This window comes from Chlorocebus sabaeus, chromosome 20 (assembly GCF_047675955.1).
Source record: "Chlorocebus sabaeus isolate Y175 chromosome 20, mChlSab1.0.hap1, whole genome shotgun sequence".
Lineage (NCBI taxonomy): Eukaryota > Metazoa > Chordata > Mammalia > Primates > Cercopithecidae > Chlorocebus > Chlorocebus sabaeus.
Window position 1 is genome coordinate 8,109,828 of NC_132923.1, and position 67,643 is coordinate 8,177,470.

The window sequence follows — 67,643 nt, forward strand, 5'->3', positions numbered from 1 at the left end:
CTGCAGCCTCCACTACCTCAGCTCAAGCGATCTTCCCACCTCAGCTGAGACTACAGTTGTGCACCACCACGCCTCCCTAATTTTTTCGTTTTACCATGTTGGCCAGGTTTGTCTCGAACTCTTGGGCTCCTCTGTCCTCCTACTGAGAGACAGGACTAGCCGGATTTCCTAGGCCGACTAATCCCTAAGCCTAGCGGGGAAGGTGAGGGCATCCACCTTTAAACACGGGGCTTGCAGCTTAGTCCACAACTGACCAATCAGAGAGCTCACTAAAATGTTCATTAGGCAAAAACAGGAGGTAAAGAAATAGCCAATCATCTATTGCCTGAGAGCACAGCGGGAGGGACAAGGATCAGGATATAAACCCAGGCATTCCAGCTGGCAGCGGCAACCCCCTTTGGGTTCCCTCCTGTTATATGGGAGCTCTGTTTTCACTCTATTTCACTGTTTTAAATCTTGCAACTGCACTCTTCTGGTCCGTGTTTTGTTATGGCTGGAGCTAGGCTTTCGCTCACCATCCACCACTGCTGTTTGCCGCGTTGCAGACCAGCCGCTGACTTCCATTCCTCTGGATCCAGCAGGGTGTCTGCTGTGCTCCTGATCCAGCGAGGCACCCATTGCCGCTCCCGATCAGGCTAAAGGCTTGCCATTGTTCCTCCTCAGCTAAGTGCCTGGGTTCGTCCTAATTGAGCTGAACACTAGTCACTGGGTTCCACGGTTCTCTTCTGTGACCGACAGCTTCTAATAGAGCTATAACACTCACTGCATGGCCCAAGATTCCATTCCTTGGAATCTGTGAGGCCAAGAACCCCAGGTCAGAGAACACGGGCTTGCCACCATCTTGGAAGTAGCCTGCCGCCATTTTGGAAGCGGCCCACCACCATCTTGGGAGCTCTGGGAGCAAGGACCCCCTGGTAACACTACCTTAGCCTCCCAAAGTGCTAGGATTATAGGCGTGAGCCACTGTGCCCAGCTGGTGTTCAGTATTTGAATCCATATTTCCTGTAGCTGCAACCAAAGTCCCTCTGTTAGGTCTCACTTCGATTATAACAATTGTGTTCAGGTTGGGCACACTGGCTCACGCCTGTAATCCCAGCACTTTGGGAGGCCTAGGCGGGTGAATCACTTGAGGTCAAATGTTTGAGACCAGCCTGACCAACACGGTGAAACCCTGACTCTACTAAAAATACAAAACATTCTCTGGACATAGTGGCGGGCACCTGTAATCCCAGCTACTTGGGAGGCTGAGGCAGGAGAATTGCTTGAACCTGGGAGGAGGAGGTTGCAGTGAGCGGAGATCTCGTCATTGCACTCCAGCCTGGGCTACAGAGCGAGACTCTGTCTCAATAATTAATTAATTAATTGTGTTCAGAGTCAGCATCATTCTTCCTGAAGTTCACCACTCCTTTGCCAGGAACACTCCCTGAAACACTGACAAGCAGGACCTTGAATAGTGGGGTATGGTTGGTAACAACTCATTCATTCAACAGACATTGAGACAAGCACCTATTTTGTGCTTGTCTCTAAATGAAGAGCTGGTTGTATTGTTTATCTTTTTAGGTAACGGGGCTTTCCCTATGTTGCCCAGGTTCGTCTCAAACTCCTGGGCTCAAGAGATCCTCTCGCCTCATGCTCTCAAGTGGTTGAATATACAGTCTCCAGCGACCATGCCTGGCTGAATGAAGAGCTTTGAGATTTCAAAGAAACAGGAACCATGAAATTTGCTTTGCAACTGTTTACAACCTTTAAGGAAGACTGAAAAGGCATTCCTGAAGCATATGAGAGGCCGCCTGTATGACCTGATGACTCAGAACGCTTGGAATTTAGATTAGGACAGATATGAACTTAGGCTTCACTCTGTCACATATTTAACTTCTCTAAGTCTTAGTTTTCTTATCTGTAATGTAGAGTTGTCAGGCTAATGCATGTAACACGCACTCATGAAAGATGGACTGTTATCTTGCAAAAAATTAGAAGAGAGCATATGAGGTACAAGGACCTTCCATCTGCAATGGGCTGTACAGTGAATGCTGTGGTTACTGTTGGAGCATTGGTAAATCACATGAATCCAATGGGAAGACCTAAGGTCACCCTAAGGTCAGACTCGGTGGCTCACGCCTGTAATTCCAGCACTTCGGGAAACCAAGGCAAGAAGATTGCTTGAGCTCAGGAGTTCGAGACCAGTCTAGGCAACCTGTTTCTACAAAAAGTTAGAAAATTAGCTTGGGGGCCGGGCGCGGTGGCTCAAGCTTGTAATCCCAGCACTTTGGGAGGCCGAGACGGGCGGATCACGAGGTCAGGAGATCGAGTCCATCCTGGCGAACACGGTGAAACCCCGTCTCTACTAAAAAATACAAAAAAATAGCCGGGCGAGGTGGTGGGCGCCTGTAGTCCCAGCTACTCGGGAGGCTGAGGCAGGAGAATGGCGTAAACCCGGGAGGCGGAGCTTGCAGTGAGCTGAGATCCGGCCACTGCACTCCAGCCCGGGTGACAGAGCGAGACTCCGTCTCAAAAAAAAAAAAAAAAAAAAGAAAATTAGCTTGGTGTGGTGGTGCGCACTTCTGGTCCCAGCTACTCAGGAGGCTAAGGTGGGAGGATCCCTTGAGCCCAGGTTGTCGAGGCTACAGTGAGCCAGGATCACACCATTGCATTCCAGCCTGGACGATAGTGTGAGGCCCTGTCTTAAAAAAGACAAAAACAAACCCAAAAAATCCACATCCTAGTGGGTAAGGGGCAGCAGAGGTCCCACCCAAGAGTGAAATCATTTTTGGTGTCAGTAATCAGAGAGCATAATATACCCTCAGGCCAGAAACTAGAGCTGAGTGATGGCTCACGCCTATAATCCCAGCACCTTGGGAGGCGGAGGCAGGTGGATTGCTTGACCTCAGGAATTCGAGACCAGCCTGGGCAACATAGCAAGACCCCATCTCTAAAAAAAAATTCAAAAATTAGTTTAGCATAGTGGCACATGCCTGTAGTCCCAGCTACTATGGAGGCTAAGGTGGGAGGATCAATTGAGCCTGAGAGGTCAAGGCTGCAGTGAATTGTGATTGTGCCAAGACCCTGTCTTTAAAATAAAATAAAATAAAATAAAATAAAATAACTAGAGCTGAAAAGACAGGTTCTAGGTTAACCGGTAGTAGTTGTTCATTCATTAATCTGTATAATAAGTACTTTTTTGAGCACCTACTCTGTGCTCAATGAGTATGTTCTGGAATGAACAAGTGTCTATTTGACTTGAACACCGACCATAGAAGTAACTAGCAGTGGAACTGGGAGGGGCACTCTCCATGGGACCTAAAGACCTAGGAGCCTGTGATATGATACCTGTCAGTGTGCAAGGGCTGGAGTTTGCTATCTGAGTCAGACCTACACTCCAGGACAGGTCTCGCTGGGATGGGATCAAAATTGCTGCTGGGTCAGCCAAACTATTTTTGTACTTTTGCTTTTCACTTATATTTATGTCTTCCCTAGGTATATAGCTGTCTTTTTTTGTTTGCTTGTTTTTCTGAGACAGAGTCTTGCTCTGTCACCCAGGCTGGAGTGCAGTGGCGTGATCTCGGCTCACTGCAACCTCTACCTCTGGGGTTCAAGCGATTCTCCTGCCTTAGACTCCTGAGTTGCTAGGATTACAGGGGTCTGCCACCATGTTGGCTAATTTTTTGTATTTTTAGTAGAGATGGGGTTTAGTACAGACAGGGTTTCACTGTGTTAGCCAGGATGGTCTCCATCTCCTGACCTCGTGATTCGCCCTCCTCAGCCTCCCAAAGTGCTGGGATTACAGGCATGAGCACCACGCCCGGCCACTGGAGACCCCTTTATACCAAAATATATATATATTTGTAAAGACAGAGTCTCCCTGTGTTGCCCAGGCTGGTCTTGAACTCCTGACCTCAAGGGATCCTCTTGTCTCAACTTCTTAAAATGATGGGGTTACAGGCATGAGCCACCATACCAGGACTTAGCTAACTCTTTTTCTTTCTTTTTTTTTTTTTTTTTTTTGAGACGGAGTCTCGCTCTGTCCCCCAGGCTGGACTGCAGTGGCCAGATCTCAGCTCACTGCAAGCTCTGCCTCCCGGGTTTACGCCATTCTCCTGCCTCAGCCTCCTAAGTAGCTGGGACTATAGGCACCCGCCACCTCGCCCGGCTAGTTTTTTTTTTGTATCTTTTAGTAGAGACGGGGTTTCACCATGTTAGCCAGGATGGTCTCGATCTCCTGACCTCGTGATCCGCCCGTCTCGGCCTCCCAAAGTGCTGGGATTACAGGCTTGAGCCACGGCGCCCGGCCAGCTAACTCTTTTTCAAGTGTTATACAAAGGGGACAGAGAAACGTCATTGTGGCCACCTAGTATGCCCCTATTGGCCACTGCAGTGAGGCCTAGGTGTTTGAGGAGAGGCACCTAGGGTAATGGCTCTCAGGCATACCCTAGGAGCACTTTGGAAATTTGTGGGGCATCTTTAATAGAGACAATGATTAGGAGGCACTTTGAGAATTTAGTGGATGGAACCCAGGAAAGGTAGACACTCTGCAACGTGTAGTACGTTCATGCACAAGGAAGAATTCACTCATTTCACCTAACAAATATAAAATCGAATATAAATCAGTAGGACTTTATTATAAAATATTGCAGAAAAGTTTCACAAGAATTTTTTGTAGAAAAAGCCCAATCAGGGCCGGGCATGGTGGCTCATGCCTGTAATCTCAGGACTTTGGGAGGCGAAGGCGGGTGGATCACCTGAGGTCAGGAGTTTGAGACAAACCTGGCCAACATGGTGAAACCCTGTCTTGACTAAAAATACAAAAATCAGCCAGGTGTGGTGGTGTGTAGCTGGTCTGTAATCCCAGCTACTTGGGAGGCTGAGGCAGGAGAATTGCTTGAACCCGGGAGGCGGGGTTTATAGTGAGCCAAGATCATACCACTGCACTCCAGCCTGGGTGAAAGAGCAATACTCCATCGAAAGAAAAAAGAGAGGAAGAGAGGAAGGAGGGAAGGGGGGAAAGAAAGAAAAAAGAGAAGATGCCGGGCGCGGTGGCTCAAGCCTGTAATCCCAGCACTTTGGGAGGCCGAGACGGGCGGATCACGAGGTCAGGAGATCAAGACCAGCCTGGCTAACACGGTGAAACCCCGTCTCTACTAAACAAATACAAAAATTAGCCGGGCGTGGTAGCGGCGCCTGTAGTCCCAGCTACTGGGGAGGCTCCTGAGGCAGGAGAATGGCAGGAACCCGGGAGGCGGAGCTTGCAGTGAGCCGAGATCCGGCCACTGCACTCCAGCCTTGGCGACAGAGTGAGACTCCGGCTCAAAAAAAAAAAAAAGAAAAAAAAAAAAAGAAAAAAGAGAAGAGGGGAAGGGGAGGGGAGGGAAGAGGAGAAAAGAAAGAAGGCAGGCAGGAAGAAAGAAAGAAATCCAGTTGAGATCGTTAAATTTGTTGTAATTTTGTTTTTGACACAATAAACATTAGTCCGTATTAAAACTAACTTTATGGGCGGGCACGGTGGCTCAAGCCTGTAATCCCAGCACTTGGGGAGGCCAAGACGGGCGGATCACGAGGTCAGGAGATTGAGACCATCCTGGCTAACACGGTGAAACCCCATCTCTACTAAAAAATACAAAAAAACTAGCCGGGCGAGGTGGCGGGCGCCTGTAGTCCCAGCTACTCAGGAGGCTGAGGCACGAGAATGGCCTAAACCTGGGAGGCGGAGCTTGCAGTGAGCTGAGATCCAGCCACTGCACTCCAGCCTGGGCGACAGAGGGGGCTCCATCTCAAAAAACAACAACAACAACAACAACAAAAAACTAAGCTTACTTAGAAAATAAAATAGAATATCCTCAAGGACAAATCACATTGTACAGGAAATATGAAATGTGAAATCATATTCACCCTGGAATATTGTTTTTTTTTTTTTGAAACAGACTGTTACTCTGTCTCCCAGGCTGGAGTGCAATGGCACAATCTCGGGTCACTGCAACCTCCAACTCCTGGGTTCAAGTGATTCTCCTACCTCAGCTTCCCGAGTAGCTGGGATTATAGGTGCGCACCACCACTCCCAGCTAATTTTTGTATTTTCATTTCAGATGGGATTTCGCCATGTTGGCCATGAACACCTGTCCTCAAGTTATTCACTGCCTCAGCCTCCCAAACTGCTGGGATTATAGGCATGAGCTACTGTGCCCAGCCACCCTGGAAAAATTTTACAAAATGAAGTATAAAAAGAAGAAAAAGAGGGGTGGGCACGGTGCCTTGTGCCTGTAATCCCCGCACTTTGCAAAGTCGAGGCAGGAGATCCTTTGAGTTTAGGAGTTTGAGACCAATCTGCGCAACACAGCAAGACCCTGTCTCTACAAAAAATACAGACACTAGGCTGGGCGCGGTGGCTCACGCCTGTAATCCCAGCACTTTGGGAGGCCGAGGCCTGCAGATCACGAGGTCAGGAGATGGAGACCATCCTGGCTAACACGATGAAACCCCATCCCTACTAAAAATACAAAAAATTAGCCAGGTGTGGTGGCAGACGCCTGTAGTCCTAGCTACTCAGGTGGCTGAGGCAGGAGAATGGCGTGAACCCGGGAGGCAGAGCTTGCAGTGAGCTGAGATCCCGCCGCTGCACTCCAGCCTGGGCAACAGAGCAAGACTCTGTTTCAAAAAAAAAAAAAAAAGGAATTAGCCAGGTGTGGTGGTGTGCGCCTGTAGTCCCAGTTACTCTGGAGGCTGAAGTGAGAGGACTGCTTGAGCCCAAGAGGCAGAGGTTGCACTGAGCCGAAATCAAGCCACTGCACCCCAGCCAGGGCAATATATGGAGACCCTGTCTCAAAAAAAAAATTGGTTGGGCGCGGTGGCTCACACCTGTAATCCCAGCACTTGGGAGACCAAGGTAGGCAGATCATGAGGTCAGGAGTTCAAGACTAGCCTGACCAACATGGTGAAACCCCATCCCTACTAAAAATACAAAAATTAAGCCACCGGGTGTGGTGGCTCATGCCTGTAATCCCAGCACTTTGGGAGGCCCAGGCGGGCAGATCATGAGATAAGGAGATCAAGACCATCCTGGCTAACACGGTGAAACCCTGTCTCTACTAAAACTACAAAAAATTAGCCAGGCATGGTGGCAGACGTCTGTAGTCCCAGCTACTCAGGAGGCTGAGGCAGGAGAATGGCGTGAACCCAGGAGGCGGAGCTTGCAGTGAGCTGAGATCCTGCCACTGCACTCCAGCCTGGGCAACAGAGCGAGACTCCGTCTCAAAAAAAAAAAAAAAGGTTGCTCAGTACCTGGCCAAAACAGAAGAGGCTCACTCACTGTACACAGAGGGAAAGAGGAAGGAGACGGTTTAACTTCTAAACTCACTAAAGCAGGAAAGGCAAATGTGGAATGTGCTCAGGAAATATCTGTGAGATGAATGAATTTGAGGGAAGTAAAGTACTAGATAATTACCTGCCCTACCCAGAACAAATCCTGTGCAATGTTTCCTTGAAAAGCAGAAGTCAGGCTGGGCACTGTGGCTCATGCCTGTAATCCCAGCCCTTTCGGAGGCCAAGGCGTGTGAATCACCTGAGGTCAGGAGGTTGAGACCAGCCTGGCTAACATGGTGAAACCTTGTCTCTACTAAAAATACAAAAATTAGCCAGGCATGGTGGTGCGTGCCTGTAGTCCCAACTACTTGGGAGGCTGAGGCAGGAAAATTGCTTGAACCCAGGAGGCAGAGGTTGCAGTGAGCTGAGATCGGCCACTGCACTCCAGACTGGGTAACAGAGTGAGACTTCATCTCAAAAAAAAAAAAAGAGAAGCAGGAAGTCTGGAAGAGGTGGATACTGACATAGTGAAGCAACTAGTTCAGTTCTACAACTTGACAGCCACACCTGTGCCAGGCTGTCTACAAGGATATTTAGAATGAGTAAGACATTCCTTCAAGGAACTCCAGGAACACAGGCCTAACATATTGCAATGTTTAGTGTCAAGCAGTGCACTAGAGACACATTATCACACTCAAACTTCACAACAATTCTCTGAAGTAGGAATTATCACTCCCCTTTCATAGATGAAACAGAGGCTTAGAGTGACTGATTTATTGAAGGTCAAACAGCCAGTAAATGGTGTAGCCAGGATTTCAACCTTTCTGTCTCACTAAGACTGTACAAAAAAAGATACAAACAACAGACAAATAGTTCCCAGGCACCTACCAAGTTGCCAGGCACTGTGTTTACCTCACTGACCCCTTTGAGGTTGTGGCATTGCCTCCATTTTCTACGCGAGGAAATAGGGTGAGAGCTGGGATTAGTCTGGTTATGACTGTGTGTGCCATTCCCACTAAATCTCGTTTGATGTGGTTCATGAGGCAAATGACATGGACAACTTCCTTCTCACGTCCACTGAGCATATGGCTTTTTACAACACTTCCTGGTTTCTGAATTACTTTACAAACCTCCCTGTCCTGTGAGGAAGGAAGAACGGTTATTACAATCTACATCTAGAAGCCTGTTGCCCTTTAGAGAGATGGCTGCAATTGCCTCACTGCCTGTGTCATGTGACTCTCTCAGGCCCTTAGTGATTAAATGAGGGATGCTGCAGAGGAGCCATGCTGACCACTTCCTCCCTCCTGTCCTGCCATCCCACTGTCGGTGTCCCACTCTCCTTGCGCCCTACACTTCACTGGCTAATAACTCCCCTCACTTTTTCCTATGTGAAGCCATCCTGGATAATTCCCCACCCAGGGATGGTCCCTCCTCATCTCAGAGAGCTCTCCATGCACACCTGTTACCTTTTCTGTTTTTACCTGTAAATAACTACCTGCCTGATTTCCATACCTCATACGCCTCTACAGGGCAAAGACTGTGTCTTTTGTTTGTTTTTTTGAGAGAGAGTCTCGCTCTGTCGCCCAGGCTGGAGTGCAGTGGTGCGGTCTCCACTCACTGCAAGCTCCGCCTCCCGGGTTCACGCCATTCTCCTGCCTCAGCCTCTCCAGCAACTGGGACTACAGGCGCCCGCCACCGGGCCCGGCTAATTTTTTGTATTTTTAGTAGAGACGGGATTTCACTGTGGTCTCGATCTCCTGACCCTGTGATCCCCCCGCCTCGGCCTCCCGAAGTGCTGGGATTACAGACGTGAGTCACTGCGCCCGGCCAAAGACTGTGTCTTTTTTGTTGTTGTTGTTGTCCTTTTTTTTTTTTTTTTTTTTAAGACGGAGTCTTGCTTTGTCGCCAAGGCTGGAGTGCAGTGGCGCGATCTCGGCTCACTGCAAGCTCCGCCTCCCGGGTTCGCCATTCTCCTGCCTCAGCCTCCTGAGTAGCTGGGACTACAGGCGCCAGCCACCACGCCCGGCTAATTTTTTGTATTTGTAGTAGAGACGGGGTTTCACTGTGTTAGCCAGGATGGTCTCAATCTCCTGACCTCGTGATCCGCCCGCCTCGGCCTCCCAAAGTGCTGGAATTACAGGCGTGAGCCACCGTGCCCGGCCTGAGACTATGTCTTAAACATCACGATAGCCTTAGCATTTTGTGTAGTGAAGGTTTTGTTTTGTTTTGTTTTGTTTTTGTTTTTTTGGTTTTTTGTTTTTGAGACGGAGTCTCGCTCTGTGGCCCAGGCTGGAGTGCAGTGGCCCGATCTCAGTTCACTGCAAGCTCCGCCTCCCGGGTTTACGCCATTCTCCTGCCTCAGCCTCCCCAGTAGCTGGGACTACAGGCGCCTGCCACCTCACCTGGCTAGTTTTTTGTATTTTTTAGTAAAGACGGGGTTTCACCGTGTTAGCCAGGATGGTCTCGATCTCCTGACCTCGTGATCCGCCCGTCTCGGCCTCCCAAAGTGCTGGGATTACAGACTTGAGCCACCGCGCCCGGCCTGTATTTGTTTTTTAGTATCAGCTTTATTCGTATCATTTTGAAATTTTTATCAAAAGCGCAGTGTGCCTGCTGTGGTTCCCATGCCCTGGGATTTAGGAACTTTTACCCCATTCTCCATCCAAATCTGTCTTCTGTGTTCTAGGCTCTTCCTAAAGTTGTCATTCACACAAACCTTCCAGAATTTTTTTTTTTTTTTTTGAGACGGAGTCTCACTCTGTCGCCCAGGCTGGAGTGCAGTGGCCGGATCTCGGCTCACTGCAAGCTCTGCCTCCTGGGTTTACGCCATTCTCCTGCCTCAGCCTCCGGAATAGCTGGGACTACAGGCGCCTGCCACCTTGCCCGGTTAATTTTTTGTATTTTTTAGTAGAGACGGGGTTTCACCGTGTTAGCCAGGATGGTCTCGATCTCCTGACCTCGTGATCCGCCCGTCTCAGCCTCCCAAATGGCTGGGATTACAGGCTTGAACCACGGCGCCCGGTCACCCTCCAGAATTTTAAAGGGTGTATAATCTGTAACAACTCAGAGGAAGCCAATTGCCCTTTAGAAATATGCCTGCAGCCGGGCGCGGTGGCTCAAGCCTGTAATCCCAGCACTTTGGGAGGCCGAGACGGGCGGATCACGAGGTCAGGAGATCGAGACCATCCTGGCGAACACGGTGAAACCTCGTCTCTACTAAAAAATACAAAAAAAACTAGCCGGGCAAGGTGGCGGGCGCCTGTAGTCCCAGCTACTGGGGAGGCTGAGGCAGGAGAATGGCGTAAACCTGGGAGGCGGAGCTTGCAGTGAGCTGAGATCTGGCCACTGCACTCCAGCCTGGGCGACAGAGCCAGACTCCATCTCAAAAAAAAAAAAAAAGAAAAGAAATATGCCTGCAATTCCCTCACTTCCTGTGTCATGTGACTCTCCCAGTCATCACATGACCCATCCATGTCAGGAAGCCGGAATTACCTGCAGGACTAACCTAGTGCCTATAGCTACGGCAGGTACCTGCATCCTTGTTTTTGTTTAGTGGATCCTTTATCCTTCAGAGACTCTGGAACGCCTGTGGTCTTCTCCTCATCCAATGACCCTGAGGTGATGGAGTTTTCCAGAAAGGTAAGAGAGAGCTCCCAATCAGCATTGTCACAGTGCTTCTGGAATCCTGGCACTGGAATTCAGTGAATGACAGACTCTCTTTGAATCCAGGGCCATCATGGCTCTTTGAGCAAGGCACAGATGGAGGGAGGGGTCGAAGTTGAAATGGCTGGGAAGAGTGGTGGGGAGCGTCCTGATTTGGGGTGGGCAGAGAGTTGTCATCAGAAAAGTTGCAGGGAGAGCTGCACCCAGGGGTCTGTGGGCCTTGTCCTAATGAATGTGGGAGACTAGGCCATGGGCACCCAAAGGCAGCTAAACCCTGCCCAGGAGAGTAGTTGACGGGGGGAGAGGGGCTTGCTTTTCAGCCACTCCTCATTCTGTCCTCAGGAATGTCCCAAGCCTTCGGGTAGGGTAAGCATCATGGCCGCCAGCCTCACAGGATTGCTTCTACTTCAGGCAGTGTCATGGGCATCAGGTAGGTGAGTCAAGGCGGTGGTGAGGTAGCACAGAGGCTCTCTTCTGCCTCGTAGTCCTTTGGTAGCCTTCCAGTACTCTGGTGGTAGACTTAATAGGTGCTCAATACATCCTTTTGAGTGACTGAGACCAACTTTGGGGTGAGGAGTTTTGAGACCGTATTCCATCTCTCTGAGCAGCTGTGTCCGTTCTCCACATCCTCATCAGACCTCACCTCTGCTTGTGCTCCCTCCCCTGTGGCGCCCCTGCATCCCTAAAAGCTTCAGCTACAACTTGGTGGTCTGTGTCTGCAATGCCACATACTGTGACTCTCTTGACCCCCTGACCTTTCCTGCCCTAGGTACCTTCAGCCACTATGAGAACAGAAGTAGTGGGCATTGGGTGGAGCTGAGTAAGGGGAACATCCAGGCTAATTGCACTGGCACAGGTAAACATTACACCCTTCACCCCCTGGGCCAGGCTGGGTCCTCTTAGAGGCAAACGGTATCAGTGATCATCAAGGAGTTTCTCCCCTGGGAACTGAGACCCTTATTCCCTGTGGATGTCCTCGGGCCTGCTACTGACCCTGCAGCCAGAACAGAAGTCCCAGAACGTGAAGGGATTTGGAGGGGCCATGACAGATGCAGCTGCCCTCAACATCCTTGCCCTGTCACCCCCTGCCCAAAATTTGCTACTTAAATCGTACTTCTCTGAAGAAGATGAGGAGGAAGGGGACAAGATGACAGTGCCTTTGACACTTTTCTTTGCCCTTTCTTTGGATCCTGACTTCTGCCCATCCCTGACATTTGGTTCCCGTTTTAATGCCCTCTGAAATAAGATTTCCCCGCCTATCATCTGCTAACTGCTTATAGACTCAGGCTCAGAAAGGCCTGTATTTCACCCAGGTGCCAGCCTCCACAGGTTCCAATCCAGGAGCCCAAGTTCCCTTTGGCCCTGACTCAGACACTATTAGGACTGACAAGTGATAAGCAGAGTCCCATACTCTCCTATTGACTCAGACTACCATATCTTGATCATCCTTTTCTGTAGGAATCGGATATAACATCATCTGCGTACCCATGGCCAGCTGTGACTTCTCCATCCGCACCTACACCTATGCAGACACCCCTGATAATTTCCAGTTGCACAACTCCAGCCTCCCAGAGGAAGATACCAAGCTCAAGGTAGGCATTCTAGCTTTTTCAGGCCCTGATGGCCCTGATGTCTGGGGGTTGATGTAGGGTAGGTCTGCTTGTAGAGATGTTTTGTCCCTTGCTATTTTGTCCCGGGGGTGGGAGGGTGGGGGCTGATGGCTGAACCGGATGCACTGGTTGGGCTAGTATGTGTTCCAACTCTGGGTGCTTCTCTCTTCACTACCTTTGTCTTTAGATACCCCTGATTCACTGAGCCCTGTAATTGGCCCAGCATCCTGTTTTACTCCTTGCCAACCCCTGGACATCCCCCACTAGGCTCAAGATCAGTGGAGCAGGGAATGGGAAGATGTCACTCAAGGGGCAGCCCGGAGACATCTACCACCAGACCTGGGCCAGATACTTTGTGAAGTAAGGGATCAGCAAGGCTGTGGGATCAGGACTGGCCTCCCCTTTGGCCACGTTGATCTATGTCCCAACCCTCAACCTGGTTCCACTTCCAGATCTGCCTCTCCTCAGCTCACCTTTCTACCTTCTGGGCCTTTCAGACTTGAACCCGTCAGTCTTGGCCACTCCATCAGGCTTCCTGTTCTCTCAGTCTGGTCTACTTTCTTGGCCGGATCATTTATGACCTTTCTCTTGCCAGGTTCCTGGATGCCTATGCTGAGCACAAGTTACAGTTCTGGGCAGTGACAGTTGAAAATGAGCCTTCTGCTGGGCTATTGAGTGGATACCCCTTCCAGTGCCTGGGCTTCACCCTAAACATCAGTAAGACTTCATTGCCCGTGACCTAGGTCCTACCCTCGCCAACAGTACTCACCACAATGTCCGCCTACTCATGCTGGATGACCAATGCTTGCTGCTGCCCCACTGGGCAAAGGTGATAAGGCCCAGACTTCCTTGGTGCTCCATTGACCTTCAAATCTAGCCTCCAAATGACTGGCTCCCAAACTTAGAGCAATTTCTCTACCCAACTGTGGATTCCTAGAGCACCATTCCCCTGGACCTCCAGGGTGCCATGGATCCCACAGTTGTCACTTTAAACCTCTCTATGCTTGGGGTGGTAGCTCATGCTTATAATCCCAGCTCTTTGGGAACCCAAGATGGGGGGATCACGTGGACCTAAGGAGTTCAAGATGAGCCTGGGAAACATGGTGAAACCCCATCCCTATAAAAATAAAATAGAAAAGTTAGCTGGGTATGGTGGTGGCACACCTATAGTCCCAACTATTCTGGAGGCTAAGGCGGGAGGTTTAGTTGATTCTAGAATTTGAGGCTGCAGTGAGCTGTGATTGTGCCACTGTACTCCAGCCTATGTGACACAGTGAGACCCTGTCTCAAAAATAAAAACAAAAAATCCCTCCCAAAACTTCTCTAGTTGCATTCTTCCCACCACCCATCTTCAGGATTCCTACAAGAGGAAACAGAAGTTCCAGAAGCCTGTGTGCAAGGTCCAGGGTCACTTGCTTTTCCTTTGCAGGTACTGACAAGACCCAGAGGCAGCTAAGTATGTTCATGGCATTGCTGTACATTGGTACCTGGACTTTCTGGCTCCAGCCAAAGCCACCCGAGGGGAGACACACCGCCTGTTCCCCAACACCATGCTCTTTGCTTCAGAGGCCTGTCTGGGCTCCAAGTTCTGGGAACAGTGTGCGGCGAGGCTCCTGGATCGAGGGATGCAGTACAGCCACAGCATCATCACAGTAAGCCACCCCAGTCTGCCTTCCTGCAAAGCACACCTCAGACCCCTTAGTAGTCTCACCAAAGACTGACAGACCTTTCCTGTCCAGCTTTCCCCAGCTAGCCTGCCCTTTTGGGCAACTGGGGAACCATGATTCCCTGTCTTGCCTTTCCTTCACAGGTCTGCACACCTCATTGCCCCTTTTGCAACTACTAAGGCACTTTCACCTGCCTCAGACTTCTCAGCACCCCTTGAGATGCCTCCATCTTCACACCCCCAACTCCTTAGCAGCTAAGGAATGTGCCCCTCACAGGGCTGAGCTACCCACAGCCACTTCTCCCTCATGTGACCCTTACCTACAGTCTCTGGGGACCCCCAGTATTGAGCCTTTGTCTCTTTGCCTTTGTCCTTACCCTAGAACCTGCTGTACCATGTGGTCAGCTGGACTGACTGGAACCTCACCCAAAACCCCGAAGGAGGACCCAATTGGGTGCGTAATTTTGTCGACAGTCCTGTCATTGTAGACATCACCAAGGACACGTTTTACAAACAGCCCATGTTCTACCACCTTGGTCACTTCAGGTGAGTGGAGGGCGGGCACCCCCATTCCATATCAGGCTTATCATCTCCTACATCAGATGGCTTACATCACTCTACACCATGAGGGAGCAGGAAGGTGTTTAGGGTGGAACCTCGGGAGAGGCACACCCATCCCCTTTTGCACCATGGAGGCAGGAAGTGACTAGGTAGCAACAGACAACCCCAGTGCCTGAGGCTGGACTGCGATGTAGAAAAGCAGGGTCAGTGCCCAGCAGCATGGCTCCAGGTCTAGAGACCCAGGGCAGAGCTTCTGCAGGAGTTATGGGGTGGGTATGCGGGTGGGTGACTTCTTAGATGAAGGTTTCATGGGCGGTACCCTGAGGGACTCTGACCATCTGTTCCCACATTCAGCAAGTTCATTCCTGAGGGCTCCCAGAGAGTGGGGCTGGTTGCCAGTCAGAAGAACGACCTGGACACAGTGGCACTGATGCATCCCGATGGCTCTGCCGTTGTGGTCGTGCTAAACCGGTGAGGGCAACAGTGGGGTCTGGGAAGTGGGCTGAAGACAGGGTCGGGGGCCTTGGCAGGATCACACTCTTAGCTTCTCTTCCCCACTCCCTAGCTCCTCTAAGGATGTGCCTCTTACCATCAAGGATCCTGCCGTGGGCTTCCTGGAGACGATCTCACCTGGCTACTCCATTCACACCTACCTGTGGCGTCGGCAGTGATGGAGTGGATACTCAAGCTCAGCCTGGGCATTAAAAGGACAGAGTCAGCTCACACGCTGTCTGTGGCTAAAGAGGGCACAGCAGGGCCAGGGTGAGCTTACAGCGACATAAGCCCAAGGGCAGTGGTTTGGGTGATTCACTTTCCCCTCTAGGTGGTGCCAGGGGCTGGAGGCCCCTAGAAAAAGACCAGTAAGCCCCAGTGTCCCCCCAGCCCCCATGCTTATGTGAACGTGCACTGTGTGCTGCCTGCTTTGGAAACTGGGCCTGGGCCCAGGCCTAGAGTGAGCTCACTGTCGTACAAACACAAGATGAGGGGTGAGGGTAAGGAAAAGAAGAGACTAGGAAAGCTGGGCCCAAAACTGGAGACTGTGTTTCCTGGAGATGCAGAACTGGGCCCGTGGAGCAGCAGTGTCAGCATCAGGGCGGAAGCCTTAAAGCAGCAGCAGGTGTGCCCAGGCAGCCAGATGGTTCCTGTGGGACTAGCCAGGAAAAATGGCAGCTCTTAAAGGAGAAAATGTTTGAGCCCAGTCAGCGTGAGTGGCTTTATTCTGGGGGGCAGCACCCCGTGTCCGGCTGTACCAACAAAGAGGAGGCACGGGGGCCTCTGGAATGCACGAGAGTAGAAAAACCAGTCCTGGGAGCGTGAGGACAAATCATTCCTCTTCATCCTCCTCAGCCATGCCCAGGGCCCGGGTGCCTGGGGCCCGAGCAGGCGTTGCCCGCTGGATGGAGACAATGCCGCTGAGCAAGGCGTAGCCCACCATGGCTGCCAGTCCTGCCAGCACAGATAAGATCTGGTTCCGGCGCCGGTATGGCTCCTCCTCAGTGTCTGGGCCTGCTGGTGTCTGGCGTGGTGGTGGTACCTCAGCTGAGGGTCAAGGAAGGAAGGTGAGTTAGGGGAACTAGTTCTCGGATCCCTGCCCACTCTCCCCAGGGCTGCCCCTCCCATCTGCCCCTTACCTCCATCCCAGGGGAAGTAGAGACTGAGGATGTGGGTACAATAGGCACAGAGGTTGTGCAGCCCCCGCAGGTGGGCCTGCAGCTTCCCACTGGGCAGCTTTGCCTGTAGCAGCAGGGCCAAGTAGCTAAAGACGAAGGCGTCCAAGGAGGCAGGGCTGGAGCAGAGAGAGAAGGGTGGGATGGAGGAGAAGCACTGGGGCAGAAGGGGTAAAGATGGAGCTGGAGGAAGAGTCAGCCCTGGGAGGTGGGCTCTGGGCAGCAGGCGGCCATCAGGGAAGGACAGGACACACAGTTCTAGACCTGGTATTGGGAGAGATCCCCAGGTGGCGCCAGCCTGGCCCTGAATAGGGCTCTATCCCAGGGCTGCATAAAGGGCACATTCAGTGCCCCACAGCTCTTCAGGCCCCTCCTGTGCCTGGCTGCCCTCCCACCCTACCCTTTTGTACCTTTGAGAAGGCTCTGGCCCCACACACAGCCCCACTGGCAGCAGGACCAGTATCTGTCCCAAGGACCTCCTGTCCAGAGCCTGAGCCCACCCCAGCCCCAGCTCCAGCTGCTCCATCTGAACCTGTATCTTCTTCCAAGCCACCCATTACCCTCTTGGAGTCAGACTCACGCATCTCCAAAGAAGAACTTTTGAGAACCCAGACGCTGAGAGAGCAGGGTCAGACACTCCCGAGCCTCTCGGTACAGCTGTAGGGACGACACAGGTAGGCTTGCAGCTGCAGGAACAGTTCCACCTCCCCACCTAAGCACTCCCATTCCTGGCCAGCATCCTTGGGGCTCATCTCATACAACAGCCCCCGGTCTCAGAGCTACCTCCTTCTCCAGCTCTTCCTCGTCCTCAGGCATGTGCTCCCCACTCAGCAGCTCTAGCCGTTCCATGTACTGCCGCTGCATGCGGCCAGGCAGGAAGAAGTTGAGGGGAAAGGGCATAGCCTCTGCATACCACTTCCGGGTCACTTCCACATAGTTTTTGGTGTCTATCCAGAAAGTATGTACCTGGATTGGGTAGGCAGGAAGAAATAGGCAGGTCTGAGCCAGTGTACCTGTCTGATTCAGGGTGGGCTTCTGACCCCCATGCTGTCCTGAGTCTCTGTGTGGGTCTATGTGTGCCCGACCCCTCCCCTGCTAACCATGGATGCTGGGAGGTCTGGGCACACTCACCAGCACCGGCAGCAACTTCTCCTCCAGGAGAGACATGAAGGCCAGGGTGTCTGCCCCTTGCCGAGCTGACAGATCATAATCAGCATTGTACTTCTGTGGAGGAAATATCCATGGTGTGGACACTGGGGGGCTGCAGGGGCACTTCACCAGGGAGGAAGGAGTCCTGTCTGGTACCCCCCTCACTGGCCTCTGAGTGTAGTGGAGGTAAAGCAAGGAACTTTTCCTACCAAGGCTCCCTTGCCTGGGCCCAGCCAGTAGCCTGTTGCTGTTGGCAAAAAGCCTGGGCCTTGGAGCCTGCTGGCCGTCAAGGTCCAGCGCCCAATGTGGGGAAGGAGGGAAGTCTCGGCCACAAACTAGGAGCAGCTCCCAGAAATTCCATGGAAAGCTGGAAGGACGCCTGCTGACGGCAGCTTTCTAACAGTAACTTCCCCGACCCAGACACCACAAAGCTAGCACAGCGGAGCTCAGATGCAGGCTGGGACTTGGTCCATGCCTCAGGAACCAGGGAAAGCCATCCTCACACTCCCTGGATCCAGGGAACCCACGCCCAGGGCCCCCCAGCTGGTTCCCTCAGTGCCCAGCTTTTGGCTATTTATTCCACTTCATTCCATGGCCCAGACACCACTACCACATACACATTCCACCCATACCCCCAGGTCTCAGCCTGCCCTACCTTCCCAGGCTCCAGTCCCTGCTCCTCAGCATCCCCCTCCACATCCTGAGTAAACTTTGTCCCCAGATAATCTCTTCAGCATGATCCTTAAATCTCCCTGAGCCTCAGTTTCTCCTGTGTGGAATGGGGGTAAGAATCTCTTTCTCTCAATGCCCTGTGTTAGGAAGTAATTTAGAATACTTTGGAAACTGGAAAAGCTCTGTTCACACCTAAGGAATTAGGGCAGTGGCCCTGGCCCTGCCAGGAACTTTGTCTTTTATCTGGATCCTCTCTTTTCAGGCTTCTCAATTAATTCCCCAGGTCCTTAACCTTTGGGAAATTAGAAATGAGGAAGAGCGTCCCACTTCTGACACTGTGTTCCCTCTTGGAACCTGACCATCAATGCTAGAAGAACCCTTGGAAAACATGCTGGCCCAGCCCTCTAGTTTTACAAATAAGGGAGTGCCAGCCCTGACAGGTTATGTGGCCTGCCCAAGATCACATAGTCGATGGCAGAGTAAAGAGCATAGCCTAGGCCTCCCCACTCCTCTAGTAATGCTCTTTCATCTTCTCCAAACTGGCTGTAAGCCTTGTTCGTCCTGAGCCCCATATCTAGCCCAACCTAGTCCCTGGAAACAGGGAAGTGGCCCTTAGAAATCTCTCTCCAGTGCCACCATCAGAGGCCAACTGCTGTCTGCTACTCTCCTTCAGCCTGTGCTCCTCTCCCTCCCTGCCTGACAGGCAGAAGGTACTGTGCCTCTGGATATCCCCACAGTGCCCTGAGCTTCATCTCTTGCTGACTGCTTGAATACATGACAGTGACACTGTGTGTGTCTCCGCCAGCAGATTATTGCTCCTTGATGCTCTGGGTCACCTCCATCTAGCATGGCATATATCTGGTGCTCAATAAATGTGTATTGTACAGAATTGACTGAACTTCTCTTACTGGCAGCCCCCTCTATCCATGTCACCTACCTCTTTTCGAAGGTGGGTGATGATCTTGTGTGGAACTGAGATGACCTCTCCATGACTGGTCCGAAGGGCAGGCAGAGTTCCTGATATTGAGAGAGAAGTACACCTACCAACCAGACCCTTAGCTGCCTAGTCATACATAGTTGCAACACATTCCTACCTATCTCCTGCTTCTCCCCTTGTACATACCCTTCCTTACCCCCAAGGGACACTGGGTACCTGAAGGGCTCCGCCAGGGGTTGCTGATCTTGTGTACCTTCAGTGGTGCACCAGTAAATCTGGCATAGGTCTGCAGGGAAGGAAGCAGAAGTCAGAAAGGCAGGGCCATGGCCCCCACAGCAGTATCAAGAAGAGAAATAACATTTATTGAATACCTTATGTGCCATTCCCTATACTTAGTATCTTAGTCTTGGGAAAAAAAGGGGGAGTCACCACCATTTCTATTTGCAAATGGGCAACACAGGGCTCAGAGAGATTACAGACATGTCCGTGATTACAGGTCAGCCAGGAAAATCCTTTCCTCTTTCTCCTTCCTTGCCATCTACCTGGTGGACATCTATCCTCAGAAGCTTTTCCTAACCAGTATCCCTCTTCTTGGAAGCACTGACCATGCCCTTCTCTTTGGCAGTATCTATGATCTGTTCCTACTTTAACTTATACGTGAATATTTTACTATATTTATTTGCTTACCTATCTGCCTTTCTGTAAACTCAAAGGGAGGGAATATATTTTATTCATCTTTGCATGGCAATATTTAGTATTTGGAAGAAATCTAATAGATGCTCTTTAAAGCAAGGAGTCAATGAATAAATCAAGCAAACGAAGTCTGTCTGATTGCTAAGCTCTTTCAACAAAGCCTGGCTGTGAGTCGTTTGGTCCAACAAACAATAGGCTCAGTAAATGCTGTTAAGTGAGGAGGAAGAGGAAAAGGGGGCTGAGGAGAAGGCAGGAATTCCAAGCTAGAGTGGGTCTCTGAGAGAGTCCTGCCTAGTAAACCTGCGAATGGAGAAAAAACGCCCAAAGAGAAAGGATCTCCGCAAGGTCACACAGCCAGTGAGTGGATGAGCAAGGACTAGAACCCATCACCTGAACTCCCAACCAGGCTTCTTTTCATTGCTGCATTAAGCCTAGAAATCTACAGCATAGGGCATTGAGCCCACATCTTTGACTGCCTCAGTTTCCCCCACTGCGCCCGTGCTGAGTAGCCCGGCAAAGTTTGGATGCCTGGCTAGTTCGGCCCCCTCCCTAGTCATCAGGGCACAACAGAGTGCGCCAGCGCCACCCCTCACCAGCACGGCAAGGCTGTCCAGGTCCACTGACGGCAGCCCCCAACCCCCTGACCAGCAGAACAGCTCCATGGGCGCCGCCATCTTGCCCGCCCTCTGTCCCGGAAACACTTCCTTGTGTGCTCCTGCCCTGCCCTGCACGGACCCGCCCCCCACCACCGCCCCTCTGGTAGTTGCGGTCAGGGGACCGGGGGAGGTCCCCGGGGAGGCGAGGCTTCTTCTGGTCCGGCTGGCAGCTGAACTGCGGGGGACTGGGCCGCGGGCCTCCGGGCAGGGCGGCCGCCGGCCCATCCAGAGGTGGCCCACGTAGCGGGACAGCGCTAGCGGGACAGCGCTGTCCGCCCGGCGCGCCTCGGCGAGTCACGGCGCCTCGGCTGAGTGAAGCCCGAGCCCCTGAAGGCGCGGCAGGCTCAGGAGAGCGGGGTCTTGTGCGCCTGGGCCAGGTCTGAGGGCTCTTGCCAAACTGCACGTGGCCTGTACTGCTCCGGGGCCCCTTGGGGCTCGTGCCCGAGCGGGGACTGCGGGGGGGTCCCCCGAGCAGCATGTTTTCCACAGCGCGTTATGTTTGGAGCGGGCCCTGCGCCGCCTGTCGCCATGGAAACAAAACAGGGGCGGTGGCGGCGGCCGGAGGCAAGGCCGGGCTGGGGCTTGGGTGGGGGAGGGGAAGAGCGGCTCGCAGGCTGTTGCTTAGGTAACGGGAACTCCGGCGCCCCTCTGCTTCATCCGGGTCACGGCCCGTCCGCCAGTACCCACAATGTTCCACAGTCTGGTCCTTGGCTCCTCGCCTGTCCCCCTGGTCTTCTACGCCTGTCCCTGGTGTCCCTTTCCTCTTTCCTGGTTTCTTCACTCCGACCTCACTACTGCTTTAGATTCTCCCTTCAGTTCCCATCAGACGCTTCCAGACTCCCAAGCTTTCCTAGGAATGAGGGAAAATGGAGAAACAGGCACGTATCAGGGGACCCTCACCCTAATAAAGAGCACTTGCTGAGCCAGAACATCTAACTTCATGCCATGTGGGCATCCCTGGGCACTATAGCAAGCTAGTTTCGGCCACTCCCTTGGCATCCTTTCCTGCCAGCTGTGGAATAATGCCCACTGTCTAGCACTGCCCCTGCCAGGGGTTCTTGCCTTCCACAATCGTGGCTTCCAGAAAACAGTAGCATTCGGTAGTGCTGTGTGCGGAGACCCCCAACAATGTGATGACTGCGGAGAGGGAGGCACCTGGGGAAGGATCATTAAGGAGAGGTAGAAGGCAGGGAGGCCTCCAGGATTCTTTCCCAGTGCCCCTGGTTCCCAGAGCTGATGATGCCTCCAGGGTGATTGGCAGCTCTTTGTTTCAGCCCCCCCTCACCCGCCTGCTGGCCCCCCCTCCAACTCTGTCCCTCCGCCCCCCGGCTCCTGCTCTCTCCGCCTAGCCTTTTCCCCTCCCAGCTGCCTGCCTGCCAGGGGTAGTGAGCCGGCTGAAAGGCATGGAGACGCAGGAACTTCGGGGGGCCCTGGCTCTTCTCCTCCTTTGCTCTTTCGCATCTGCCAGTCAGGACCTGCAGGGTAAGCCTGTCTCCATCCTCTTAGACCGCTCTCTGTGTCTTCCCCATTTTCCCTCAACCCAAGCAGCAGAGAGCATGTGGGCAAAGGGAGAGGGAAGAGTCTAGAAATTGAGCCAGAGGAAAACGTTAGACTGCCTAGGGTTCGTGAAATTATGGCCTGGTGGACAGGAGTGGGCACCACAGAGTAGTGGGGGAGTTGGAACGGGCCAGGGTCAGGCATGAGGCCAGGGCAGAGGACTCAGGAACTGGATGCTCAGGCTGCCTGGCTGGGGTGGTTCCTGAGTATCTGTAGGCACCCTGGGGTCTGGGAGAGCAGCCTGAAGGTGGGCATACTGTAGGTCCCTGGGCTTCGTCCCTCTGGGCTCCTGGCTGCCCAAGGATAGGGCGGGGGTGGGGACCAAGAAGCCTGGGCTCTCCCGGAGGTCTGGTGGTGGGATGGGCCAATGGATGTGGGAGAGGTAGCTGGAGCAGATGACACAGGCATAGATTCTTTACTGGCTGGAGGGAAAACCACAGATTGGCCAGGACACAGGAGGCAGAGGAGCTGGGTCCTACATTCCCGTGGGAGATAGCCCAGATGGTGGGAGGGTCAGAGCCCTCAGTGGGCAACTGTTCTTGTCCAGAGCGAGTGTGCTGTGACCCTAGGATGGAAGGAGGGGAACTAGGGTGTGGAACGAGCCAAATCCAGGAATGGAAAGAGAAACTGCCTCCCATTTCTGCGTGTGGGAACCAGGTGCCACTCCTGAGGAGAATCAGCACAGCATCTCCTTTGCGCCACCTGGTGGGGGCATCTCAAATTTGTGGGGTGCTATTTGTGTTTCAAAGTGAGCCTCAAACCTGCAGGTTCCCAGAAGGTGGTAATAGGCAATAATGGGGAAAGGAAGGCACAGTGGCTCTGTCTTCTGAGAGCAACAAGAGTTGAGGTTTTGTTTTGTTTTGTTTTTTTGAGACGGAGTTTCACTCTTGTTGCCCAGGCTGGAGTGCAGTGGCGTGATCTCGGCTCACTGCAACCTCCGCCTCCCAGGTTCAAGCGAGTCTCCTGCCCCAGCCTCCTGAGTAGCTGGGATTACAGGCGCCCGCCACCATTCCCGGCGAGTTTTTGTTGTTGTTTTTGTATTTTTAGTAGAGATGGGGTTTCACCATGTTGGTCAGGCTGGTCTCAAACTCCTGACCTTAGGCGATCCACCTGCCTCAGCCTCCCAAAGTGCTGGGATTACAGGTGCGAGCCAGTGTGCCCAGCCAAGGGTTGAATTTTGAGGTGATTAACACTGCCTGGTGATGGGAGTAGGGGGTGATGTGGGCTCAGGGGAGGGCATACCTTAGCATTTGATCCCATTCTCTAACCTTGATAACCCCTGCCTGACCAGTAATTGACCTGCTGACTGTGGGCGAGTCTCGGCAGATGGTAGCTGTGGCAGAGAAGATCCGGACAGCCCTGCTCACTGCTGGGGACATCTACCTCTTGTCCACCTTCCGCCTGCCCCCCAAGCAGGGTGGTGTCCTCTTTGGCCTCTATTCTCGCCAAGACAACACGCGATGGCTGGAGGCCTCTGTTGTAGGCAAGATCAACAAAGGTGACTGGTGGGCATCTCCTTTCCTGCAATGGTGACCTCTTTTAAGCATTATCCCTCATCCCTACTTCACAAGTGCTTCCTCATTCTCCTTGGCCTCCACTGGGGACCAAGGTCCCATCAGGCTGTGCCCAGACATCAGGGTCGCCTGGTATGGGGTGCTTACAAGGTGCTTCAAGAGGCCATGTACCAAACAATAGGGTGAGGCTTGACTCCTGATATTTGTAGGGATGGGAGGTTGTACTTGGGGATGCTTGGAGAGAGGTGAGGCATGTCTCTGTGCCTCAGCGGTGGTATAGAAAGGTCTTTCAGATCCCTGGAACAGTTCAGTGGCCACAGAACCAGCTGTCACCATAGGATAGGATAGAGTCATCTGATACCAATGAATACTAAGAAAATATTTGTCTCTAAACCAATTATGTTTTCCAACGGAGTCTTGCTTTGTTACCTAGCCTGGAGTGCAGTGGTACAATCTCAGCTCACTGCAACCTCCACCTCCTGGGTTCAAGCGATTCTATCTTAGCCTCCTGAGTAGCTGAGACTACAGGTGCCCACCACCACGCCTGGCAAACTTTTGTACTTTTAGTAGAAATAGGGTTTCACCATGTTGACCAGGTTGTTCTCGAACTCCTGACCTCAAGTGATCTGCCCACCTTGGCCCCCTAAAGTGCTGGGATTACAGGTGTGAGTCACTGTGCTTGGCCTCTAAACCAATTTCAAAAACATTTATTGTGTACCTATTACATACAAAGTGTTGACAGCTACATAGTAGAATTAGGGATGGGGGCCCTAGAGATGTGGTATCCAGCAGAGTTGATCCAAGGCTCAGCTGGGAGGCAGGGGGAAGGGGATAGCACCCATACTGATCTCCCCTCCTGGGCAGTACTGGTGCGATACCAGCGGGAGGATGGCAAAGTCCACGCCGTGAACCTACAGCAAGCAGGCCTGGCCGATGGTCGCACACACACAGTTCTCCTGCGACTCCGAGGTCCCTCCAGACCCAGCCCTGCTCTGCATCTCTATGTGGACTGCAAACTGGGTGACCAACATGCAGGCCTTCCAGCACTGGCCCCCATTCCTCCAGCAGAGGTCGATGGGCTGGAGATTAGGACTGGACAGAAGGCATATTTGAGGATGCAGGTGAGCCGGGAGGAGCCTCTGAGTTCTGTGGAAATAGAGTTTGCACCAGTTGGGGAAGGGGTTGGTAGACCTTCCTACCTTACTCTGCTGCTATCCCCCCAGGGCTTTGTGGAATCTATGAAAATTATTCTGGGTGGGTCCATGGCCCGGGTAGGAGCCCTGAGTGAGTGTCCATTCCAAGGGGACGAGTCCATCCACAGTGCAGGTAACACAGAGACTTGTTTGCTGACATTGGACCATGGGTCCTGTGGCCTTTGGTGACTCCTGTCTTCTTGACCTCCCTCTCCATTAAAACCCATTCCTTTGGCTCACCCGTTCCTAGGGTTTCTAACCCTGTTATTCCAAATCTTTTACCTGACTCCACAATCTCCAATACAGCCATCCCAGAAAAAAAAGCGATCCAAGAGAGGAATTAGTTAATTGTTTGGTCTTGGCTGACCAAGAGATACTGGTCTCCAGTATTTTTTTTTTTTTTTTTTTTGGAGATGGAGTCTTGTTCTGTTGCCCAGGCTGGAGTGCAGTGGTGCAATCTGGGTCACTGCAATCTCCACCTCCTGGGTTCAAGTGATTCTCCTGCCTCAGCCTCCCAAGTAGCTGGGATTACAGGCGCCCACCACCATACCCGGCTAATTTTTGTATTTTTAGTAGAGATGGGGTTTCACCACATTGGCCAGGCTGGTCTTGAACACCTAATCTCAAGTGATCCACCTACCTTGGCCTCTCAAAGTGCTGGGATTATAGGCGTGAGCCACCGTGCACGACCTGGTCTCGAGTCTTTTATAGTTCCCACTGGCAGCTGTCACTAGCAATTTCTCTGAGCATTGCCCATCTGCCTGCTCTCTCTGACAGGGATGTTCAGAAGCTCTCACCTAAATAAAACCTCCCCAGATACTTGAGGGAGAGCTCTTGAAGAAGGGAATGGGATGGCTGGGTGTGGTGGCTCACACCTGTAATCCCAGCACTTTGGCGGGCTGAGGTGGGCTGATCACTCAAGGTCAGGAGTTCAAGACCAGCCTGGCCAACATGGTGAAACCTCATCTCTACTAAGAAATACAAAAAATTAGCTGGGCATGGTAGTGGGTACCTGTAGTCCAGTTACTTGGGAGGTGGAGGCAGGAGAGTCGCTTGAACCCGGGAGGTGGAGGTTGTGGTGAGCTGAGATCGTGCCACTGCATTCTAGCCTGGGCAACAGAGCAAGACTCTGTCTCAAAAAAAAAAAAAAAAAAAAAAAAGGGAATGGGATGTACTGGGGCCCTGGCCCTGCTTTGGGCCCATCCCTTCTGCCACTACCATGCCTAGGAACCAGGAGGATTTGGGTTTTGACTTCCTGTGAAGCAACTCCCTTAGAGGGCCTTTTGCCCTGTGGAAGGAGCTGGCACTGCTTGTCTGCCAGCTCTACCCTCCTAGTATCCAGCACCCCATCTTTATTCTGGGGCTCCAGCCCTGTCCCTGTCCTCACCTTCCTTCTTCCTCCTCACCAGCCAGGCCTCTCTTCACTTCAACTCACCCCTCTGACTATGTTTTCTTCTCCTCTCCAGTGACCAATGCACTGCACTCCATTCTAGGTGAGTAGGCCACACTGAAGCGGAAGCAGGGACGGGGGAGGAGGCCCCAGGCTCTGGCAGCTGCCTGAAACTAAGTCCTCTTCAGTCAGGAATGTAGTAGGTTTAAAGGCAGAGGTGGGCAGCCGTGGCATGTGCCGGCTTATTGCCCATGGAGGGCCCAGGACTGGTGCTCCAGTACTGAGCCCCTCACACCCTGGGTCCTGACAGGGGAGCAGACCAAGGCGCTGGTCACCCAACTCACCCTCTTCAACCAGATCCTGGTGGAGCTGCGGGATGATATACGAGACCAGGTTTGGGTGGGCCGGTGAAGGGTGGCACTGATTCTGGGGTGGGGTGGCAGATGTCAAGTGCTGACTCCTTCCCATCCTTCTCCAGGTGAAGGAAATGTCCCTGATCCGAAACACCATTATGGAGTGTCAGGTGTGCGGTGAGTGGGAGAGCAGGGGAGGCTCCAGATGATAGTGCCACATTCCCTACCCAATGGCTTTGGCTTTCCCTTCTCGTGGCTTAAATAGTGACCACCGGGTAGCTCTGACTGTGTCCACCCCTCAGGCTTCCATGAGCAGCGTTCCCACTGCAGCCCCAATCCCTGCTTCCGAGGCGTGGACTGCATGGAAGTGTACGAGTACCCAGGCTACCGCTGTGGGCCCTGTCCCCCCGGCCTACAGGGCAACGGCACCCACTGCAGTGACATCAATGAGGTGGGGGAGGGCAGTGCCCAGAAGGGTACAGAAAACTGGGGTGAGGATGTCAGGAAGAGCCCAAGAGGGTGGGATAAATGCTGGTCCAGAGAAGAGGAATTTGGAGTTTAGGAGAGGTCAGAGGCAAGAAGAGAAATGCAAGATGGGAGAGACAGAAGGCCTGGGGCAAAGACTGAAGGCCACACAGGGAAGGAGCTGGGGAAACTGCAGGGGAGGCTTGAGATGGCGACCAGGCGCATGGGGAGGGAGAGAGGGAACCCCGAGGGAAGCGGGGTGGGGACCAGGAGCACAAGGCGGTTGTGTGGCGGGGGAGAGCTGTACAAAGGGGAGACCTGGAGCAATGGTTCATGGATCACAGGCAGGGGCCTGAGTTTCCCAGAGGGTGGCCTGACCTCTGCCTTCTCATTTGGTCCCCAGTGTGTTCACGCTGACCCCTGTTTCCCGGGCTCCAGCTGCATCAACACCATGCCCGGCTTCCACTGTGAGGCCTGTCCTCGAGGGTACAAGGGCACACAGGTGTCTGGTGTGGGCATTGACTATGCCCGGGCCAGCAAACAGGTCAGACTGGGTAGTGTGTGTGGACAAGGGATCTTGGCCTTGTAGAGGCCAGGGGCTTCTGGGTTAGACATGGGACCCTTGTGATGAATGGGACATGGATGGCTTTGCATTGGCTTTGGGTCTGGGCTTAATGTTGATGTTCACAGATAAGGCCATACCAGTGTCCTCTGCTGTATCTGAGGAGACCCACCATAGGTCTGGTTCCACCCAAAGTCTGCCCCTTCAGGTCTGCAATGACATCGATGAATGCAACGATGGCAACAATGGTGGCTGTGACCCAAACTCCATCTGCACCAACACTGTGGTGAGCTGAATACCCTGAGTGTATTCTGGGGTGGTGGGAATGGTAAAACCCCAACCCTTTCCCCTTCTTACCTTCAAATTTCCTGCTGCCTTTCCTCCTCCCCAGGACACTACACAGATTAGGTGTTCACATGGACTTGGTTTGGAATACTGATTTGCCTCTTGCTAGCTCTTTGGCAGGTTATTTAACTTTTCCGAGCCTCAGCTTCCTCATCTGAAAACCAAGGCTATTATCCACCCTGAAAGGCTGTCATGAGAACCTAAAGGAGATACTGATATGCCTGGCATAGCCGAGTGCCCAGCCCACACCCCGCAGGTGGGGCAATGCTGGTCCTGGGTGCCTGGTGGGCTCACCCTCGTTCCTAAGATGCTGCCTCTCCACTCTTAGGGCTCTTTCAAGTGTGGTCCCTGCCGCCTGGGTTTCCTGGGCAACCAGAGCCAGGGCTGCCTCCCAGCCCGGACCTGCCACAGCCCAGCCCACAGTCCCTGCCACATCCATGCTCATTGTCTCTTTGAACGCAATGGTGCAGTGTCCTGCCAGGTAAGCTAGGCCTCAGGCATGGAAGGAAAAGGGAGAGTCTGGGGAAAGGGGTAGGGCTATGTTTAGGGCCTGGGTTGCAGGCCTTCACAGGAGAGAGGTGGGCCTGAGCCCAGGAACTGGTTGGTGGGGAGAATAGAACCTGAAGCAGGGAAAATAGAGGGAGGAGGGGAGCCAGACCAAACTGCTAGCTCCTACCCTTTGTGTTGCCCTAGTGTAACGTGGGCTGGGCTGGGAATGGGAACGTATGTGGGACTGACACAGACATCGATGGCTATCCAGACCAAGCACTGCCCTGCATGGACAACAACAAACACTGCAAACAGGTGCAGGGAGCAGGCGGGTGAGGGGGCATAGTGGGGAGCCCAGGCTGGGTCAGGCCAGAACTCATCCATTCTCTTCCCCTGAACTTTAGGACAACTGCCTTTTGACACCCAACTCTGGGCAGGAAGATGCTGATAATGATGGTGTGGGGGACCAGTGTGATGACGATGCTGATGGGGATGGGATCAAGAATGTTGAGGTGACTCCCAGATTGCCCTGCCCCTTGGAGCTCCTCTCCTCCTGTCCTCTCAGTGCCTCTCTTACCTCATTTGGCAGTCCTCTAGGAAGGGCCCAATACTCCAAATCAGAGAGGCAAAAACCTCGTGCCCAGGACAAGGAGGCTGGGTGGGTGGGACTGTGCTGAGCAGTTTGTCCATCACAAGGGTGTGATCTTAGAAAAGGATACAGTGACAAAGTAGGCGCAAGATGACAAGTGATTTAGAGGAGACCTGACCCTTCCCCTCCCACCCCTCTGCCCAGGACAACTGCCGGCTGTTCCCCAACAAAGACCAACAGAACTCAGATACAGATTCATTTGGTGATGCCTGTGACAATTGCCCCAACGTTCCCAACAATGACCAGAAGGACACAGATGGCAATGGGGAAGGAGATGCCTGTGACAACGACGTGGATGGGGATGGTGCAGGCCTGGGGCTGAAGGGGTGGCTGGGGGACCTGTAAGAATTTGGATCAGGTAGGGATGAAGAAGGGAAGCTAGGACATCTCTGTGAACTGGGGAGGCAGGCTTGTGGACACTGGCCTGGGTGAGGAGAGATTACCTGCAGCAGATGTCAATGGGAATGTGAGGCAGGGCGTAGCGTTGGGCAGAGTGTGGACTAGAAGGTGAGACAAGAAACAGGCAGATTTCCTGACCAGTTGTCCTCTAGGTGGGGAGACAAAGTTCAGGACTTTCACCAACCTAGGAGAGAGAGTATGGCGTGTTCTAGTAACAACCTTGTGCCACCCATGTCTTCTAGGCATCCCCAATGGATTGGACAATTGCCCTAAAGTCCCCAACCCACTACAGACAGACAGGGATGAGGACGGGGTGGGAGATGCTTGCGACAGCTGTCCTGAAATGAGCAATCCTACCCAGGTACAGGGGGATGGTAAGGACGGGAGGGATGAGAGTACTGATGGATGAAGCCCCAGCCCTTTGGATGGGAAGTGGTCAGATCACCCTCTTCAGAGTTATAAAGAGGAGATGGTGAGAACAGGTCCCTCTCTCTCAGACAGATGTAGACAGCGACTTGGTGGGGGATGTCTGTGATACCAATGAAGACAGGTAAGGTCTTGATCAAGAGATGCAAGGTATTTCTTTTTTTGTTTGTTTTTTTTTGAGACGGAGTCTTGCTCTGTCACCCAGGCTAGAGTACAGTGGCACGATCTTGGCTCACTGCAACCTCCGCTTCCCAGGGTCAAATGATTCTCCTGCCTCAACCTCCCCGAGTAGCTGGGATTACAGGCGTGTGCTACCAAGCCCAGCTAATTCTTGTATTTTTAGTAGAGACAGGGTTTTACCATATTGGCCAGGCTGGTCTCGAACTCCTGACCTCAGGTGATCCACCAGCCTCTGCCTCCCAAAGTGCTGTGATTACAGGTGTGAGCCACTGTGCCTGGCAAAATGCAAGTTCTTATAGGGGATATTTTACTTTTCTCTAGTATATCTTTTTTTTTTTTTTTTTTTTGAGACAGAGTTTCTCTCTGCTGCCCAGACTGGAGTGCAGTGGCATGATCTCGGCTCACTGCAAGCTCCGCCTCCTGGGTTCACGCCATTCTCCTGCCTCAGCCTCCCGAGTAGCTGGGACTACAATTGGCCACCACCACACCTGGCTAATTTTTTGTGTTTTTAGTAGAGACGGGGTTTCACCGTGTTAGCCAGAATGGTCTCGATCTTGTGACCTCGTGATCCGCCCGCCTCAGCCTTCCAAAGTGCTGGGATTACAGGTGTGAGCCACCGCACCCGGCCTCCTATTTTTTTTGAGATGGAGTCTCACTCTGCCATCCAAGCTGGAGTGCAGTGATGTGGTATCGGCTTACTGCAACCTCTGCCTCCAGGGTTCAAGCGATTTCCCTGCCTCAGCCTCCTGAGTAGCTGGGATTACAAGCGCGTGCTACCAAGCTCGGCTAATTTTTTTTTTCAGTAGAAACAGGGTTTCATTGTGTTGGCCAGGCTGGTCTCGAACTCCTGACGTCAGGTGATCTGCCCACCTTGGCTTCCCAAAGTCCTGGGAATACAGGCGTGAGCCACTGTGCCCGGGCCATAGTATATTCTAAATTCCTTCTATGATTTAGCCTTAATTCTCTATCACTATTGAGCAGGAAGTCATTCTTATAGTCATTCCTCCATTCCTATGCTGGACCTTCACCTCACAAAACTGACTGCCAGAGGTCTGACTGTATGGAGAGTAGACTCCAGAGGCTCCCAGGCAGAAGCAAGGGGAAGGACAAAAAGTACCTTTAAAGCCTTTATTTGGTACCTGTTCTTCTGATTAGTGATGGGGATGGGCATCAGGACACCAAGGACAACTGCCCACAGCTGCCAAATAGCTCCCAGCTGGACTCAGACAACGATGGACTTGGAGATGAGTGTGATGGGGATGATGACAATGATGGCATCCCAGATTACGTGCCTCCTGGTCCTGATAACTGCCGCCTGGTACCCAATCCCAATCAGAAGGACTCAGATGGTAAGCCTGGGGACCCAGAGCGCGTTAGACTGGTGTTGCCTTTGCCCAGCTGGAGGCAGCAAGCCCCGTTGGGAAGTGAGGAACGGCAGGGTGGGGAAAGAAGTCAGGAATGCAAGGCCCAACAGGTGGTATTGTTGCCTAATGGCAGTGGCCAGGGCCTTCCTGAGCACCCAGCCTCACTCTGCCCAGGCAATGGCGTTGGTGATGTGTGTGAGGATGACTTTGACAATGATGCTGTGGTCGACCCCCTGGATGTGTGTCCCGAAAGTGCAGAGGTAACGCTTACGGATTTTCGGGCCTATCAGACCGTCGTCCTGGATCCTGAGGGTGATGCTCAGATTGACCCAAACTGGGTTGTGCTCAACCAGGTACTCGGGGCAGTGGGCTGGGCAGGTGCTATCAGACAGGGCTACTGGGGCGGGGGGCCTGGGAGGGATAGCACACCTGCATCACAGCTTTTTCTTTACTATACAACCCCAGGGCATGGAAATCGTTCAGACCATGAACAGTGACCCTGGCTTGGCAGTTGGTATGTAAGGGATACATAGTTCAATCACTTCCAAATGGAGGAATCCTATAGGGGCAGAGGGTAGGGGAGGAAATAGACAGGGAGAATGGGCAAAGTGGTGAGAGAGAAGGCAGTGGCACAAGCTGGCCACACACACAGCAGGCATCCTTTCCCAACTTCACCCCATGATGGGCCACCAGTAGCTTTGCTGCCCCTGACCTTTATCCCACCCCCACCCCAGGATACACGGCCTTCAATGGTGTGGACTTTGAAGGCACCTTCCATGTGAACACAGTGACTGACGATGACTACGCAGGCTTTCTCTTCAGTTATCAAGACAGTGGCCGCTTCTACGTAGTCATGTGGAAGCAGACTGAGCAGACCTACTGGCAGGCTACACCCTTTCGGGCGGTTGCCCAGCCCGGGCTGCAGCTCAAGGTCCCCAGCTGCTCAGATTCCCCAACCCAGGGCCCTTTCCCAAAGCTCTCCTCTGCAGCCCCAGGGCCTCCCCCACTGCTTGACTGGGAACCCTCTTACCCAGACATCTGGCTTGGAGCCAGCTCTCTGGGGCCCCAGGGCATTTTCATGACCGCCTTGACTCCCTTTCCCACCTGCACTTACCAACCTGTTTGTCTCCCCTCACTCCAGTTCTGCAGTTGACCCACTGTCTTTGCCAATGTCTCCCAGGCAGTGACATCAGTGTCTGGCCCAGGTGAGCACCTCCGAAATGCCCTGTGGCATACTGGCCACACCCCTGATCAGGTGCGACTACTGTGGACGGACCCACGAAATGTGGGCTGGCGGGATAAGACCTCCTATCGCTGGCAGCTTCTGCACCGGCCTCAAGTTGGCTACATTCGGTAAGGAGAGGGGCTGAGCCCACCTGTGGGACTCAGGCCGGGCCTGTCCTTCCTCTTTAGCTGGGACTCACCAGTGACCTCTCCATGGGTGGGGACTGCAGCCACTTCTCTCCATCTCCCTTTCTCACCACGGACACAAGCACCTATGAGTGATGTTGGTGAAGTCACTCCTCCTCCATGACCTATTTTCCCCTCTGTAAAATGAGGGCATTGGGTTAGATGCCCTTTACAGTTCTCCAGAAGGCTCCAAACCCAGGCCAATCTGTGGAGGGGCACATCACATCTGGTCCCTTAGTTGGTATGGCCTGGAATCTGTCTTATCAACCTGGATAAGGATCATCTGACCTGGAAGGGATCATCATTTACAGAAGAGAAAACCAAGGCCCTGACTTCACAGGCCTCGGTTCAGCACTTTGTTCACAACTTTGCATTCCTCTCCAACAAGTAGCCCTAGTTGGTGGGGATGAACAGGAAGGGAGGGGAAATGGGTCTGCTTAGAGGCTGGACTCTCCATGGCCAAGAGCCCAGAATCCAGGAACCTGGGTTGGTTCCCCTTTAAGGTGCCTGGGGCTGTGGGGTGCCAGGACAGGGGATAAAAGGGGGTGGACTAGAGCCTGGGAAGCGGGTGACTTCACCCCCCAGCCCATTGTGCTTATCGTCATGGCAACCCAATCCTCGCTTGGAATGCGGCTGGTGCTTTGAGATGCAAAAGGAGCTGGACAAAGAGCTGGGGCCCCAGGCCTGAGAAAAGCACCCCCCTTCCCTCTCCTTCCTGCCTCCCTTTCCCTCCCTCCCTTCTCTCTCAGGCCTGGTGAGCTCAAGGGGGGCTGGGGAAAAGCAAGGCCCCAGGCATGGTGGCAGAGTGCCCACTGGCACCCTAGCACCAATGGACACTCCTATCCTGGAATCCTGGACAGGGTGAAGCTCTATGAGGGACCCCAGCTTGTGGCGGATTCTGGGGTGATCATTGACACATCCATGCGAGGGGGGCGTCTTGGTGTATTCTGCTTTTCCCAAGAAAACATCATTTGGTCCAATCTCCAGTATCGATGCAATGGTGAGGTGACTGATTGAGATCAACCTGATCCTTCATGCCTTATGGGAGAGCCACATCCTCTGACTTTACTTATTTCCCCTTCAGACACAGTGCCTGAGGACTTTGAGCCATTCCGGAGGCAGCTGCTCCAGGGAAGGGTGTGAGGAGGAGGCCACCGGATTCAGAATTCAGAATTTTAGACCCTTTGGCCTTGGGATCCACCCTGGAGACCCTGAGGTCTAAGCTACAGCCCCTCAGCCAACCACAGACCCTTCTCTGGCACCCAAAAGGAGTTCAGTTCCAGAGGGGTGGTCGCCCCACTCTGCAGGGGATGAGTTTTCAAGGGGTATTACTCAGGCACTAACCCCAGGAAAGATGACAGCACATTGCCATAAAGTTCTGGTTGTTTTCTAAGCCAGTGCAACTGCTTATTTTAGGAATTTTCCGAGATAGGGTGGGGAAGTGGAAGGAATTGGGGAGTAGAAGAGAAAGCCTGGGAGGGGGGAAGTTAGGGATCTAGGGGAAGTTTGGCTGATTTGGGGGTGCGGGTTGGGGAGGTGCTGGATGGAGTTAAGTGGAGGATAGGGTGCCTGTCGGAGGATGCCCGAAGTCCTCCCAGCCCCACTTACTCACGGTGGCAGCGGCGACACTCCAGTCTATCAAAGATCCGCCGGGATGGAGAGCCAGGAGGGCGGGGGCTGCCCCGCTAGGGGTAGGGGGGAGGCCGGGGGGCCGGGGGGGCCGGAGGCCGGGACGAGTGCAATATTGGCGGGGGAAAGAACAACACTGCACCGCGTCCCGTCCCTCCCGCCCGCCCGGGGCCCGGGATCCCGCTCCCCACCGCCTGAAGCTGGCCCGACCCGGGAACCCGGGGCGCGCTGGGGAGTTGGGAGTTGGGTTCACCTTGGAGGCCAGAGAGACTTGGCGCCCACAAGGCAAAGGGAATGGTAAGGGGGAGGGGGGAAGAAGAACGGGAGTTTGCGGAGTCCCGGAAGGCCGCTTTCCTACGCCCGGGCGTTGCGCGCGCTTGCTCTTTAAGTACTCAGACTGCCCGGCGCGGAGCCGTCGCCATGGTGACGCGTGTCCCAGCAACCGAACTGAATGGCTGTTGCCTGGCAATGCCGGGAGTTGAGGTTTGGGGCCGCCCACCTAACTACTCTGGTTTTCTCCAGCCTGCGAGTGGGGGGCTCCCCGCCTCCCCGGCCCGCGTTCCCGGGCGCACTGACGTCAGACGCCCCCACCCCGCCCAGCGCCCGCCCCGGGGTCTCGCCGCGCACAAAGCTGCGCCTCGGGTACCGAGCGGCGGGCGGGTGGGAACGGTGGTCTCTCGTCTGCTGATCCGATGCTCTCCAATCCCGTGCCTCGCCGAAGTGTTTTTAAAGTGCTTTCCAACCTGTGTCTTTGGGGCTGAGAACTGTTTTCCGAATACAGGCGGAACTGCTTCCGTTGGCCTAGAGCGCAGCCTGCGACTGCGGGACCCAAGTTCCACGTGCTGCCGCGGCCGGGGATAGCTTCCTCCCCTGGTGCACTGCTGCCGCACACACCTCTCGGCTCTTGCGCATTACGCACCTTACGTGTGCTTTTGCCTCCCACTACGTACCTACCTGTCCCCAATACCACTCTGCGCCCCAAAGGATAGTTCTGTCCCTAAATCCCATTCTGTCATTCCAACTACTCTCTGCGCCCCCCCCCCCTTTTTGAGACGGAGTCTTGCTCTGTCGCCCAGGCTGGAGTGCAGTGGTGAGATCTCGGCTCAGAGCAACCTCTGAGTAGCTGGGATTACAGCGCCCGCCACCACGCTCAGCTAATTTTTGTATTTTTTAGTAGAGACGGGGTTTCACCAACTTGGCCAGGCTGGTCTTGAACTCCTGACCTCGTGATCCACCCGCCTCGCCCTTTCAAAGTGCTGGGATTACGGGCGTGAGCCACCGCGCCCGGCCCGATTTGCCTCTTAAGTACATAACGGCCCACACAGAACATGTCCAACTCCCCTGCCCACGTTCCAATGTCCTCTCCCACATATCTCAGTGCCCCTTCCACATACCTCAGGACCCCACCCGCTTAGCTCCATTTCCTCCAGACGCCACCACCTTGCGTCCGGGAGTGCCCCCTCCTAAAGCTCCCAGAAGTCCACCATGCTGTGCGTTCCTCCTTCCCTGGCCACGGTAGTGACCCTTCTCTCCCGGGCCCTACCTCCCTCTCGCGGGCTCTCGCTGCCCCACTTAGGCAGCGCTGCCCTTACTCCTCTCCGCCAGGTCAGAAAAGCTCCTCAGCCGGCGCGGTCCAGTCCCGCAAGGCTCCTGGTGACCACTAGAGGGCGGGAGGAGCTCCTGGCCAGTGGTGGACAGTGGCAAGGAAGGACCCTAGGGTTCATCGGAGCCCAGGTTTCCTCCCTTAAGTGGAAATTTCTTCCCCCACTCCCTTCTCAGGAGAATGCCAAGGAGGGAACCCAGGCTGCTGGAAAGTCCGGCTGGGGCGGGGACTGGGTTTCAGGGTAGAACTGCGTTTGGAACGGGACAGGGAGCGGTTAGAAGGGTGGGGCTATTCCGGGAAGTGGTGGGGGGAGGGAGCCCAAAACTAGCACCTAGTCCACTCATTATCCAGCCCTCTTATTTCTCGGCCCCGCTCTGCTTCGATGGACCCAAGGAGGGCAGGGAAGTGGAGTGGGAGACCTAGGGGTGGGCTTCCTGGCCTTGCTGTACAGAACCTCAACCTAGCCGGCTTTGTTCCCCATTCCCACCTTAGTTGTTGCCCTGGGGCTAAAACTAGAGCCCAGGGGCTCCAGGTTCCAGACTGCCCCTCCTCACTCCACCCTGGAGCCAGGGAGTGGTTGGTGAAAGGGGGAGGCCAGCTGGAGAAGAAATGGGTAGTCAGGGGGTTGAGCGATTAGAGCCCTTGTAGCCTACCCAGGAATGGTAGGGGAGGAGGAGGAACAGGTAGGAGGTAGGGAAGGGGGAGAGGGCGGGGTTTTGTCACCTGTCACCTGCTCCAGCTGTGCCTAGGGCGGGCGGGCAGGGGGGAGGGGGCCAGGGGGACCGGTATAAAGCAGCAGGCGCCTGTGCCCGCTCCACCTCTCAAGCAGCGCCTGCCTGAGACTGTTCTGCCCTCTCCCCACCCAGTCCACCACCACCATGACACCAGGCACCCAGTCTCCTTTCTTCCTGCTCCTGATCCTCACAGTGCTTACAGGTGAGGGGCACAAGGTGGGGAGTGGGCTGCCCTGCTTAGGTGGTGTTCGTGGTCTTTCTGTGGGTTTTGCTCCCTGGCAGATGCACCATGAAAGGCAAGAATTCTATCTGTGCCAGAAGAAGGGAGAGGCTAAGGACAGGCTGAAAAGAGATGCCCCCACCCCTAAGAGTGGGTGCCAGGGGCAAGCAAATGTCCTGAAGAGAAGTCTAGGGGGAAGGGAGTAGGGAGAAGGGAGGCTTAAGAGGGGAGAAATGCAGGGGCCAGGAGCTGAGGCCTGTGGGCAGACAGAAGGAGGCTGCTGCAGGGAAGGAGGCAGCCAACCCAGGGGCTGCTGAGGCTGCCCACTCCCCAGTCCTCCTGGTATTATTTCTCTGGTGGCCAGAGCTTATATTTTCTTCTTGCTCTTATTTTTCCTTCAACCCAACCCTATTACTTTAACTTAATACAGCTGCCACAGCCCCTGAACCCACAACAGTTGTTACAGGTTCTGGTCATACAAACTCTACCCCAGGTGGAGAAAAGGAGACTTCGGCTACCCAAAGAAGTTCAATGCCCATCTCTACTAAGAATGCTGTGAGTATGACCAGCAGTGTACTCTCCAGCCACAGCCCCATTTCAGGCTCCTCCACCACTCAGGGACAGGACGTCACCCCAGCCTTGGCCATGGAACCAACCGCAAGTTCGGCTACCACCTTGGGACACGATGTCACCTCGGCCCCGGACACCAGTGCAGCCCCGGGCTCCACCGCCCCCCCAGCCCACGATGTCACCTCGGCCCCGGACACCAGTGCAGCCCCGGGCTCCACCGCCCCCCCAGCCCACGATGTCACCTCGGCCCCGGACACCAGTGCAGCCCCGGGCTCCACCGCCCCCCCAGCCCACGATGTCACCTCGGCCCCGGACACCAGTGCAGTCCCGGGCTCCACCGCCCCCCCAGCCCACGATGTCACCTCGGCCCCGGACACCAGTGCAGCCCCGGGCTCCACCGCCCCCCCAGCCCACGATGTCACCTCGGCCCCGGACACCAGTGCAGCCCCGGGCTCCACCGCCCCCCCAGCCCATGATGTCACCTCGGCCCCGGACACCAGTGCAGCCCCGGGCTCCACCGCCCCCCCCAGCCCTCGAAGTCACCTCGGCCCCGGACACCAGTGCAGCCCCGGGCTCCACCGCCCCCCCAGCCCACAATGTCACCTCGGCCCCGGACACCAGTGCAGCCCCGGGCTCCACCGCCCCCCCAGCCCACGATGTCACCTCGGCCCCGGACACCAGTGCAGCCCCGGGCTCCACCGCCCCCCCAGCCCACGATGTCACCTCGGCCCCGGACACCAGTGCAGCCCCGGGCTCCACCACCCCCCCAGCCCACGATGTCACCTCGGCGTCAGACTCTGCATCAGGCTCAGCTTCCACTCTGGTGCACAGCACCACCTCTGCCAGGGCTACCACCACCCCAGCCAGCAAGAGCACTCCATTCTCAATTCCCAGCCACCACTCTGATACTCCTACCACCCTTGTCAGCCACAGCACCAAGACTGATGCCAGTAGCACTCACCATAGCACAGTACCTCCTCTCACCTCCTCCAATCACAGCACTTCTCCCCAGTTGTCTATTGGGGTCTCTTTCTTTTTCTTGTCTTTTCACATTTCAAACCTTCAGTTTAATTCCTCTCTGGAAGATCCCAGCACCAACTACTACCAACAGCTGCAGAGAGACATTTCTGAATTGGTGAGTATCAGCCTTTTCTTTCCCATGTTACCCTGAAGCAGCCATCAGAACTGTCCACACCCTTTGCATCAAGCCTGAGTCCTTTCCCTCTCACCCCAGTTTTTGCAGATTTATAAACAAGGGGATTTTCTGGGCCTCTCCAATATTATGTTCAGGTATAGTTCTGGGTGTGGACTCAGTGTGGTGGTTGGAGGGTGGGTGTTGGTCATGACCGTAAGGAGGGACTGGTGCACTCAAGGTTGGGGGAGAGTCCTGAGCCAGAGCTGGGACCCGTGGCTGAAGTGCCCATTTCCCTGTGACCAGGCCAGGATCTGTGGTGGTACAATCGACTCTCGTCTTCCGAGAAGGTACCACCAATGTCCACGACGTGGAGACACAGTTCAATCAACGTAAAACGGAAGCAGCCTCTCGATATAACCTGACGATCTCAGACGTCAGCGGTGAGGCTACTTCCCTGGCTGCAGCCCAGCACCATGCTGGGGCCCCTCTCCTTCCAGTGTCTGGTTCCCCACTCTTTCCTTAGTGCTGGCAGTTCGAGGGGCACCTCCTCTGGGAGACTGCCCTGACCACTGCTTTTCCTTTTAGTGCGTGATGTGCCATTTCCTTTCTCTGCCCAATCCGGGGCTGGGGTGCCAGGCTGGGGCATTGCGCTCCTGGTGCTGGTCTGTGTTCTGGTTGTGCTGGCCATCGTCTATTTCATTGCCTTGGTGAGTGCAGTCCCTGGCCCTGATCAGTGCCCTCCCCCCCGCCGACAGAAAGCACTCCATGGTCTGCCATAACCTCCTATTTCCCCAGGCTGTCTGTCAGTGCCGCCAAAAGAACTACAGGCAGCTGGACATCTTTCCCGCCCGGGATGCCTACCATCCTATGAGCGAGTACCCCACCTACCACACCCATGGGCGCTATGTGCCCCCTGGCGGTACCAATCGTAGCCCCTATGAGGAGGTGAGATTGGGTCCCACAGGCCGGGGGAGGCAGAGGCTTTGGCTGGGCAAGGGTTCTGAAGGGGGTACTTGGAAAACCCAAAGAGCTTGGAAGAGGTGAGAAGTGGCATGAAGTGAGCAGAGGAGGACCTGGCAAGGATGGGGGGGCAGAGGTCAGAGGAGTTCTGGGGGACAGGCCTGGGAGGAGACCATGAAAGAAAGGGGCCCTCAAGAAGAAGTGGCCCCACTACCAGAATTCCTAAAAGAGCATTGGCTGTCCACATTCATGCTGACTGGAGCTGGCTGAACTGGTGCCACCGCAGCAGTTTTGTTTTGTTTTGTTTTGTTTGCACCCAGAGGCAAAATGGGTAGAGCACTATGCCCAGGGGAGCCCTTCCTGAGGAGTCACAGGGGTGAGCCCCTGTGCCCCTAATCATCTCCTAGGAATAGAGGGTAGACCGAGAAAGACTGGTGTAGGGGGAGGTTTCCCAGGTAGAGGAAGAAGTGTCAGCAGACCAGGTGAGCCTGGGTGCCAGTTGGGTTCTTGGGAGCTTCAAGGAAGTAAGGAACCCTCCCTCCTTCCTCTCCTGGCTTTTCTCTGTGGGACCTAGTAAATAATTACTGCAGCCACCTGAGGCTGGAAAACCACTCCAGGTTGGGGAGGAGAGAGGAGTTTATTTTTCTTGCTCCTATTTTCCTCGTCCTGGAGACCTCCCTCTCTCGGTTTTACAAAGACACAGATACACACACACACACACACACACACACACACACACACACACACACACACACACACACACACACACCTACACACCTTCTTTGGCTGGAACAGCAGAGAATAGAGGGACAAGGCGGCTGATTAGAGCCAAGAAGAGGAAGTGAAGGAGAGCAGAGGGAGGAGGGCAGCCCTGTTTACAGTTACCGGCTGGTGGGGTGGCAGGTGCTCTCTCTGAATAAGCCCTTTGAGAGCTGGCCAGGACTCTGGACTGATTACCCCAGCGTGGGGTGGCATCCAGGGGCTCTAGGAGGTACCTTCTGCTCCTCACCCTGGATCTCTTTTCCTTCCACCTAGGTTTCTGCAGGTAATGGTGGCAGCAGCCTCTCTTACACAAACCCAGCAGTGGCAGCCACTTCTGCCAACTTGTAGGGGCACGTCGCCTACTGAGCTGAGTGGCCAGCCACTGCCAGTCCACCCCACTCAGGTTCTTCAGGGCCAGAGCCCCTGCACCCTGTTTTGGGCTGGTGAGCTGGGAGTTCAGGTGGGCTGCTCACAGCCTTCCTCAGAGGCCCCACCAAGTTCTCGGAACCTTCTCGGTCTGTGGAAGCTCATGTGGGCCCTTGAGGGCTTATGCCTGGGAAGTGTTGCAGTGGGGCTCCCAGGAGGACTGGCCCAGAGAGCCCGGAGATAGCAGGGGACCTGAACAGGACTGAATAAAACGTGGCCTCCCGCTGTGTCAACTTCTGATCTTTCATCTGTGGCCCGTGGGCAGCAGGGCGGTCAGAATGTGTGTGAGAGGCCTGGGGGAGGAGACAGGGAGGCCAGGAGGCAGTAAGGAGCGAGTTTGTTTGAGAAGCAGGAGATGTGAGGAGGAGGTGACGTTGGGTGTAGGGGTGGCCTGAGAAGCCACCTCTGGCTAACCCTGGCAGCACAAGCGGAAGGAGGAAACGAAACCCAGGCGGGTTTTGGAGGGCTAGCATGACTGGGCTCCGTGACTGGGCTCTGTGTGCCAGTGGCTCTCCCCTCTCTTCGCCTGGCCCACGCCCTCCTTGCCCCCTGGCACAGTGCCCCCAGGTGGCTCTATTCTTAGCTGTCTGGGTGTGAAGTAAATCCTTGGGCAGTGATAACAGCCCAGAGTCAACAGGGTTGAGATATGCGGAGGCTGGGTCAGATCCAGGTGCTGGCACCAGGCCCAGCCCCCTCCCTGACCCCAGCTGCCCCACCAGCCTGCTGCCCCTGGGGTGGGCTCCACAACACCCTGGGAATGGGGAAGTGGTTCTGGTTCCCTGATCCCTTTGGGCCCAGGCACATTGCCTGTCCCCTCAACCGCATTCCCCCAGGGCCTGGTGCTGCAGGGCAGGCCTGGATGCCCTGGTTGGGGCCTGCTGCCAGCAGTCAGAGAGCTATGTCTCCTGGCAGCTGTGGTGGGCTCAGGTGGGGTCAGGACACCTGTGGCAGGAGGCTTAGAGCGCCTAGCCTGGGGCCTTCCTCCCTCAGGCACCAGATCCATTGGTTGCCCCTGCCCAGAACCACAGCCTAGCACCCTGCTCCCTCCCGCCCACCACACCCAGCACAGAAACTAACAGGAATGATTGTGCTCAGGGAAAGCAGAGATGTGCCTGGCATCACAGTTTATTATTTATAAACCATGACAATAACAGCTGTTGCTCAGCACAGGCCTAGCAGAGCCCACTGCAGGAGGACGGCAGCGGGCACCAGAGGCCTTGCCTGGCCGAACCCAATGGGAACACCCAGACTCAGCTGGGTCCCCAAGGGAGACTTGGCACATTGGCGTGGGTGCGGGACAGGTAAAAGCATGCAAGAGGGAGAAGAGGGACGTAAGGGGCATGCGGCTGCAGGGGGTCGGGACCCAAATAAATAAAGCAGGATGACAGGGTCCCCTTCCCGTCACCAGGAGTGCCTGGACAGCTTCCAGCCCCAAAGCCTGCCTGTTCCAAGCTCCCAGCATCAACAGGGCAGGGAGCTTGGCAGGGCAAGGGCAGAGCTGGAGATCATGCCCAGTGTTTCAGGTGCCCGGCCCAATCAGCCTGGGGAGCACAGGACAGGGATGGAGAAGGGGCTCTCTCCATAGCTTGGGTAACATGCCAAAGGCAGGTCATAGGGCAGACTCAGTGGGGGTGGGGGCCTGGCTAACAGGCAATGGAGAGAACGGGGGCCATCCAGAGAGGTGGGCAGAAGAGAGCCCCTGGGTCAAGAGAAAACCGTGAGAAGACACAGACATGGGAGAAGGGGCAGGGCCACATGGTAGGAGAGTTTGGGGGAGAAGCTTCCAGGGGGTAACAACCCGGCGCCAAGAGGTTTGGGGGCCAGGGCCCAGGAGGACCCCAGGTCTGCATGAGGGACCTGGAAGGCTCAGTCCAGCTTGGCGAAGCCCCCAATGGTGACTTTCCTCTCAGGCTTAGTGCCCACTGGTTCCTGGAGCTGTACTGCGCCACCCCCAATGAAGCAAAAGGCAGGGCACACAGGCCCTGAGCAGTCCAGGGGGCACTCCAAGAGCCCACGGAAGGACACAGCATCCAGGAAGGAAACCCGGCCCCGCTCGTAGTCCAGGCAGATGCCCAGGCGAGGTGGCAGGGGCACTGTGCAGCCCGCTGCGGGGCCGTCCCTCCCCGTCAGCCCTGCGTTTGAGCTTGCCCCCGACCCCAGCAGGATCTTCCCCATGCCAATGGTTAGGAAAGCAAAGGGCGGCGACGCCTCCACTGTGGCATCCTCGGCACCGCTGTCGTGCCCGCTGTCCGGGTCGTACCTGCAGAAGCGGGTGTTGGGGATGAGATTGTTGAGGGATGGAGTGACAGATGAGGTACCAGAGGGAGACGCTGGAAGGATGGAATGTTGAGGAGCAAGAGGTAGAAGGGATGGATTTTGGGTGTTGAGAAGAAAACGCTGAAGAGGCAGGTTGGAGTATAGGGTCAGGGGTTTGGGTTTGGTGGAAAGAGAGCACTGAAAGGAAAGCACATTGGCAAGAGGGGCTGGGGGGACGGGAAAGACATAGCATTGGTATAGCACGTGGAAAGGCGTCGAGAAAAATGGTGTTGGGGAAATCATGCTGGGGAGATGGTTCTGAGGATGAGAGGACGTTGGAAGAATCCGAAATTAGTGACTAAGAAGAGAAAGGATGTTGGGAAGGTGGGTGTCGGGAGAGAGATGAGGGTGTATTGGTGTCACAAATGAACGGTGTTAGAGGGATGTGGGGTTGGGGACAATGGGGTTTAGGAGGGGATTTGTGTTGGGGAGAAAGCATTTTGAAGAAATAAGGTGTTGGGGGACAGAGTGCTGGGGAGAAGGCTTAGGATGAAAAGCATTAGTGGGAGAGTTTATTTATTTATTTATTTATTTATTTATTTATTTTTGAGACGGAGTCTCGCTCTGTAGCCCAGGCTGGAGTGCAGTGGCCGGATCTCAGCTCACTGCAAGCTCCGCCTCCCAGGCTTACGCCATTCTCCAGCCTCAGCCTCCCAAGTAGCTGGGACTACAGGCGCCCGCCACCTTGCCCGGCTAGGTTTTTTTTGTATTTTTTAGTAGAGACGGGGTTTCACCGTGTTATCCAGGATGGTCTCGATCTCTTGACCTCGTGATCCGCCCGTCTCGGCCTCCCAAAGTGCTGGGATTACAGGCTTGAGCCACCGAGCCCGGCCAGTGGGAGAGTTTTAAATAGGGAGTTGAGGAGAGGAGGGTTATGGAGGTGAGATGTTTAAGGGAAGATTTTTTTTTTTTTTGGAAGGAGTTTTGCTCTTGTCACGCAGGCTGGATGGAGTGCAATGACACAATCTTGGCTCACCGCAACCTCCACCTCCCGGGTTCAAGTGATTCTCCTGCCTCAGCCTCGCGAGTAGCTGGGGTTACAGGCATGTGCCACCACACCCAGCTAATTTTTTTGTATTTTTAGTAGAGATAGGGTTTCTCCATGTTGGTCAAGCTGGTCTTGAACTCTCGACCTCCAGTGATTTGCCTGCCTCGGCCTCCCAAAGTGCTCGGTTTATAGGCGTGAGCCACTGTGCCCGGCTAAGGGAGGAATTTTAAGATATGGGTGAAGGAGGTCTTGGAGAGCAAAGGTTTTATGGAGAAGGGATGTTGGAAATGGAGTGTTAGGAAGAAAGGATACAGATGCTTGGAGAGATGGTGTATTGGTCCAGAGTGGCAGATGGTTGGAAGGAAGCAGAGATGGCTCCCTCTTCTATCATCCCTTTCCCTGACCACACACCACGCTCTGAAAATCAGTCCTCAAAAGCCCTTTTGCTGAGCCCATGCCTCTCCTGGCCACAGGCCTCCCAACCTGGCTTCCATGCTCCTACTACTTCCTCCTAATCCCCTCCCATCCCACCCTAGCAAGTCTGTGCTCCGCTTGCCACCCCTTCCGTGCCCCTCACTTCCACCAGGACCCCCATACTCCATCCCTTCCAGAGGGGTCTGACCTGGGGCTGATCACATCGGGGGCACCCTGGAAACTTTCTTGAAGCTTGCTCTCCAGCCCGACGCCCACCTTGACCAAGTAGGAGGCTGGGTCTACAGCGCAGGCCCAGTAGCTGCGGCCCTGGGTCACAGCCACGTCGCCCAGGACCACATCCACACTCAGGTGGCAGCCGGTCAGCAGCCGGTCAGCAGCCAGCAGCAGGGGCAGCCCTGGAACACTCCGTACTGCTCGCTGGTCCTTGCTGATGGCCAGCCGCTCTCGGCTTGCACCCCAGCGGCCGTCGAGGAAGAAGTGCAGGACTGGAAGGAGGGAGAGGGTTGAGATGGAGGAAGAACTTCAGGGACAAACACTGGCACTGGGGGCTGTGAGACTGCAGAACAGGGAATGCATTGCAAGGGGGTTCAGTCACCAGGAACGGGCAGGGGGTTCAAGAGAACAGGACATGAGAAACAGGAAAGGGAGGCATGAGGAAAAAAGAAGGGGGCATTCCAAATGGGCATAGGACCCCAGAGAGTTTCTGTGATGACAGTGGGCACAGAAGCCAGTGCTCTGGACTTGGCTGACTCATGGGGTTTCCTCCAACCCCTTACTTGTGGCCAGCCCCATGGACAGTTCCCACTATTCTGTTCTACCTGGTGACATTCCCATCACCATCAATCTATGCCTTCCAGCCCATACTCTGGGTTCACACCTGGCCCTTATACCCAGTCGCTACTTGGGTGGCAAGGCTTCCCTCTCATGCCCACACCCTGGAGTTCAAACTATTTTCTAGTCACTTTAGTAACATTCTTGAGCCCTAACCATGAGCCAGACGCTGTACTCAGACTCCCATGCATCGTCTCACACCAGCTGAATTCTTGTAACCCTATGAGGTAAGCATTATCATTTTTTAAAAATAATTTTTTTTTTGACACGGAGTCTCACACTGTTCCCCAGGCTGGAGTGCAGTGGCACAATCTCAGCTTACTGCAACCTCCGCCTTCCAGCTTCAAGCGATTCTCCTGCCTCAGCCTCCCAAGTAGCTGGGATTACAGGCACCTGCCACCACGCCCAGCTAATTATTTTTATTTTTAGTAGAGACGGGGTTTCACTATGTTGGCCAGGCTGGTCTTGAATGCCTGACCTCGTGATCCACCTGCCTCGGCCTCCCAAAGTGCTTGGATTACAGGCGTAAGGCACCGTGCCTGGCCAAAAATAATTTTTTAAAATGTATTTTATTGATTGATTGATTGATTGAGACAGAGTTTCACTCTTGTTGCCCAGGCTGGAGTGCAATGGCGCGATCTCGGCTCACCACAACCTCCGCCTCCCAGGTTCAAGTGATTCTCCTGCCTCAGCCTCCCAAGTAGCTGGGATTACAGGCATGTGCCACCACACCTGGCTACTTTTATATTTTTAGTAGGTTTCTCCATGTTGGTCAGGTTGGTCTCAAACTCCCAACCTCAGGTGATCCACCTGCCTTGGCCTCCCAAAGTGCCAGGATTACAGGTGTGAGCCACCTCGCCTGGCCTTTATTTATTTATTTATTTATTTATTTATTTATTTATTTCTTCCGAGACGGTGGAGTCTTCCTCTGTCGTCCAGGCTGGAGTGCAGTGGCACAATCTCGGCTCACTGCAACCTCTGCCTCCCGGGTTCAAGCGATTCTCTTGCCTCAGCCTCCCGAGTAGCTGGGATTGTAGGCATGCACCACCACGCCTGGCTAATTTTTGTATTCCTAGTAGAGACGAGGTTTCACCATGTTGGCCAGGCTGGCCTCGAACTCTTGACCTTGTGATCCGCCCGCCTCGGCCTCCCAATGTGCTGGGATTCCAGGTGTGAGCTACCTTGCCTGGCCTATTTATTTTTTTAGAGATCAGGTCTTGCTATGTTGGCCAGGTTGGTCTTGAACTCCTGGCCTCAAGCAATCCTCCCTCCTTGGCTTCCCAAAGTGCTTGGATTACAGGTATGAGCCACTGCACCTGGCTAGTATTATCATTATCCCTACAGAAAAGGACTCTGAAGTTCAGAGAGGGTGAAAAACTTGCCAGAAGCCACTCACACAGTTGGCAAGAGGTAGAGCTGGGATTTGAACCCAAGCAGTCTAGCTCCAAAGTTAGTGGGTGTGAGACCTACTATGTTATATGGCCTCTCTAGCGGCCACCCGAACCAACCGTCAGGGCCTGGGCCCTGGCATACCCCATGCCCTTTGCACAACCACCTGTGCCTGCTCACTCACCAGGTGCTGGGGGCGTGTGCAGGTGCACATCTTCACTGTACTCGCCATAGCCGGCCTTGTTGCAGCCGCGGACGCGCAACACATACACAGAGCCCGTGTCGGGGTTCTCGAGCAGGGCACTGGTGCCCCTCACTTCCTCCCGCCGCTGCCAGCGGGTGGGGCCCGGCTGGGCAGGCACATCCGTGCGCCGGAACTCAACGGTATAGTGCCAGGCAGGTGGTGAGTGGGGTGGCAGCCGCCAGCACAGGAAGATCTGATCATAGGCAAAGGTGCGCTGGGTGTCAATGACGGGGGCCTCAGGCACTGTTGGAAGAGACAGCGGGGGTCAGTCAGGGCCTGGCCACTGGCCTGGCATGGAGGACAGGGACAGGCAGGAAAAGGGAAAGCAGCGGGAGCCGGGGGGGTGAGTGTGGGTGAGAGGGAGCTGGGGAAGGGCTCATCTCGGGACTGGGCACAGGAGAGGCAGGGCAGGGCCCAAAAGAGAATGAGGCTGGAAAGTGCTGGGCTGGGGGTGAGGACACCTGTGTGCTAGTCCTGGGCTGCTGCTACCTCACTCTGGCCTGGAATAAGTCACTTCCCCTTTCTGGGCCTCAGTTTCCTCCCCTGTCAAATAAGGGTATCAGATCAGGTAAGTTCTGGGGGCCTTTGCAGCTCAGACATTGTATGAGTTAAGAGGAGCCCCAGGGAGGGGCAGGCAAAGGCCACTGGAGCCCACAGGCAAGAGGGCGCCAAGCAGGAAGGAAGAGGACCAGGCTCAGAAGAGAGATGCAGGAGGCAGCGAGGTGGAAAGTGGGGACAACAGAGGGACAGCAAAAGCTGAGGGCAGGGGTTGGAGGTCAAGGGAAAGGAAGTGCAAGGCCAGAGGGCAAGGGTCACAAGGACAAAAGGTCAGAAGGGCCAGGATTACGCAAGCGCCTGAAGAAGGCAGAAGAGAGACAGGGCATTGGTCCAGTGGGAGGACCACGAGGTCGGGGCAAGGCAGGAAAGAGAAGGAAGCAATGAGTGGTTGGCCGAGATGTGTGGGAGCAGCGGGGTGGGAAGGGGGCCCGGCGGCGGGCAGGGCCCCCGGGGCAGGGCCGCTGACTTGCCTGGGGTGCTCCGGAGCAGAGTCCGCGGTGGCCACAGCCTACAAACAAAGAGAGGGAGAAGCAGCGCTGAGCGCGGTAGGACGGTGTGGCAGGGTGGGCTGGGTGGGAGGAATGGCTGGCCAGGCCGGGCAGGAGGCCGGGGAGGTCCCCGGTGGGCACTGCCCCCCGGGCCCGCTGCTGGGGAGGAAGGGAAGAAGGCTCTGGTTGGGCATGGGGCCTGGCCATCTCCTTACCTCGCAGGAAGTTAAGCTCTGTCAGCAGCTTCATCTCACGTCCCACGTCAAGTTGGCAATGGCGGAAGGAGGAGCTGGCAGCTGGCCGGAACGTCTGGAGGGCTTCAGTAGCTCGGGCAATCCTGGGATGGGGGCAAGAAAAGGTCAGGCACTGCCATCTGGGCAGCCACCCTTCCCCTCAATTCTCTTGCCTGACCCTAGAGCCTTGGGAACTGCTTTGGGAGCTGGTATCAGTTTGGCCTCATGAAAATCCTCAGAACCCCAGTTCTCCACCTGGAAGTACTGTAGACATTGTCCTAGATGTTGGTCACACCCATGATGTCCCTGCCCCCCTAGGATCCCATGCCCCTGAGTACCTGTTGTGCAGCTGCTTGGCGGCTTGCACAAAGCAAGGCTGGTCTGTTTCCTTAAGTACTTCCTGGGCATAGCCCACCAGACCTGAGCCATCCAGCAGGCTCCGGTGCTCCTGGATCTGGGCGCTGAGACGGGCCAGCCGCTCCTGCTGGCATTCTTCAATGGCCTGAAGCAGTGATGCCCGCTTCTCCTCCAGCACAGCCCCCAGCCCCCGCACCAGCTGTGACACCTCGTCCTTGGCCTGCTGACCACTCACCTGCCCAGGGAGCAACACCCAAAGGATGCACGACTTACTATCTTCTTTTTGGAGGCAGTACTTGTGCGGGCCTCTTTGGACACCACAGCATGGCTAAGGTTACAAGGGATCTGGGGAAATCCTGCTCACCCATTCCTACAGGGCCTGGGCTCATGGTTGCAAAGGGACCTCTAGATGGACTCAACTCCTGGTCATTTGTGCCAACCTTCCTGGATCCCCACATCATAATCCCTGCCCCTTAGTGACTCATCCAAATGAACAAGGCCATGGCTACCCTAATGTCCACTTTGACTGCACTAATTAATGTCCACTGGCATCTATGCCATCCTTAGTTGTCCATCCCCATGTCAGCCAGCTCAATCAACCTGGCAGAAGGTATCAGTCATCACCTCACTCTAGTACTGGGGATGTGTGCCATCTTCGGTAGGCACTTGAGCCTGAGAGCATCTGAGCTATGCATAGGGTTTTTTGAGCGACGTGTGTGAGGTTTTTCGAGCTCTCTCCTGAGCTATAGCCACCCTGCTCCCCCTGCAGCCCAGGTACAGCCTGGCCTGGGGCACTGGTGTTCCTGCAAACCTGGTTTAACCAGAACCTGGACACCTTACGGGCTTCCTGAGCTAGCAACGAGGTGATTGGGTCATGACCACCCACACCCCCTTCCTGCCCCTACTCCCAGGCAGGGCCCAGGGCCCACCTCCGTGCCCTCCCTCACCTCGGTGTGCCTCACGGCCTCCTCCAGCTCACAGATCTGGGTCTGTACCGTGTCCTGGTTTCCCAGGATGTATGTCAGGCTCTTTGTCAGCTTGTCCTGAGGGGGAAGAAAGAGGTGGGCATCATGCCCAGCTCTGCAGAAGCCAGCAGTTGGGAGGAGGTGCAAGAGGGTAAGAGTGTGAGTTAGCACTAGGGTTGGATAAGGGGGGTCCTTACCTTGAGGGCCTGGTAGGCACTGAGCACTGGTGTGATCTTGTGCCCGCTGTGGGTGCGCCGCACCCGGCAGAGTTGACATACCAGTCGTTGGCATGTCTTGCAGTAGTGGGTCACCTCTTCCTTGTGGTCTGGGCACATAAGACCCTAGGGACACAAAGAACAATGTGATGGTCAGACAATGGTGTGGGTAAGGGTACTATGCTACCACTACAGCAGTTTGGTGCCCTCCCTCCACTGGCAAGATGGGAGTGGAGACATCCGCTGGTGGTGCTCCACAGTGCCACCTGGTGGTACATACTGGCATCAAAGAGAGCCTTTCCTGCAGTTTCCGGGCGGTGCCCATTTCACCAGCATTGCACCTCCTTTCATCTCTCTCATTGGGATATGTGGTAATAACAGTAATAATGATGCCAATTAATCTTAGCCTGATAGTTAATAATTAACCTTGTCCATCTTGTTTACTGCTGTATCTCCAACACCTAGAATAGCACCGTGCACATAGGTGCTCATTAAATATTTGTTCAGTAAGTGAATACACACAGACCTTTTCAGTGTGCAGATAGTGAACAAACATTATCTCACACCCTCCTCTCAGCAACCCTTTAGGTATGGACATTGCAGGGCAGATACTACAATCCCCCTGTAGTAAATGAGATGGAGGCCCGAAGTTGTTGAATGATTTGTCCAGTGACTTTGTTACAGATAACAGAGGTAGGTGCTTAGCATTGAAAAACCCTTCCCACTTCCTTTTGGAAACCCACAATGCCAGGCACCCCCACCCACCTGCAGCAGCATGTCCCTCCCTCCCCAGGGCTTGGAAGGGCTGGCTCACCTTGGGGCGGAAGGAGAGGGTGGGCAGGGTGGGCTCATGCTGGGCCTTCTGGGTGCCCCAGGGGTGGAAGAGCTTGAAGCACTCATTGCAGAAGGTGGCGCGGCACTCTGTGCAGCCCTTGGTGGCCTCTAGTGGTGGGGGCTTGCACAACTGACACAGGATGGCGCCTCCCACACTCACACTCTGGCGGTACCGCTCCACCACACGTTCCAGGGTCAGGTTCCGGAAAAGCCCTGCCAGACCCCGCTCCCCAAGCTCCACATCACCTTGGCATGCTGGACACGGGAACATGATCACCTGGGGGTGCAAAGCACCTCGCTTCCTCCCAGGGTATGTCCCAAAGCCTGTGGGTGAACCAGGGAGGTAGAGGACGTGAGAGTTATAGCTGGCTGGATGTGGGGAAGCCTGTTCAATTAAATTAGGTTTTCATTGTGCCAGAGCTCAGCTCTCATTAGAGCCTGCGTAAGCAGTAACTCCACCCCCTAGAAAGACAGACAGATGCCCCTGACCAGTGATGGACTTCTTCCATCTTCCTGATGAATAGCTCAGCGTTCCCATCCCCACCCTACAGGCCCCAGTCCCACCTGACTTAAGCAGCCGGTCCAGGCGGTCTGGCTTGGGGAGAGTTCTGCGGGAGAGGCGGGGGCTGCGGGTGGAAGGGGTGGAGGCAGGAGAGGTGGGCTCAGAGCTGGGGTCCCCACCATGTCCTATGTAGCCCTGCTGGCCCAAGACCTCCCGGGCACAGGCCTGGCACACGTTGTGGGTACAGGGCAGCACCAGTGGCTGCTTGTACATCTCTTGACACACTGGGCACAGCAGTTCCTTCTCCATGTTCTTCATGCTGGTCTGTGGAGGGACCAGGAGGCTAGGTCAGCGCTTGGACACCTAGGCATACCTCAGCAGCCCCGTGGCTGCCCTTGGATACCCTAGGGGTCTGAGGAAGGAGCAAGACAAGCTATCTGTAGCTTTTCCCCAGCACCTGCCTTGGGCTGGTTCACAGACCTTCCCAGACCTCTGTCCCTTGCTTCTTTCCCCGCGGCAGAGCTAAAGGCCGTGTTGAAGCTTGTGCCTGCTCCAGCCTCAAGCCCAATCACCATTTCTCCAGCTGCGGCAGCCCCAGCTGGCACCCCCTCACCTGCCTCCATCCCCCATCTGTGGGCAGCTTGCCCCTGGCATTTTTCTCAAGGACACCGCCCATTCTGCAGCTCCATGCAGACCCCCACTCCCTTCTCTAGCAGCACCCCCATGCCGTGATTCCCGATAGTCAGGCGAAGCTGGCACTCCATCCTGCTCGCTCCATACGTCCTCCTGCCGCGGCTCCGGCCTGCGGCCACTCCAGCCTCCATTCCCCATCCTTCACTTCCCCATCGTTCTCCTCCAATCCCTCTTACCAACCCATTCCCCTTCGCCCCCATCAGGCCCTCCCGCCCTCTCCTGCAGCGCAACCCGGTCAGCGGCACCCCCTTCTCCGAGCTAGTGGGAGAATCAAGAGCCCCGCCTACTCGCCCCCTCCCCACCGGAAGTCCCCTCCCCCTCTTGGTGGCGAGAGTGGGGGTCCTCAGGCTATGCCCCACCCCCACACCTCACCTTGGTCCCTCTCTTCGCAGCCATCCCGGTCAGGGGCGCAGCTGACACAAAGGAGGGAGGGACAAGGAGGGGGGGAGGAAGTGGTGGGGGGGAACACGGTTGGCACCGCCCCTGGGAGAGCCGGGCAAGGGTTGCCATGACAACCGCAGGCTCGGAAGCAGCCCTGAGTGGGGGTGCGTGGGGTGGGGTCTTGGGGAGGGGTCCAAATTGGGAACTGCACTGTGGGGCGGCTCCTACATCATCCCCCACCTGTCCTCAGTTTTCTTGGAAAATATCCAAGCTCACACTTCCCCTCCTCATAACAGCGCCTTTCCCCTGAAGCCCCAGCCCCGGTGCACTGCTGGAGGCCACCCCAGCCCACCCGCTGCGTCTGGGCTGCTCCTAGCTCCTCCTCACGCCCCAGCACACCGACGCCTTCAAGGCACTCACCTCCGGGCTGCTCCCGGGATTACCCTCTCATACCTGCATCCCGACCCTCCCAGCCGTTTCTGCCATCGCTAGTCCCCTGTCTACATCCCAGCATCTTCCTGGATCCCCACCTGTTCCAGGTCCCAGCTTGCCACAGAACCCTATACGCCCCCTCCCCTTCCCTCGACCCCACCTTAACTCACACTGATGCGGACCAGTGCGTCCATGATGGAAGTGAAGGTCTGCATATCCTCACCCTCTGCCATGGCCCTACCGTGCCCGCCCGCCCCTGGGTGCCCGATCCCGGCTGCGGCTGCGAACCCTGGGCTTAATGCAGGAGCCCAGTGGGGGTGTGAGGAGGGCTGGGGGGTGAGGTGTCACTGCGCATGCTCCAGGGACCAGCCTCGAACAGCGCCCGTCGGGGTAGGGGGTGGGAAATAGTTCTCCCCACGTGGTTCTAGAAAGCCGGTCGGGGGGTTGGGGAATATGGAAAGGTATTTGAGGGGGGAGCCATTTCTTATATTCTCGTTTTTCATTGGCTCCTAATTTTACTCATATAAAGCGGGGGATTAGTTTCGGAGGAAAATGGGTTCCTGATTGGGAGCACTAAATTTTGGGTTGAGAGATGTTGAGGCAATAGTCATGGGGCAGGGAGGTTTGAGGAACGTGCACTAGAGATGACAGAAATGGCAAAGAAGACAGAGATGGGATAGATGCCACAGGCACGGGCCCAATGACTTAAAGAGATAAGTGCAGCTTGTACAGAGTGGCAGCAGACGCACCAGGTATGAGGAAAGCCTGGGGACCAGGGCGGTGGCCGAGGATGCCCCCTCGACGCATTATTTCCTCCCTGTCGCAAGAGGGCGCTGCGTCCAGGCACTGAGAGGACGAAAGAGGAGAACGCGGGGAGCAGCAAGTCCGCGTTAAGCGCTAACGCATGCGCATAGCTAACCGCACCCGCCTCAGCTTCCCTTTCTTGGCCAGAGGCGCCGGTTGGACTCACGGGAGGGGCATGATGGGTAACGGGACTGGTGGGGTCCCCAGGAAGTGCTAGAGGGGGTCGGGGTTTGGGTGGAAAAGCTTTCCTTGTCCTCTCCTGGCAGAGCTGACGTGTCCTGGGTTCTACCGGGAGCGGGCATTTCCACTGGACGGGAGGGTTCGGGGTGTCCGGGGCTGGGGAATACCTAGGGGTTGCCGCGCGGTGTGGGGAGTTGGGGCATGTGGCTGCAGTCCCGGGAGTTCTTGGAGGGGTCGGCCCACCGAGCTTCTGGACCGGCCGATCTGCCCGTAGCTTGCCGGAGGGAGGGCGGAGCCTGACTCTCCGTCCCTTCTCCCATCCCCTCTAGTGGTAGGTACAGGCACCTCGCTGGCGCTCTCCTCCCTCCTGTCCCTGCTGCTCTTCGCTGGGATGCAGATGTACAGCCGTCAGCTGGCCTCCACCGAGTGGCTCACCATCCAGGGCGGCCTGCTTGGCTCAGGTCTCTTCGTGTTCTCGCTCACTGTATCCTCCCTGCGGCTGGAGGGGGCGGGCCACGTAGGCATGTGCCCTTCCCCTTACCCACACAGCTCTGTCCCAGTTGCACGCCCTACTCCTTAACTCCCTCAACCAGGCCTTCAATAATCTGGAGAATCTTGTCTTTGGCAAAGGATTCCAAGCAAAGATCTTCCCTGAGAGTAAGTGAATATTGGAGCTTGAGTGTTTGAAATTTCTCTTTTTTTTTTTTTTTTTTTTTTTTTTGTTTTTTGTTTTGAGACGAAATCTTGCTCTGTCACCCAGGCTGGAGTGCAGTGGCCAGATCTCAGCTCACTGCAAGCTCCTCCTCTCGGGTTCACGCCATTCTCCTGCCTCAGCCTCCCGAGTAGCTGGGACTACAGGCACCCGCCACTTCGCCCGGCTAGTTTTTTTTTTTTTGTATTTTTTAGTAGAGACGGGGTTTCACCGTGTTAGCCAGGATGGTCTCGATCTCCTGACCTCGTGATCCGCCCGTCTCGGCCTCCCAAAGTGCTGGGATTACAGGCTTGAGCCACCGCGCCCGGCCACTTTCTCCTCTTTAACCTCGTGAAACATGATACTGAATTTCCAGATGCTTAGGTATTAAAGGTTGTTAAGGAGAAATATATTTACTAAAGCTGTCTGAAAACAGATGACGCTTTTCGATTCTGCATCTTGTATAGCTCCTGGAGTTGGAGCTGGAAGAGAAAGCCTTTGAAAGCAAACTTTGGTACCTTCTGGCCAGCTCCCAGGGAAGGTTTGAGGGGAACAGGCAAATTTCGGCTGATGTTTTGCATCTATTCGCTAGGAGGTGGTCCTTGGTCCCACCAGAAGAAGCAGCAGGACCAAATTCACTGTGGAGTTCTGATGTGAAATTGACTCAGTATTAGAGAATTCTACTTATTCGAGGTGATTGTGAAGAGCCTAAATGCTAGAGGCACCAAATTTCCATGGCAGCAGGAATCCTGACCAAATCAGAATAACTGTTAGATTATTTCCTGTTTGGAATAATTCTTGTTCAATTGCTCATGTAATCAAGAATTGATTCAGTTATTTGGCCAGGCTCGGTGGCTCAAGTCTGTAATCCCAGCACTTTGGGAGGCCAAGACGGGCGGATCACGAGGTCAGGAGATCGAGACCATCCTGGCTAACACGGTGAAACCCCGTCTCTACTAAAAAAATACAAAAAAACCAGCCGGGCGAGGTGGCAGGCGCCTGTAGTCCCAGCTACTCGGGAGGCTGAGGCAGGAGAACGGTGTGAACCCGGGAGGCGGAGCTTGCAGTGAGCCGAGATCCCACCACTACACTCCAGCCTGGGCGACAGAGCAAGACTCCGTCTCAAAAAACAAACAAAAAAAAAGAATTGATTCAGTTATTTATGGAGAATTAAGTTTATAAAGCAAATTAAGCATCAAGACCAGATTACTTAAGGAATGCCACGTGCTCATAAATTCACAGCAGATGCAATCTCATGTAAAACCTTCATCTGGCAAAACAAAGATCTATCACAGTTGCCCTTAATCTTTTCTTTTTTTTGAGACAAGGTTTTACTCTGTCACCCAGGCTGGAGTGCAGTGATGTGATCATGACTCACTGCAGTCTTGACCTGGACTCAAGCAATCTTCCCTCCTCAGTCTTACCTCTTACCAGTAGCTGGGACTACCAGTGAGTGCCACCATACCCAGCTACTGTTTTAAGTTTTTGTAGAGATGGGTTTCACCATATTGCCCAGGCTGGTCTCAAACTCCTGGGCTCAAGTGATCCTCCTGTTTCAGCCTCCCACAGTGCTGGAATTACAGGTGTGAGCCACTGGGCCTGGCTGCCCTCATTTCTTTGCCCCACTCTAGGACTTGCTTTCTCCGCATAGCCCTTTCTCAGGCTTCAGAGTTCCTTCCATCCAGTAGCCCTGGGACTTCTCTCTGTTAGATTTTGTTTATATCCATATGTATTATCTTCATTTGCTTCTTTTTTTTTTTTTTTTTTTTTTTTTGAGATGGAGTCTCGCTCTGTTACCTATGCTAGATTACAGTGGTGTGAACTCAGCTCACTGCAGCCTTTGCCTCCTGGGTTCAAGCGATTCTCCCACCTCAGCCTGCCGAGTAGCTGGGATTACAGGCATGTGCCACCATACCTGGCTAATTTTTGTATTTTTGATAGAGACAGGGTTTCACTATGTTGGTCAGACTGGTCTTGAACTCCTGACAACAGGTGATCCACCCACCTCGGCCTCCCAAAGTGCTGGGATTACAGGTGTGAGCCACTGTGCCCGGCTTTTCAGTTGCTTCTGAAAGAAACCGTTGGCTGGGTGGGATGACACATGCCTGTGATCCTAGCACTTGGGAGGTGGAGGCTGGCAGAAGCGCTTGGGCCCAGGAACTCAAGACCAGCCTGGGCAACAGAGAGAGACCCTGTCTCTACAAAAAATACAAAAATTAGCCAGGCATGGTGGTGCGCACCTATAGTCCCAGGTATTTGGGAAGCTGAGTTGGGAGGATCGCTTGAGCCCAGGAGGTCAAGGCTGCAGTGAGCTGAAACTGCACCACTGCACTCCAACCTGGGCGAGAGAGTGAGATTCTGCCTCAAAAATTAAAAAAAAAAAAAAAGAAAAAAGATACCATTGTGGTGGGGCAAAGCTCTTGGCCCACTTCGCCTTCTCTGCCCTCTCCACTTGGGCAGGTGCGGCCCTGTGTGTCCTTGCTTTTGTCCTCTCATCTTCTCTCCCATCATATTCCAGGTAACCTAAAATCATTTCCTGTCCCCATGAACAAGTGAATCCAAGCACTCTGCCCTCCAACCTGTGTCGAGGGAGCAAGGCCCTCAACTTCCACCACTGGTCACCCAGCTTAATGAATTGACTCTCATTGTCTGGCTTCTGTTGGAAAGGGCTTAACTGGGTTCCCCAAATGGGAACACATCTTGCCCTTCAGACTCTGTTGTCCATCACCTTTCCTTTTCCCTTTTATGGGAGGAAAGCCAGGATAGGGAAGTTACATGAGATTTGGGGCAGAGCTGATTAAAAAAAAAAGCATACATCTACATCCATTTTTTTTTTTTTTTTCTTTGATACAGGGTCTCACTCTGTTGCTCAGACTGGAGTGCAGTGGTGCAATCATAGCTCACTGCAGCTTTGAACTTCCTGGCTCAAGGGTTCCTCCCACCTCAGCCTCCTGAGTAGCTGGGACTACAGGCATGTGTACCAGTGTACTACCATGCCTGGCTAATTTTTTTTTAATTCAATTTTTTTTTTTTTTTTTAAGAGATGGGTCTCACTTTGTTGTTCAGGCTGGTCTCAAACTCCTGGCTCAAGTGATCTGCCCACCTCAGCCTCCCAAAATGTTAGGATTCTAGGTATGAGCCACCGCACTCAACCTCCTACCTCCATGTTCTGGGTATCATTAAGGTCATCTGAATCCTCCTGCTGTTGTCATGCATACCCTTCTAAGCAGGTTCCCCAGGATTCAGAGAGCCCCGGATTTCTCCTCGACTCCATGTGCGGATGCCTAATATTTCCATTCTGACCATTGCCCTCGTTTCTTCTTGCCTCCCTAGTTCTCCTGTGCCTCCTGTTGGCTCTCTTTGCATCTGGTCTCATCCACCGAGTCTGTGTCACCACCTGGTATGTTCCTGACAGCTGGGTAAGGGGTGTAGCATTCTGTTCTTTGGCACTGGATCCTACTCTGATGGTGCCAGACTTTTTCCTTCCACAGCTACCTCTCCCTCTGTTCTCCCTCTTTTGTCCTTCCCTATTTTCCTAAACTTGAACTTGGATTCTTTTCCTAATGCTAGTATCTTCCCTAGGAGGCACCGGGCTGGCAGCATGCCCACTGGTGCCATGACCTTTCTGTCTTCACCATATAGCTTCATCTTCTCCATGGTTGGTCTGTACTACATCAACAAGATCTCCTCCACCCTGTACCAGGCAGCAGCTCCAGTCCTCACACCAGCCAAGGTCACAGGCAAGAGCAAGAAGAGAAATTGACCCTGAATGTTCAATAAAGTAGATTCTTTGTAGCTCTGTGAGTTGTGATATGTTGTGGACCTCATCTACCAGTGCCCAGCTTAGGTGTACAGAATGTTGAGACATTTGGGCACCTTCTGTTTTCAGACCTTGGGAATGGTGAGGCTTTCCTTACTCCCACATGCATTTTTACCAGTTATCTGTTGAATACCGTCAGTGCTGCTGGAATGGCGTACACTTGTGTGAGTCTCATCATGGAAGAAAAGTGCATGAATGTTCTGCAGTCGTGATCTTTGGGGAAAGGGATAAAGGCTGCAATGCAGGAAGGCCGGCCCGTCAGTACCAGAAGGGATCTTGGAGCAAAAGAGTAAAGGAAGGAAAGGTCCTGTACACCTATACTGTTTCATGGAATTCCACGTGGTATCTTTGCCACTCCAGCTCCCTGCCTTGAGCAAATGAGCCCCCTGCTGCAAGTGCATAGATGGGACTTCTCTCCTGATGCTGTCCCTGGGACCTATCTGTTCTACTCCAGAAAGAGCATATGCCTGTGTTTAGAAAGACTCCCCAGGTGGTCAGCTGCTCCTTTCCTGTTTGTTCGGGTGCCTTCATTTTTTTCTCCGTCTTGTAGCCAAGACACTGGGAACTTCCTAAGTTGTAGCGAAGTATATAAAACAATAGGAGCAAGGACATCAACTTCCGAGCCAACCTGGATACAAATGCAGGTGGCTACTTGCACCTTGCCCTGTCTGTGCTCTGTCATGAGGAAGAACTCTGTGCAGAGTGCCTGTCCTAGGTGCCCTCCCTTGTGCTGAATGGTGTGGGTTTTAAGGTACACACCTTGTCTTGGTCAGTTTTGTCTTTTCCAGAGCCTGATAATGGACAATAAAGACGGTGGGTTGGGCCAGCCGCGGTGGCTCAAGCCAGAAATCCCAGCACTTTGGGAGGCCGAGGTGGGTGGATCACTTGAGGTCAGGAGTTTGAGACTAACCTGGCCAACATGGGGAACCCCATCTCTACGAAAAATACAAAAATTAGCCCGGTGTGGTGGTGTGTGCCTGTAGTCCCAGCTACTTGGGAGGCTGAGGCACCATCAGCGCTTGAACCCAGGAGGTAGAGGTTGCAGTGGGAGGAGATTGTGCCACTGCACTGCAGCCTGAATGTGAGACTCTGTCTCAAAAAAAAAAAAGGTGGGTTGGTTGAATGAAATAACCTGTCCTGACAAAAAAAAATCCTGTCCATAGGTGCCTGAGTTAGGGAATAAGACCCAGTGAAGGTGAAGAAGTGAGTAGATGAGTTTTGGTCAAGGATTAGAGGCCACCCCACTCCCATCTTTGGCCAGAACCCTAGATACTTGCCCTTCTGTAACCTGGCCAAGGAGGAAGTGCTAGGCAGTTTATCCAAGACGCCTGCAGGGGGCGCTATGGATTCACGTCTCCCTCCTGGAGGTTAGCGGCACCCTCCCAGACAAGCTAACCCTGAGGGCCGGGAGTGGCATTAGTTGCTGCTGGGTCTGTCAGTGTGGAAGCCAGCCTTCTTGGAAGACTCAAAAGACTGGTCCATTTGGAAGGACTGAATCCCGAATTAAGCCTCTTCTCCCCCTAGGCTGGGATTGGAGGCGGAAAGTTCAGTGGAGACCAGAGAGAGCCTCCCTGAGAGGATGGCCACTCTAAACTTTGACTCACCGTATTGATGGTTGGGGAGGGCAGTGGGTTGTGATATATGAGACCCTGTGGGAGAGGACGAGGTTGTCCAAGTTGGTCTCTGGGCTTAAGGGGAGGCTGAATTGGTTCTAAGTCTCACTGTCAAACCTCGACTTTGCCCTAACCCAAAGTGGGAGCACTGGGCAGAGGGTCGGGTCCCAGAGCAGGTGAGCACAGACACAGCCTAGGGAGGGGAGTGGGGAAGAGGGTGGCGCGGGGTGGGTGGGGAGTCTAGGGATCCGGCCAGCAGAGGGCACCATGCCTTCCACAACGAGAGCTGGCTTGGGTGGGGACCAGCAGGGAGTATCATCTCTATGGCTAGAAGAGAGTGGGGAAGAGTCGGAGAGCAGGTGCCAGGGCAGTGCCAAGGGATCTGAGCACCTGCTGCCACCCACTGCATAGGCACCAGGGGCAGCATGTGGCCCAGGAATAATGACGCCTTCCTCAAGGAATGAGTACATTTACAAGGCAGGTTGGCGCCAACATCGCAGCTCTGCACCCTGCCTGGTTGCAGGCTGGCTGCACCTGACCTGCCAATTAACCCTAGCAGGGGTATCACAGCCACCTAATCACCATAATTAAGTAAGGGGGTGTGAGGACTCCATGGCTGCCAGAGCCCTGAGGGTGAGAAAGGCAAAGGTGCTAACCTCTTGGCCCCTGGACTCCTGGGGCTCAGTTCCACCCCAGAGGAGGCGGTAGGCCTGAGGGAGAGAGAGGCGTCCCCGCCCCTGGGGGACAGAGGGAAGCCAGATGTTTCCTCCTGCTCCCTCACACGTGGCCCTGACACCCTCTGGCGCCCACAGCCAGCTCCGGAAATAGGAGTAAATAATGCAGGGGATGGGGCTGCGGGGAGTGTGGAGGACAGTGGGAGGGCGCTGGCTCTGTGGGTTCCTGGGGGCAGAAGTGATGCCTCCAGAGAAAAGGGAGGGCAGTGGGAATGTGAGACCAAGGGCAAGGAGGCTGAGTCCCTGAGGACTGGCACTTAGGCGGGTCAGGGCGCGGGGGGGCGGGGGGGGGGGGGCGCCCAGGGCAGGCAGGGAGGGGGAGTCTGCGCCAGGCCTTGGCTCCAGCCCTTTCCGGCCCTTATTGTCCTTGGTGAGAACAGGACGCTGTCCCGTTCCCACTGCCGGGCTCCCCCAGCTCTGCTCCCCAGGGGCTCGGGAAGGATGTTGGGAAACAAGAGAGAGCCAGAGACCCGTAGAGACAGAGATGCTGAGAGACACAGAGACAGATACAAAGGCGAAAGGTTCAGTCAAAAGCGGTCATTGAAGCTTATTGTGAGCCCAGTGGGGCCTGAGCGCTGTGGGAACCTCGAAAGAATGGGAAGCCTGGAGGCCCTGCCCTCGGGGACCTCCGGGCTGGCCTGCCCTGTGCGCACTCCTCCTTGACTTAGGCTTACTAGGATCTGCCTCCCAAGCAAACAATGGTGGGACTCTCACATAGGCGCAGTTGGGGCGCTTAATAGCTCTGCTTTAGGTACCTTTCTTTGCTTTTCTCCCAGCAGACTGGAGGTTCCTCAGGGGGTAGTGCCGGGATCAGGATCAGGTTCCCAACTCCACCCCTGCACCTCCCACCCCCAGGGCTGAAAGCCAGCTGGCCACACACAGGTTGCTCTGTAAATGCTATTTGGTTGAGTTCCTGCAGAGGCAGAGAGAAGCCCCCCCTAGCTGGCCCTATGGTTAGGCATCCCATCACCTCGGGTGAAGGGTCAGGTGGAGGAGGCCTGACCACTGGCAAGAGGCAGAGTTCAGAGCTTTTGGCAGGGTTTGAAGAGCCAGCTATTCCCACCCCAGCCTCTGCAGGGGGCCAGGGGCGGGTGGGAAATGACCCACAGATCTCAGCAACTGCTCCCTTGGAGACAGGACTTCTGAAAGATGGAGAAAAGTCTAGGTCCCTACTGTCTGTGGAGGTTTCAGATACACTTGGAAATGAAAAACAGGCACGTTTACGTTTGATAAATTAACTTTTTCTTTTTTTTTCAGACCATCTTTCCCAGGCTGGTCTTGAACTCCTGGCCCCAAGAAATCCTCCTGTCTAGGCCCTGCAAAGTGCTGGGATTATAGGCGGGTGCCACTGCACCCAGCCAGATTAACACTTTTTCACACAAAATTACAATACAATTATGCTATCCACAAGACCCCTTTTTTATTTTTTGAGACAGAGTTTTGCTTTTGTTGCCCAGGCTGGAGTGCAATGGTGCGATCTCGGCTCACCGCAACCTCCATTCACCTCCTGGGTTCAAGTGATTCTCCTGCCTCAGTCTCCCGAGTAACTGGGATTATAGGCATGCACCACCACACCCAGCTAATTTTGTTGTATTTTTAGGAGAGACGGGGTTTCACCATGTTGACCAGGCTGGTCTCAAACTCCTGACCTCAGGTGATCAGCCCGTCTTGGCCTGCCAAAGTGCTGGGATTACAGGCCTGAGCCACCACACCTGGCTATCCAGAAGATCATTACAGAATTTATAGAACATTTTCCTTTACAGGGAACTGCAGGTCCTATTTTATAATTTAAAGTCTTGTGACAGGAACTTAAACAAATTTACAAGAAAAAAACAACCCCATTAAAAAATGGGCAAAGGGGCTGGGCTTGGGGTCTCACACTTGCAATCCCAGCACTTTGGGAGGCTGAGGAGGGCGGATCATGAGGTCAGGAGTTTGAGACCAACCTGACCAACATGGTGAAACCCTGTCTCTACTGAAAATACAGAAATTAGCCAGGCATGGTGGTGAGTGCCTGTAATTCCAGCTACTCAGGAGGCCGAGGCAGGGGAATCGCTTGAACGTGGGAGGTGGAGGTAGCAGTGAGCCGAGATTGTGCCACCGCACTCCAGCCTGGGCGACAGAGCCAGACTCTGTCTCAAAAAAAAAAAAAAAAAAAAAACAAACCTCCAAAAGTGGGCAAAGGACATAAACAGACACTTCTCAAAAGAAAACATACATGTGACCAAAAAACATATGAAAAAAAGCTCAACATCACTGATCATTAGAAAAATACAAATTGGCCGGGCGCGGTGGCTCAAGCCTGTAATCCCAGCACTTTGGGAGGCCGAGATGGGTGGATCATGAGGTCAGGAGATCGAGACTATCCTGGCTAACACGGTGAAACCCCGTCTCTACTAAAAAATACAAAAAACTAGCCGGGCGAGGTGGCGGGCGCCTGTAGTCCCAGCTACTCAGGAGGCTGAGGCAGGAGAATGGCGTGAACCTGGGAGGCAGAGCTTGCAGTGAGCTGAGATCTGGCCACTGCACTCCAGCCTGGGTGACAGAGCGAGACTCCGTCTCAAAAAAAAAAGAAAAATACAAATCAAAACCACAGGGATACCATCTCATGCCACTCAGAATGGCTATTAAAAAGTCAAAAAACATCCGGGCATGGTGGCTCACGCCTGTAATCCCAGCACTTTGGGAGGCTGAGGCAGGTGGATGTCTTGAGGTCAGGAGTTCCAGACCAGCTTGACAACATGGTGAAACCCTGTCTCTACTAAAAGTTAAAAAATTAGCCAGGCATGGTGTTGTATGCCTGTAATCCCAGCTATTCAGGAGGCTGAAGCAGGAGAATCGCTTGAACTCGGGAGGCAGAGGTTGTAGTGAGCTAAGATCCTGCCACTGCACTCCAGCCTAGGTGACAGAGCGAGACTCTGTCTTTAAAAAAAAAAAAAAAAAAAAAAGTTGAAAAACAACAGATGCAGGCGAGGTTGCGTAGAAAAAGGAACGCTTTTACACTGTTGGTGGGAGTGTAAATTAGTTCAATCATGTGGAAGACAGTATGGTTATTCCTTAAAGACCCAGAGGCAGAAATACTATTTGACTCAGCAATCCCATTACTGGGTGTATACCCAAAGGAATATAAATCATTCTGTTATAAAGATAAATGCACGTGTACATTCATTGCAGCACTATTCACAATAACAATGACATGGAATCAATCTACATGCCCATCAGTGATAGACTCATAAAGAAAATATACACCATGGAGGTACATATACACCATGGAATACTATGTATGTATACGCCATGGAATACTATATATACCATGGAATACTATGCAGACATAAAAAGGAATGAGATCATGTCCTTTGCAGGGACATGGATGGGGTTGGAAATCATTATCCTCAGCAAACTAACACAGTGACAGAAAACCAAACACCACATGTTCTCACTTATAAGTGGGAGCTGAATGATGAGAACACATGGACACATGGTGGGAACTATACCACTGGGGCCTTTCAGAGGGATAGGGGTAGGGGAGGGAGAGCATCAGGAAGAATAGCTGATGGATGCTGGGCTTAGTACCTGGGTGATGGGATGATCTGTGCAGCAAACCACCGTGGCACATGTTTACTTATGTAAACTTAAAATAAAAGTTGAAGAGGCCAGGTGCGGTGGCTCACGCCTGTAATCCCAGCACTTTGGGAGGCCGAGACGGTGGATCACCAGGTCAGGAGATCAAGACCATCCTGGCTAACACGGTGAAACCCCGTCTCTACTAAAAAATACAAAAAAAAATTAGCCAGGCGTGGTGGCGGGTGCCTGTAGTCCCAGCTGCACGGGAGGCTGAGGCAGGAGAATGGCGTGAACCCGGGGGACAGAGCTTGCAGTGAGCCAAGACTGCACCACTGCACTCCAGCCTGGGTGACAGAGCGAGACTCCGTCTCAAAAAAAAAAAAAATAAAATAAAATAAAAATAAAAGTTGAAGAAAAAGAAATGTCTTCTGATAATAGGCAAACCAGATTCATTGTACTATTCTTTCTACTTTTGTGTGTGTGTGTGTATATAGCTATTCTCCTGCCTCAACTTCCCAAAGTGCTGGGATTACAGGCCTGAGCCACCAAACTCGGCCTACCTTTTGTATATATTTGAAAATTCCATAATAAAAGTTAAATCAATTGTATGGTAAGTCCTTACTTTCTGTTCTATCAGAGTAACAGCGTGACTGTAACCACACTTGGAGATAACATCAGAAGACTAAATTTAAGGCCTTATGTTGCAATAAGGCCTGAGCCAAATGGCCCTCACGGTCTGTGAGGAGCCCTTCTCTGAGAACTCCTCTTTTTTTTTTTCTTGAGACGGAGTCTCCCTCTGTCTCCCAGGCTGGAGTGTAGTGGTGCAATCTCAGCTCACCGCAACCTCCACCTTCTGAGTTCAAGCAATTCTCCTACCTCAGCCTCCTGAGTAGCTGGGATTACAGGCATGCACCATCACACCCGGCTAATTTTTGTATTTTTAGTAGAGACGGGGTTTTGCCATGTTGGCCAGGCTGGTCTCAAACTCTTGACCTCAGGTGATCCACGTGCCTTGGCCTCCCAAAGTGCTGGGATTACAGGCGTGAGCTACCACACCCAGCTGAGAACTTCTCTTATATCAGGTAAGTTGGGAGAGAAGAGCCAGCAAAGGTTACCCTATCCATTTTAGGAAGAGGCTGCACTGTCAGGAGGGACTGGAGGGCAGGATTCCTGTCCATAGAGGCCCAGATCCTACAGAAATAAACCCTTGCACATTCCCCTTTTCTGGGTTAAGCATTACCATGGGGGCTGGGTGTGTTGGCTCATACCTGTAATCCCACTACGCTGGGAGGCTGAGGCGGGTGGATCACCTGAGGTCAGGAGTTTGAGACAAGCCTGGCCAACATGGTGAAACCCTGTCTCTACCTACAATGCAAAAATTAGCTGGGTGTGGTGGTACATACCTGTAATCCCAGTTATTTGGGAGGTTGAGGGAGGTGAATCGCTTGAACCCAGGAAGTGGAGGTTGCAGCAAACCGAGATTGCACCACTGCACTCCAGCTTGGGCTACAGAGGAAGACTCCGTCTCAAAAGAGAAAAAAAAAAAAAAAAAAAAAGAGTTACCATGGGGCCTCAGGATTTTTCAAGGGAATTACTGAAACCGAGGTATGTGTATGTCTGTGTGTGAGGGTACTAGGAGTGACACCCCAGGGAGACCCCTCCTTTCTGTTTTCAGCCTCCAGCCCCAGGGGGAAGGAGCCCACTTCTTGAAATCAGACAGACTTAATTTCTAGTTTTGGCTCTGACACTTACCAAGCGAGGGTCCCTGGGCAAGGTGAGTGATCGCTCTGCACATTAAGTTCCTTAACTGTAAAATGGGGATAATAATCCTTACCTCAGTGTGTGGTAATGTGGATTTCAATTAAATAACAATGCAGAAGAGCCTAGCATTGCACTTGACATACTAGGCATTTGACAAATGTTATTTCTTCCCTTTGTGATGACAACAACCACCTTTAATTGAACATTTACCACTTGACAGTCACTGTACTCGTGCTTCACAGATATCCTCAATTTTACCCCTTCCACCAACCTTATAAGAGCAACATTCTTGGTTAATTTTATGCGTCAAGTTGGCTGTCACAGTGCAGTGACAGAATGTGGTCACACATTCTTTTGGATATTTCAGTGACAGTGTTTTTGGATGAGATTAGTATTTAAGGCTGAGTGAGGTGGCTCATACCTATAATCCCAGCACTTTGGGAGGCATGGGTGGGTGGATCACCTGAGGCTGGGAGTTTGAGACCAGCCTGGCCAACATGGTAAAACCCCATCGCTACCAAAAATACAAAAATTAGCCAGGCATGGGCCAGGCACAGTGGCTCACTCCTCTAATCCCAGCACTTTGAGAGGCTGAGGCAGGAGGATCACGAGGTTAGGAGATCAAAACCATCCTGGCTAACACGGTGAAACCTCATCTCTACTAAAAATACAAAAAATTAGCTGGGCGTGGTGGTGGGCACCTATAGTCGCAGCTACTCGGGAGGCTGAGGCAGGAGAATGGCATGAACCCAGGAGGCAGAGCTTGCAGTGAGCCGAAATCGCACCACTGCACTCCAGCCTTGGTGACAGAGCGAGACTCCGTCTCAAAAAAAAAAAAAAAAAAAAGAGGGAGAGCGAGAGATTAGTATTTAAATATTTAAATTGGTAGGGTTTAGGTGAAGCAGATTGCCCTCCATGATGTGGTTGGGTCTCATCCAGTCAGTTGAAGGTTCAAACAGAACAAAAGTCTGATCTTCCCTGAGCAAGAGGGAGTTTAGAAGCACAGAGCGTCGAGACTTGAACTGCACCTTGACTCTTCTCTGGGTCTTCAGTCTGCCCACAACCCTGCAGATCTTGGATTTACCAGCCTCCATAATTGTGCAAAACAATTCCTTTTTTTTTTGCAGAGATGGGATCTCCCTCTCACTTAGGTTTGAACGCAGTGGCACTGTTATAGGTCATGCAGCCTCACACTTCTGAGCTCAAGTGATCCTCTCATCTCAGCCTCCTGACTAGCTGAGACTACAGGCAAGCACCACCAGGTCCAGCTAATTTTTTATTTTTCATTTTTTGTAGAGATGGAGTCTTGCTATGTTGCCCAGGCTGGTCTCAAACTCCTAGGCTCAAGTGATCCTCCCACCTCGGTCTCCCAAAGCGCTGAGATTACAGGAGTGAGCAACTGTGCCTCTCTCGCTCTCTTTCTCTTGCCATATACATATATATGGAAAGAGAGAGAGTTTCTGAGGGGCAGCACCAGGATCACACACACCCACCCTATTGGTTCTGATCATCTGGAGAACCCTTGTCTAATACACCCTGTTTCAGTAAAATGAAATGGGGTAAAATGAAAGAAAGTCTAATCTGTTCAAGATTATACACAACTGATAAATGAAGGCAGAATTGGAGTTCACATTCAGATCCATCTGTGTCCACCATGTTGCTTAACCAACATGACTACAGTGCATGGTTACAACATACCATCTGGCTCCTGCCACC

At 53.8% G+C, this 67,643-nt stretch overlaps 5 protein-coding genes, 1 long non-coding RNA gene and 1 pseudogene across 14 annotated transcripts; 4 read left to right on the top strand and 3 right to left on the bottom strand.

The window, feature by feature from the left end:
• Nucleotides 1–10,764: 10,764 nt before the first annotated feature.
• LOC140709459 (lysosomal acid glucosylceramidase-like) lies at nt 10,765–15,513 on the top strand (annotated as a pseudogene).
• A 476-nt stretch (nt 15,514–15,989) lies between these two features.
• Nucleotides 15,990–21,057, bottom strand: LOC103223888 (metaxin-1). Its single transcript, XM_073008323.1, is given in 10 exon segments — nt 15,990–16,329; nt 16,422–16,576; nt 17,038–17,114; nt 17,241–17,423; nt 17,589–17,681; nt 19,216–19,295; nt 19,432–19,501; nt 20,502–20,825; nt 20,828–20,880; nt 20,883–21,057. Coding segments are annotated over 10 exon segments (1,410 nt in total). The 5' UTR covers nt 21,043–21,057; the 3' UTR covers nt 15,990–16,114.
• THBS3 (thrombospondin 3) lies at nt 20,814–34,253 on the top strand. 6 transcript variants are annotated; one of them, XM_073008318.1, is made up of 23 exons: nt 20,814–20,941; nt 23,413–23,619; nt 24,500–24,756; nt 24,859–24,961; nt 26,295–26,321; nt 26,529–26,611; nt 26,697–26,748; nt 26,874–27,022; nt 27,440–27,580; nt 27,807–27,884; nt 28,272–28,424; nt 28,637–28,747; nt 28,837–28,944; nt 29,226–29,385; nt 29,723–29,841; nt 29,978–30,030; nt 31,242–31,435; nt 31,625–31,803; nt 31,916–31,964; nt 32,185–32,381; nt 32,631–32,803; nt 33,721–33,860; nt 33,945–34,253. In XM_073008318.1, the coding sequence occupies exons 2-23, from the start codon at nt 23,448–23,450 to the stop codon at nt 34,001–34,003; spliced, it is 2,757 nt and encodes a 918-aa protein (XP_072864419.1). In that variant the 5' UTR covers nt 20,814–20,941; nt 23,413–23,447; the 3' UTR covers nt 34,004–34,253. The 6 variants fall into 6 exon arrangements, with proteins under 6 accessions (XP_072864419.1, XP_072864421.1, XP_007975059.3 ...); XM_007976868.3 differs by lacking the exon at nt 20,814–20,941 and adding an exon at nt 21,169–22,046; XM_073008321.1 differs by lacking the exon at nt 20,814–20,941 and adding an exon at nt 21,169–22,046 and having other exon boundaries at nt 26,697–26,741.
• On the bottom strand, nt 24,673–35,438 carry LOC103223885 (uncharacterized). Its single transcript, XR_493922.3, has 5 exons — nt 34,469–35,438; nt 32,875–32,997; nt 29,525–29,664; nt 26,563–26,711; nt 24,673–24,781 (listed from the first exon to the last, which is right to left on the bottom strand). It is a non-coding gene; the product is annotated as an uncharacterized lncRNA (long non-coding RNA).
• Nucleotides 35,439–36,874: 1,436 nt separating this feature from the next.
• MUC1 (mucin 1, cell surface associated) lies at nt 36,875–41,132 on the top strand. Its single transcript, XM_073008324.1, is given in 8 exon segments — nt 36,875–37,028; nt 37,477–38,138; nt 38,140–38,751; nt 38,851–38,906; nt 39,055–39,191; nt 39,337–39,458; nt 39,547–39,696; nt 40,747–41,132. Coding segments are annotated over 8 exon segments (1,872 nt in total). The 5' UTR covers nt 36,875–36,970; the 3' UTR covers nt 40,822–41,132.
• Nucleotides 41,133–41,990: 858 nt separating this feature from the next.
• TRIM46 (tripartite motif containing 46) lies at nt 41,991–53,191 on the bottom strand. Of its 4 annotated transcripts, none has more exons than XM_007976891.3 (10): nt 52,931–53,184; nt 51,317–51,578; nt 50,733–51,076; nt 49,901–50,044; nt 49,686–49,781; nt 48,720–48,973; nt 48,364–48,485; nt 47,043–47,345; nt 44,826–45,123; nt 41,991–43,159 (listed from the first exon to the last, which is right to left on the bottom strand). In XM_007976891.3, the coding sequence occupies exons 1-10, from the start codon at nt 52,991–52,993 to the stop codon at nt 42,766–42,768; spliced, it is 2,280 nt and encodes a 759-aa protein (XP_007975082.2). In that variant the 5' UTR covers nt 52,994–53,184; the 3' UTR covers nt 41,991–42,765. The 4 variants fall into 4 exon arrangements, with proteins under 4 accessions (XP_007975082.2, XP_007975081.3, XP_072864427.1 ...); XM_007976890.3 differs by lacking the exon at nt 52,931–53,184 and adding an exon at nt 52,320–52,421; XM_073008326.1 differs by lacking the exon at nt 44,826–45,123 and having other exon boundaries at nt 42,972–43,159; nt 52,931–53,189.
• Nucleotides 53,192–53,618: 427 nt separating this feature from the next.
• KRTCAP2 (keratinocyte associated protein 2) lies at nt 53,619–58,230 on the top strand. The gene is made up of 5 exons (XM_007976889.3): nt 53,619–53,746; nt 54,074–54,228; nt 54,338–54,401; nt 57,769–57,835; nt 58,078–58,230. The coding sequence occupies exons 1-5, from the start codon at nt 53,665–53,667 to the stop codon at nt 58,196–58,198; spliced, it is 489 nt and encodes a 162-aa protein (XP_007975080.1). The 5' UTR covers nt 53,619–53,664; the 3' UTR covers nt 58,199–58,230.
• Nucleotides 58,231–67,643: the final 9,413 nt, after the last annotated feature.

Bases quoted from the DNA above. Each gene is read 5' to 3' on its own strand.
- TRIM46 (XM_007976891.3), bottom strand. From the start codon at position 52,993: ATGGCAGAGGGTGAGGATATGCAGACCTTCACTTCCATCATGGACGCA. The intron at 49,782-49,900 runs GTAAGGACCCCC...CTTCCCCCTCAG, and splicing joins GTGCCTACCAGGCCCTCAAG to GACAAGCTGACAAAGAGCCT. The intron at 47,346-48,363 runs GTAAGGAGATGG...CTCTTCCAACAG, and splicing joins AGAGCTTAACTTCCTGCGAG to TGCCTGAGGCCCCCGTCATT.
- THBS3 (XM_007976868.3), top strand. From the start codon at position 21,968: ATGGAGACGCAGGAACTTCGGGGGGCCCTGGCTCTTCTCCTCCTTTGC. The intron at 27,581-27,806 runs GTCAGACTGGGT...CTGCCCCTTCAG, and splicing joins ATGCCCGGGCCAGCAAACAG to GTCTGCAATGACATCGATGA. The intron at 29,842-29,977 runs GTACAGGGGGAT...CCTCTCTCTCAG, and splicing joins AAATGAGCAATCCTACCCAG to ACAGATGTAGACAGCGACTT.
- KRTCAP2 (XM_007976889.3), top strand. From the start codon at position 53,665: ATGCGCATAGCTAACCGCACCCGCCTCAGCTTCCCTTTCTTGGCCAGA. The intron at 53,747-54,073 runs GTAACGGGACTG...CATCCCCTCTAG, and splicing joins TCACGGGAGGGGCATGATGG to TGGTAGGTACAGGCACCTCG. The intron at 57,836-58,077 runs GTATGTTCCTGA...TTCACCATATAG, and splicing joins CGAGTCTGTGTCACCACCTG to CTTCATCTTCTCCATGGTTG.